The sequence below is a fragment of the Pinus tabuliformis genome, chromosome 7, assembly GCF_031772625.1.
Source record: "Pinus tabuliformis cultivar Carrire ecotype Pingquan chromosome 7, CPIR1, whole genome shotgun sequence".
Lineage (NCBI taxonomy): Eukaryota > Viridiplantae > Streptophyta > Pinopsida > Pinales > Pinaceae > Pinus > Pinus tabuliformis.
Window position 1 is genome coordinate 1,424,403,854 of NC_142293.1, and position 72,089 is coordinate 1,424,475,942.

Sequence of the window (72,089 nt, forward strand, 5' to 3'; positions counted from 1 at the left end):
CCTCCTCTTGAGGGTGCTTCGATCCCTATCCCATCCGCAAGAAATTCAGCACAGCGGGGAGAAAATGTGGAAGCAGACGTTTTCAAACTCTGTGAGCGACCTCCTCCTTCGGCTCTCGGGGCCTCCTGCTCTCGGGGCTTTCAGCCCTTGCCTAGTACGTGATGGATCAAGTGGAGCCTCCTCCTAAGGGTGCTTCGATCCCTATCCCATCTGCAAGAACTTCAGCACAGCTGGGAGAAAATGTGGAAGCCTTCGCTTCACTGCTCTCCTCCTTGGGACCGTCTCGTCCCAGACCGTCCATATCAAAGTTTGTTAATAAGATCGATGAAATGCCTGAAATAAACCTTCCTCTTACTCTTCCTCGTCGCGCAGCTCTGTCTCTCTCTAAGCAAGGTTTGGTGGGTCAGTTCACTGGTCTCTGGCCCTCTCCACGTTCGGTCCTCAAATGGGTAGAAAGAAACTGGGCCTTATCTATCATGGGAAAAATATCCATCAGGTTTTGCGGAAGAGGATACTTTACCTTCCACTTTGAAATAAAAGAGGACAGAGACTTAATCTTCAGAAACGTACCATGCTTCATGCTTCAAGAGGGCTTTATCTCAATAGATGGACTCCGGACTTCGATCCAGAGTTGGATGTGCCTAATGCAGTCCCATTGTGGGTGGGTCTCCCTCATCTTCCTCTTCATTGTTGGGGAGATGAATCTATTAAAGCAATAGGGAATGTTGTGAGGAAATATTTTGACATAATCGAGCCAAAGGAAAACATGCATGCTTGCGCGAGAATAGGTGTAGAAGTAGATCTAGGGAAAGGACTTTTGGAAGCAGTCAAGATCAAAGTGGATAACTGGGTTAACATCCAACAGTTAGACTACAAACAAATACCATTCAAATGTAAGTTGTCATGAATATAGTCATTTTGCAAATAGATGTACTAAAAATCAAGGAACAAAGAAATAGAAAACCAGGCACCAAAATGGGAGCAGGTCAAGAAGAAAAAGTTAGCAACCAAATCCAAAACCTCTTCTGTTTCCAATCTTCCTCCCTCTTTAGCTACCTTAACCCCCTCTCCCCCCCATCCTTCCCTTCTAGGCCTATTTCATCTCAAGACACCCTCTCTCCCTCAACGCCCCTCCCTCTGTCTTTTATCCCTCCCCCCTTATCGGATCTATTGGTCTCTAATCCCTTTGGCTCTCTTGCGGACCATGATCTCCCCTCCCCTCCTTCTTCCTCACCCCCTCTTCTTCCCTTCCCCTCTAACCCCTCCCCTACCTCGCCTATCCCCTCCCAAATCCCTCACCCCCCCTCCTTCGATCGCATAATCACTCGCACCCTTTCCAAAGAGCTCTCACAACCACCCTAAAAGAACAGGCAAAAAAACTAACAGAGAAATTAGAGATGAAGCAGCAACAAAAGAAATGGCTTTGGGCGCCCAACAACCTATGGACACTTTCTTGAAAAAAAATAAGGAGAAAACCACCCACCCTAATAGAGGGAAAGGTCCCTCAACCCTTAACATCAAGTGATAATAATTATAGTCTCCTGGAATTGCAGAGGAATGGGAAGTATGCCAAAAATTAAGGCAATGAAAGATATCATAACTTCAAAGAAACCTGATATCTTTATGCTCCAGGAGACAAAGGCAAATGAAAGGAAATGGAACCTCAATCCCAGCGAGCGGAGCCTCAGGAGGAATATGCACACTATGGAAAACTGAAATTTCGGAGCTCATTCAGCGAAAAAAAGAGTTGCATTGGATAAAAAAATAAATGGAAAACAAAAAAACAAAAGAGAAGTATTGCATTATAAATATTTATGCATCAAACCATTACAAGGACAAGAAAGTCTATTGGTCCACCCTAAAAAATCATCTTATGCAGGACCAAAACAGAGGCATAATCATAGGAGGATATCTCAATTTGGTAATTGAACGCAGAGGAAAAATTTGGGGAAAATACAATGCTGAGCCTTATAGGGAAATGTTAGAATCTATTATTGAAGCATGCAAATTAATGGACATGCCTCCTAGCAATGGAAAGTACACATGGAGCAACAAAAGAATTGGGAAAAATAACATCAAGGAAAGGTTGGACAGATTCACAATACAAGACAAAGTTTCCAATGAGTTCAGTGAGATAAAATCCAAAATCATCCACAATATAGCATCAGATCACAAACCAATGGCTATCACCCTTGGGAAGTTAGATAATCTTGGCCCAATTCCTTTCAGATTCATCTCCACGTGGAACGACGGATAAGAAGTCAAAAAAATCATAACTGAAGTGTGGACAACACCAATTAATGGCTCACCTACCTATGTTTGGGAAACTAAATTAAAATCCCTGACGAGAGAGCTAAAACATTGGGCAAGGATCAACAATATAGAAACACAAAAAAGAAAGTTAGAAATAGCAGAAAAATAGACAAAATCCAAATGGAAAAGGAGCAGCAAGAGGAAACACAGGAGAGCATATGGCAAGAAAAACAAGCATATTGGGAGATGTATAGACAAAACAAAAAGGAAGAAGAAGAGTGGCGGATAAAATCGCGAAGTCTATGGCTCAAAGCAGGAGACAAGAACACAACTTTCTTTCATAATACGACCAAGATAAGAAGAAACCAAAATCAAATAGACAGCGTAAAAGATAATGAAGGCAAAGAAGTCAGAGGTCAAGAGGAAATAAAGGAGGCTTATAAATACTATAAAAATCTATTATCATCCCCAGCATCAAATAACGAGTATGAAGAATATCTTCAGATATACCCAGGAAAATCAGTGAAGCAGAAAAAAATGAACTCACAAGAACAATTGAAGAAAAGGAAGTAGCAGACGTTGTTTTGGATTTGCATCTGAATAAGGCTCCTGGCTCAGATGGGTTCCCTATTTCCTTCTAAAAAAACAACTGGACCATTATTAAAAAAGATCCGATAAGAATGATAAGAAATGTTTTTGGGAAATTCAAGATTGGAGGATTCACAAACTCTTCCTTCCTGGATTTTGTTCCAAAAGAGTCAAATGCTAACTCCTTTAGTAGATTCGGGCTTATTTCTCTATGTAACTCCTCCTACAAAATTACAACAAAAATCCTAGCAAACAGAATCAAAGTATTGCTTCCAGAAATAATATCAGAAAACCAAGGAGGATTTGTCCCTAAAAGACAAATTCTGGATAAATTTTTAATAGTGCAGGAAGCTTTGCACTCTAGCCTAATGAAAAAATAAAAATGAATGATTGTCAAGTTGGACATGGCTAATGCTTTTGATAGGGTCAACCTAGGTTTTCTCGTGGTTTTTCTACAAAGGTTTGGTTTCTCCAAAATGGCAATAGATATAATAAAAGCATGTATTGTGGGTCCTTGGATTGCTCCATTGGTCAATGGAAGACCAAGTGAATATTTTCAAAGTTCAAGGGGGCTACGACAAGGTTGTCCTCTCTCTCCTTTCTTATACATTATAATGGCGGACTCCCTGAGCAGAAGTCTCGAGAAATGCAAACAAGAGAGGACTATCACGGGATTCTCAATCTCTCCAAAGTAAAAAGTATAAACCACTCCCTATTTGCCAATGACACTTTGATTATGGGAGGGGCCTCCTGCATAATGGCAAGAAGAATAAAAAAGGTACTAAACAGTTTTATGGAAGCCTCCAGGGGGGCTTCTAAATAATCAAAAATGCAGAATCTATGGATGGAACACTTCATCTCGCACTCTCCAAAAAATATCAGAAATTTCAGAAATTCCATTTCAAGAGAAGTGGAGCCACTTCCAATATCTTGGTCTCCCAATCTCAAAAGAAATTTTGAAAACCGACATATGGAATAAGTACATTGAGAAAATGAAACAAAAAGTGTAGAACTGGGGCATGATATGGCTCAATATGGCAGGAAGGGTGGTATTAATAAAGGCCCTACTCACATCTCTCCCAATCTATCAGTATACTGCTATACTAGCCCCGGCAAGTATACACAAACAAATTGAGCTAGTAATCAGGGGGTTCCTATGGCAAGGAGGTAAAGTGGAGATAGAGAAGCACAGCCTTATGAAATGGATGAAGTAACTCAACCCTATGAGAAAGGTGGGTTGGCAATAAGACTACCAGGAATAATGAACTTGGCTCTATGAGCAAAAATAACACGAAGACTAATAACATGAGAGAGCCGCTGGTGGAAGCAAATCCTAGAAGCAAAATACATGAACCACAATAGAAACCTCTTATTGAGAAAAGGTTATCCAGTCAGGGCTTGCTCCCAGGTATGAAATCTGATCGAAAAAACCATTTTCCTCATTAAAGAAAACTCTTCTAAGATACCAGGTAATGGTAAATCCATAAAAATATGGAAGGATAGAATAATGGGAAATCAGCCCATAGCCTGCCAAGAAAATCTTCAGGATCTAAGAAGGATGAAAACAAAAGGAATCACTACGCTAGATGATATATCTCTTTGGAAAGATGGAGAATGGGGGGATTGGAGGATCCCCATCCTCCCTCGTGGCCTTGTCCAATAGTGGAAGTCCCTAATCTCATATCTTAAGGGCGTTGCTCCGCTAAGTATAGATTCAAAAGATTCTCTTCATTGGGATCCTGATGGAGGAGATTTTTCAGTCAAATTGGGATATGCCACTTTGCATCAGCAAGAAAATCGAGACTAGAGATTCTGGAGGGTAGCATGGAAAATCGAAACACTACCAAAAATCAGAGTATTCATGTGGATGTTGCTCAAAGGCAAAATATTGACCGCTGATAATCTTAAAAAGAAAGGATATGAAGGCCCATCACGCTGTGCTATGTGTCATGGCAGTGAAGAAAATATCCAACATCTTTTCGCGGATTGCCCCTTTGCCAAGGACTACTGGAAAGGGCTTGTTAGTCCCTTGGAGGTTAGAATCCAACATTCACTACCTTATCATGAGCTTCTAACAACTAGGGAAAAAGATATCCATATTCCTTCAAAAACAAAGAAACAGTAGAAAGATATTCGTTGAGTTTGCCCTCATTTATGTGTTGGCAAATTTGGATAACAAGAAATCAAAGGATCTTTAAAGATTGCACTCCAAATACCATAACAGTCTTGGCCAAAACTTGGAGCATGTCATCTAAGTTAATTAGCTCTAAAGGAGTTAAAGCAATAGATGTCCAACAACTGCAGCATGAGGAAAGAGTTTGGGTTGAATTCGCAATGAGCAAGCAACAAAAAATACACATAAGCAAATCTCCTAATAATATGCAGAATTGGAAAATAAGAATGAAACAAGAGGAGTTCAAAACATGGACAGAAAATTTAAATAGGCCTTGATTACTATTTGATGGTGCTTCAAAGTCCAACCCAGGCAAGGCTGGAGCAGGAGGTGTTCTTTTTGACCCAAGAGGAAAAAATACTATTACTTTTGAATTGATATTAGGAGAACTCTCCAATAACAAAGCAGAACCATATGGCCTCCTGTTGGGAACGGAAATCCTAAGGCAGCACAGTATGAAGAATCCAGTCATAATGGGGGACTCTTCAATAATAATCCATTCGATGGTGGAAAGAAGAAGCCCCAAGAACAAGGCCCTGAGACAAATAACAAAAAGGGTGGAAAAAAACTTCTTGTCTCTAGGTGAAGCCACCTTCAAGCATATTCTTAGAGAAAATAATCGTACCATCGACATGCAAGCGAATCTGGCTATCAACCGTCCTATGGGAGAATCTAGAATTGATAATGCGATTGCTTAAAAACCGATTCCATAGGAACTCTCGCCACAATGTGCATAGAATAGCAATCAAAGAGGGAATATCAAGTTGGGCAACAATCACTTCGGCTCGAATGAGTAGATATCTGAAGATCAGGAAATCAAAGGAAATCCCCAAGAACAACCGTGGTAGTTAGTCTACGGCTAACAAGTGTCTGGCAGCTTCTCAAGCTTTTCGTGAAATGCATATATTCTTATCTCTGTGGAGGCACGCTGCGCAGCGATATATTCTCCCTCTCATTTCATCTTACTCTGCCTATGCCATCTTCACGCTCCCTCTCCTTCCCCTCAGTCTCAATGGTAACCTTCTCTTTTCAAATAGTCGTAGTTGCGCCCCTTTGGGGTCTAAGCTTATCTGCTCTGATCTCTCCTTGCCTTATTTATTACTTCGTGCAGCTCTAGTGGGTATTTCTCTGTTCCATAAGCCTCTGCATTGCTCTAGCCTTCGCGCAGCTCTGGAGGCGTCTACAATCTTTTTTCCTTCGCACAGCTCTGGTGCCCCCGCTACCATGCAGCTCCTATTGTCCCCGCCTACACGTAGCACCTGTAGCCCCCAACACCGCACATCTCCTGTTGCCTCCCAATTACTTCTGCTTTCTCACAGCTCTTGTCACTTCTGCTTTCGGTGCTCGATCTCCCTTCCGACAATTGTGGGTCTTCGCGGCACTGTCTAGTGATTGCTTTCGTCTCTTCTTCATGTTTCCTATTTTCCCATCTCTGATCTGTTGGACTGTTCGTCGTCTCCCTCCAAGAAATATGGAACGGAATCCGCTTGCAAATGTACCAAAGTGTGAAAATTGTGCAGTTTGTCAAGCTAACAAATTCATGATTGAGCAGGTCAGAGAAACAGTCAAAGGCTAAAAATATGAAGCAAAATCTGACAATTCCTTCCTAAAGAGACAAATAGAAAAACAGAGGAAAGAAATGTCTGCGTTAAAACACAAATGCAAGGATTTGGAGGAAACGATCAATTATTTGAAGAGCTTACTTATTATTCAAATCGAAGAAAACTCCAACGTTCAGAGCAGCGAGAATTGGCCTCGAGAACCCTCAGTGAACAAAAAGTAATTGTAAACGCCTCAATCATTTCAGTACTGTTAAGTCTTTCTGCTACTAGCTCTTTATGTTCTGTAGGTGTAAATTGTTGTTGAATCAGTGTGGAAGTATTTATAAGGATAGTGCAAATTGTAATCTCAGAAACAAAAGGGGAGGAGCTTGGAAGAAAAGGACTATTGGTCCTCTGATTCTATTCCAAGATGCCCTCTCCCATTTTGGCTTGATGTAATGGGAGCTTGTCTCCCTCCTTTTCTTTTTTGGAATAGAAAACCAGTAACCAACTTTGTTAAAAAAAACAATTAATGCTCTGTGAAATTAAAAAATATACTAATTAAAAACAAATATTGATTCACTCCCCTCTCGTATTTCCAACAGATGCACCAAATTTAACTTATGTATTAAGACAAACTACAGAAATCAAAATATCCATATCTTAAAGGGCAATGAGATTGGCTGCTTGAATCCATTATCACTGTTAGCACACACTTGGTCATCTTCTCAGCCAAAAAGAGAGACGTTCTCAGCATGGTTCCATCCAAGGGTTGTGACAAATTACCAAGAGTGTGGCAAAGATCATTGTCTTGCTCTTCAGAAATAAATGATTGTGAACCTGTCATCTAAATGTCGAAACACCCTAACCAAGAGGTCAATCCAAATCGCTGGAAGTCACCATTCATTAATGCACAAATGATGGCTTCAATGGCCACGTATTGAAAACTAGCATATGGACATTAGTTGATATTTGAGGCTTTATTGCTCTTTGCAATATTTATTACCTCTTCCATTTACTATGTTGGCATTTATAATGTATAAATGGTCGTTAAAGTTTGTAACCATCTACAATATTGCTGGTCCTCACTGTTCTACAAAGTTATCACACGATCTTTTCTCTTTTTTCTGTCTTAATGGGTACGTTTTTGGCATTTGTTAAGCCGCATTCAGCTTATTGTATGTACTATGTATGACAGCCATTAGTTTACCTTTTACTTATTTTTATGTAAATATCCTTGTATTAATTGAACGTTTAAATAAGCACACTACCATTTTTCAAGAATAATAATATTTACTAAAAATTCCTACTCTGTCAAACAGGAGTCTTGTGTACATGTACAGAACCTCCTCAGCTAGAGAGAGGCACGGATCCAGACCCATTCCGTTTCCAACATTAGCAAATAAAGCAATAACAAGAGTGGTCAGAGTAATAAACATATATCTTCCTAGGCTCACGCCAAAAATAAGTCTCAACCAGAAAGAGCTATTGGAGTGCGTCTCAGTAGCTCTAGTTATGGCAGTCCACCCTCAATAAGTTATTGTTATGACAGAAAATTTGTTGATGATTTGGAAACCAGTGAGACCTGAACCATGCTCTTGTTTTATATAAATGTATTTTCGATGGAGTAATATTTGTGATATATATATATATTAAGTAGAATCATCCTTTTGCAACACAAAAATGCCAAAAAAAAGGGAAAAAACTCTGGTTTGTTTTCTTTCCTTTTTAACCAGCTTCATACCAAGCATACCTTTACCATAATCGAATGGTGACATTCAATTCAAAAACCTTTGGCTAAGAAGCCATGGGTGGCACACTTATATTCCACCAAAGTCACCAAGGACTTGCACCTCTTACTTGATTATACCTGCTGGGCCAGGCACCGTAGTCAGCACCAACACTTATCCACCCACCATCCAGAAATTCCAGGGAAGAAGTTTTTCCTTTGGGAAATATAACTGCTAACGTGATACAATCTAAGATGTCACAATTAAAAATGACATTTAGGCAGCATTATTACTATATTGGATTTGAAAATTATACTTTCTAATTCCAATATTTCATTTGGTGAATTTGTCTGATGAATAAAGCAGCCAATAGTTTCTCGAAAGCCATTAGTAGAACACTGATCATCAAACTATGTTTAGGTTATAACCAGACTTATTGATGTAAAAAGTTCAATAAATTGGAATGAAGTAAGCTCCCTTAAGTCACAAAGCATCGGACTTACTGCTCATAGAACCACACAATCAACAAACAGCTTAAAAGCTTTCCTTACAAAGAAAAACGTGTATCCTGCAGTTCACTCATCAGACAGCTCATACCCTGTTGTTTACAAACAATCCAGATCAATTCTATTCATCCTTCAGGAATCAACATTATATAATGTGAACTCTAATATATTTCATACAACAAAATTTCACTGGATTAACATGTGCAACACTCACTTTTTACAATTGGAAACAATAAATAATATGGATTGACAACAAACCAACTCAATGAATATATAGGCAGAATTCCACCCAAAGCAAGAAAATTTCATGAAGCCAATTTATGATGATCAAGGAATGAATCAAAAATTGGGTAGCCTTGAAGCAGAAGGATTCATGCTGTAATTTAGTACACTTGATTAAAATAACCCAAACCTATTTCCATGACTTGCAGCAAACAAGCTATACTCTTCCACAGGTGCCTTCTCTTTGTGCATTGCGAAATCATTTTTGGGTGGTGGCACAGCACAAGTCTCTTTTGAAGTAAGAGAATCACCCATAATTTCTTCTCTCAAGGGACTTGAATGTGAATCACTCTCTTTTGTCACCGCTGCTGCTGGACCACCAAAATGAAACAAGGAAAATGCTGATATATCATGAGTTGGCGAATTGCTAGAAATGGCTTCCTGTTGAGAGGATGACACCTCCGACAAAGAAAATCCATTGGAACTTTCTTGTAAAGGAATATGCTTTTCCTGATGGGGTATATTAATACCAGGACAGATCTTGACATCTTCAATATCTGACTCTACAGATCGAGAAGGATTTGGACGATTATCAAATTTTACAGCATTTGTCTCATGTAGCAATGACGGAATCTGACCTGGAGCAAGTACAGAAGGAAAAGGTTGAAACGAAGGATACGGCAAGGAAAAGCCAGGCAACCTGCCTGATGATAACCCAAATCCACCTGGCCCGGGAAATACAAACCGGTTAGGTTGAGGAAAAGGTAACAACCCATTGCCTGAGACAGGAGGCCATGCTCCACTGCATTGGTAGTATCCCTGGTTTGGAGAATGCAAAGGGAACATTGGTGAAGATATCGTTGGAATGTGCACAGGCAGCACCTGCTGTTGAGGTGTCATCTCTAAAGTAGTTAATGTATTTTTTGTAGCAGCAGGGCCACCATCATTTACATGGCTAGTGGAAGGTCCTTTTTTCTGCAAATTGTCTTCTATATGGTTCAAAACTGGAGAACTAACTACTACAAACTGGGAATTGCCCTCCTGCCTGTCAACAGCCTCATCGTTGCTGGGCTTAGAGCATGGAACATGGAAAGCTGATCCACCATTGCTGGAGATCCTTCCACAACCATTTTCTGAAACACACTGAAAATCTCCTGTGATGGGAGGGCACTTTATTTTCTCACTAACAACCTGAGAGGAAGGTATAACCATGCAACCATTACCATCCCTTCTTTCTCTTGAACTGTCAACTTTAGCAGGTATATATGAGGTAGATTGAACAACGTGGTTTTCGGTGGGCATTGACACAGGAATAGGAGGCCTCGATGCTTGTTCAGTATTCACATTATTCATTTGATGAGCAGAGGTGTTGGACATTTTATCACTCTCACAATGACATGAATTCAATAAGCTAGAATAGCGCTCGCTGCCATAGCTTACAAAAGCACCTGATGGACTCCATCCATTAATAGTCCCTGATGTATTATTTTGACGAACAGAGCTACGTTTAGCACTGGGTTGAATTGGATTTTCATCAGAATTTTCTCCTTTATCACAAGCAACAGACTTTGGGGCAATGGAATTCACAGAAAGATTAGATTGTGCAGGACATTTGATGGCTTGGTGGCGTGACTCCAATGGTTCCCAAACTTTCTTATGATGGACTTCCCCTCTGCCCCCAGAGACCATTCCTGCAGGAGTCTTCCCCTTGTAAGCTCCACAGTTGTCCAAAATAGGCCCAGGAATGTGGTTGCCAATCCGGTAAAATGATTTTGACATGTCCAATGATGAGTCAGACCTGTCTGCAATCCTACTATCCCTTGTAGGTTTGTTTGAACTTTGTGGATTACAACCACAAAATTGATAATCATATCTATAATGCGGCCTGCCATTACACCAATGAAATTTTTCATAGCACTTAACCGTGTTACTTCTATTATCAGCCTTCCCAGAATTATCAGACTTCATATTTTTTGGCTGCTTTTGCATGCTATGTATAGATCTAGCGGGAATTTCAACATACCCATTTGATAACAGCCGTTCAGAACTTCTGACATGAATATTTGTCTCAATACTCGTAGGCCCTTTCCTAAATATTCGAACTGACGCTGTCTCCAATATTGGGCTTTTCCTAATCTTTGATTTCCGCCTTGCAGATTTTGACTGACCAACAATAAATGCACCATTGCCATCTCTTGAACTGACTTCTCCATCCATATCAGTAACTGAAAATGACATGTCTTCTTCTTTTTCATCCCCAGTTTCCATGACACTATCCATAGAAGGTCTGGCATCTAACATATCAGGTGAAGCTGACCTAGCCACGATAGTGTCATCATTTGTACTCCCTGCATCTTCTGCAACAGAATGGCATGCTTGCTCTTCTTGTGCATTTGTGCCATTTGCAAATCCATGTGATACAGAAACATGTTTAAACTCCCCATTATTCTTGTCTTTCTCCCTCTCCCTCTCTTTCAGCTTCTCCTTCCTCCTCAATTTCTTTTCTCTCTCTTTCAATCTTTTTCTTTCTTTCCGTTCCTCCTCTTCACGTTTTTCAGCAGCCTCTTCTTCAAGAAGCTTATTCTACATATCACATGAGTAAGTTACATTAATCTTTCAATAGTAAAGATTATCGGCATTTAGCAAATAATCATATTGCTAAAGCTTAAAAAAAAATCACCAAAATAATCATGAAGCTGTACAGAGTTTGAATCAAATGCTAACCACCTAGCACATATTTGTATTTACCTGTTTCTCCAACGTAATAATTTCTTTGCATGCAACATGTACACGCTCTTCCAATAAGCCAAGAGCCAGACAAACAAAAATACTATGAGCGTTTTGGCGAGCAGTTCCTTCCCTGAAAGCCTTTTCCACCTGGGAAACAAAAAGCAGAATACACCTCAAGACTTTTGCAGAAACAGGGTAACTAGTCTCAAGGCAAACTGAATCACACAATCTAGTTGACTGTTATTACAAGATAAATGTGATAAGATCCTACTCTCCATACATAAGAGGTAAAATGTTGTCCACTTTCTAAGATACTCTCAAACAATGCTTCTGTTAAGAAATAGAAATTGTTAAAAACAATTCAGAACTGCACGTTATTATGATTTTCAAGATGCAACATGTTTACAAACTGGCATTACTTCCTGAAATTAACTTGAGTAGAAAACAAGAAAATAAAATTGTTTCTAGTAATTTGAGTGTAACAAAGAAATGATGGAATGTCAGTAGTAACTAACTCTGAAAGTTATTGGCTGTCAGCAGCAGCAAACTGCATGTGCTAGAATAATGTAAATGAGAACTCTTAGTTAAAGTGTTCTTATAGTAAGTTCAGGCCAAACTCTAAAATCAGAAAACTAAACTTGCACAACTGTTAAGAGAGTTTTGAGGTCAAGGCTCCCATAAATTTTAGCAAATACCACATCCTCTTTGCAAAGAATGGTAGCTCATAGGAAAACAGTGCACATATGCATGCTAATGGAAAACCAGCCAATTTTTCCAATGATTACAAGCTTTTAGAATGCCCTCAACAAATGAGATTGCCTTTATGCACTGAAGTTGAATAAGAAAACTTCCTCCAGTGCGCTACTCCCACAGTAGGGGCAGTGTTCTTTAACATTGTGTCTCTAGATTCCACTTGTTTGTGAGCTGTGAACATGTCTATTTCAAAGAATTTCATAGCAACATTCAAATCCCTAGGTATATTGCTCTTTCTTTTGGAAATTTTCCAATTAAATCCTTGGGACTAATTGGAAATCCACAATCCCCGATCGGGGTGTGGAGGGCAATGGAGGTCAGAGGCAAGAACGACAGGACAGATGGAAGGAGGGCAGGTAAGCTGTCGAAGGAAAACAGAAAATATAACAAGGCAAGGAGAGCCGGAAATGGTAAGACGATGATGGAGGACAATAAATGGAAGGTAAGTGGGCACCTAGATCTAGACCCACACACCAAGGAAGGGGAGGCGGACAGCGAGGCAAGGCAAGTGCAGGGTAATGAGGATAGGTAGGTGGGAGAGAAATTCAAGGAAAAAGGTGGCAAGGCTGAAGGGTAATTGCATGCAGGAAGTTGAGGAAGAACGAGCAAACGGAGTTGGTGAACGCCGAGAGCCGAGGCGCGACGACCAACAAACGGCATTCGTAAGCAACACCTAGTAAGTACTTACAGCCGCACCCCCCCGTCGATAGGGTAACAATGCCATGTAAAATGTGAAGAATTTGGAATTTAAGGAGAGAAGTAATGAATACTCTAGAAAAATGTTGGCTCTATGTTACTAGTCTTTCAGTCGAGAGAAGGAATGAAAAATCCCAAGTATTCAAGGATAATTGCCTGTTAACCTAGTATGGGTTTGACTTTATAGCTTTCCTGGAAGGGTGGGAGGGAAAAATTTAAACCCATATGGCGACTGACTAGTCCTAGGGTAGAACAAGACTGTCAGGCCAAGTAGATGCTGAAAGTAGTGATATTTTAAGTGTCTCCCTCTGTAATTGCCTAAGGATAATGTCATGGTATAAAGGGATAGTTATCCCATTTGGTGGGAGGGGAAAAAAGGGCACTGCGAGAGGCCTGGGGGGAAAACAAACCTGTGGAAAACTCTAGACTGCCTGCATGTAGGAACCACCACATAATTGAGAAGATGAAAGGCCTGGAGGCCTCTGCGAGATGTCAGGGGAGCTATTTCCCCTTGGACCAGGGAGGGGAGAAAGATAGGCACCGGAATTGGCAAAACAACCAAGGGAGGATAGCATGGAGATGGGTGGGAAACTCGCAGCACGGGGATAGAAATCTAGAATAGAGGGATAGGAAAGGGCAAACTCTAGATCAAAAGGGCAGTGAAAGGAAGGAGAAAGAGCAACCTGGGAAGTCAGTGGGTAGGGTTGGCAGCCTAGGGAAACCGCAGCACAGAAAAGTGAAGAGGGGGTCCGTCCCGGTGGCAGAATGGCTGACAAAGCTCAGCTCCCCTGAAGATGGTGAGAAAACCTCTAGCCCGCTAGACCATGAGCGTGGAGGGGGTTACCTGGGATGCTCCTGGGGAACGAGAAGCAGAGGGGGCATAGAGCTGAGAACCGAGAATGTAACGGAGTAGTTTCAAACTGGCAGTGATGGGAAGAATGTGAAAAAAATTGGAAGCGAAAAGGCCAAAACACAGACCATAAAGCAAAGTAAGAACACAAAGGATAAAATTATTCTTGATTTTAATGTTTTACTACTGGTTCACATTACAGGTACTATAAAATCCAGTGTCCACCAGCCCCCGACGCACCGGACCTTGAATCAGGCAAGGGTACAACAGTGTAGGGACTGTAAGAACATAAAGAAGAAAAAGATGGTAAAAGAAGACAGACAACAAGGACGAAAAGGGAGCAAAAGAACAAAAAAAAAGACTGAACAGAAAATGTAAGGCTCAAAGACATCAGCAACCAAACCACCGAGGAAAAGGGGTAGAAAAAACAGGACAAGAAAGTATGCAGAATTTAATCAATGCTTACTATTTAGGAACCTTGACAGAGGTAAAAGCAGTGATAGCCAAATGGGAAGGGAAGTTAAAGGCCAATATAGAAAAGAAATTCCTATAGCAGAATGGGAGCCTATAATTCAGGATTCAGGCCATACACGAGGTCGCCAAACATTGTTTAGGCAGACCATCCAGCAATATTCGGTAATGAAAAACCTTTTGGCTAAAGCAATGACAACTTACAAGGATAGAGAAGAGCCAGAAGTGGATAGACAAGCAGAACCAAGCCTAAAAGATCTACAGAAGGAAATCTAATCAGTTCAAATGCATCAATATCATAACAATCTCTACTTAAGAGAATGGAAAAGCAAATTCAGACACTACTGCAGAGTGAAGCACCCGGGTCAAGTGCGAAGGACTTAGCTCCAGTAGAATCATCAGATGATTGAAGCAGAATTCCATCTAAAAATATTTTGTTATTATGTCGATTAGCATTTACTTTTTAAGTGTGAAGCATATAGTAGATAAAGTAGCAAATGCAGCCTGGATGATAAGAACACTGTTTAAATTTTGGACAGCTTTTGATGCGGATAGGTGGCCAACAGACCTGGTTTCCTGCGCGCAGGTTGAGGCCACCAGAAGTATTTTGAAAGGCATATTTGACTATCTGTTTATGGAAAATTAATAGAAAAAGGAAGTACCACCAAGCTTACACAAAAAAAATGGAAATCCACAAAAATGCAAAGTAAATGTGATTAAAAGTCCCATGTTCAAATCCCCAGTTGCTTACCTGTGGTTGCATAAAGGGGGGCAGCATGATTCACTTAGGGGATATTGTGATCGCTGTCAGAACCGACCCCGTGTCACACCAGTATGAAACCAGCCCAGTTGTCGATTCCTCTAGACATAACCAAAGAAAATTAAAAAAGGGCAAGATTATGCTAATTGAAGTATTATTGGCTAACGTCACTAAATAGTTTTAAATTCTACTAGACTAACAAGAACGAAAAAAGAATGTCACAAATGTCATCTAGGTCACAAAGGTCATGGTGAAGTCTCAGGAATATATTCGTTCATCTTCTCGTCTCAAATAAAATGTAAAGAAATGCACCTACAAAGTGTTAAAAATGTTGTGACGAAGAAACAAGATAATATGGTGTACAACATGTGAGTATATTCTTGTTCGAGTCCGACAAAAGAGAGATAAAAGATCTGCTTCTAATTTGGCAAGGGTAATTTTATGTGAAGTAACAAACATCAAAAAATAAAATAAAATGCATAAAAACAAAAGGCAAAACAGAAATTTTGAAATTACACAAGCTTCTAACTAGTTGTCTCAAATGTTGGTTTTTATACTCACTATATTACATATATTCATATTCTATTTTCAATCAATTAGTTGTTTTTTTAATGGATTCATTTATTTAGCTAATTAGTTAATTTTAGGCTACATTCATAAAATACGAAACTACTTTCCTATATGTGATATATTGTTAAGGAAGAGAATTTAGTTTGCAAATCCAAATGCATTTTCTCTCATTTGGTGCTGTGTTGAAAATTAACATAAACACCAACTATTGTCCTTCTCATTACCCTTTTCAATTGTAAAATGCCTCCAAGTTGTAATCATATGATAGTCAGATTCACTGCTTATATTAGAGTTTAAAAAGCTCAAGTAGCATCCTGCAACTATTCTAATAGTATGATTGAAGGCATTGTAACTAGTGTTTTATTGAATTGAACTATGTATATTTTTTTGTGTAAGCTTAGGTAGATCCTCCTTTTCTATTTATATATAAGCAAATTGAAACCACATACAGTTAATAGGTGGCCTCAACTTGCCCAATGGGAAACCAAGTCTGTTGGCCACCGATGCATATTGTAAGCCATCCAAAAACGATAAGTTATCAGTGTTTCTACCCAAGCAATATATACATAACTATTTAAGAACTAGTCTATAGTCTTAGATACCATAAGCATGCATGTAAAAGAAAGTTAGCCGCTAAAAAACAAAAAACCTGAGTTATCATTATGCTCAACTATTCTTTGAGGTCTTCCGGTTTTGACTCAACTGTCGCTGGATCTTCAGCTGAATCTCCAGGTGCTGGTGTCATTTCGATAATGCATGGAATGTGTCGTTGGATACGATCCAGTCTAATGTCCTGCTTGCAGAGCTGGAACTGGATAGTTTGCAGGTCCTTTTTGTAGTCTGGCATGTCTCTAATGATCAGAGCCATCCCCATGGACACCTGTTCCATTGCTTTTCCTACCAATCTTTTCATGAGCCAATACAGATGCAAGGTCTGTTTGAATTGGGATAGTCTCCCTCTGGTGTTCCCAGGATCTGGAATGTGTTCTTTCCATTCCTCCATTTCATCCTCGGAGTCCTCTTCCATAATTCGGTCCTCCATTTCTTCTATAATTTTGCGGATCCCTGCATCTGTTCCTTCCTTATATGCTTTCGCTGCCTCCCTGACAGTCTTGTCTATGGGTCTTCTCCCTTTCATCTATTCTGAGGTTCCTATGTCCTTTGGACGAGGACCAGATTTTCCTCATCCTCCGCAGCCTCTCCCTCTGGCTGGACGCGCCATGTCACAGTTATCTCCTATCTATTCACAGTGATCACTGTTTAATGTCCGGATAATAGAACCATTACGAGTCCAAAAGCCAATTGCCTCGTGGAGTTTCTATTCTCCGTCACTAACTCCCCTCTGCCCGCACTCTGTTGCTCCCAGGCATTCAGGTGAAACAGGGGTGGGCTTCACCTTCTCCCTGCTCAACCCGTCCTGCCCCTCGGTCAGACCCAGCATGGTCTCGGTCACTCCTCCACTATCCCTTCCTCCCGCATTGAGGTCCCTCAGGCTAACCCATTCCCTGTTCGACCCCGGTAAAGCGTGCAAAGGGAGCTTCGCGCTGAGACTCTCCTCCCTCCCCCTACCTTGCATGCCATCGCCACTCCCTACCCTCGCAGCGCTACCGCCTCTGCATGCCACCCATTCCTTGCTTAGCTTCCTGCCCAGCTGCCCCTCCTAGGCTTGCTCTTCTCTGCTGCCATATCTACCCCGAAATTCGGCCTGAAGAACTTTGTCGGACCCTCAATCCTCCATTCTACCCGGATGAACTCCTCTCTAGCCTCGCTAGCCTTATCCCTGAGCCAAATGCGCCACTCCCTATTAGCTTCTATGCCCTCAAGCCTGACCAGCAGTGATGCAGAGCTAAAGGGCCACTCTTCCTCACTATTTCTGCTCTTTCTGCTCAGCATAATCCCTCCCCGTGGTATTTCCTTCCCGACAGGGCACAAATCTCTTCCCCCACCCGGCATGCTAGACTTTACTAATAAGAGAAAGAAAACAGTTAACGTACCCGTGGTTGTTATGCCTGCTTGTTGAATGCGAGTATGGCTAGTCCTCCGCTCTCGTTCTCCCGCTGCCCTGCAATCTATCCATCCTCCCTTCTCTACGCTCCCTCTCATACTTTGCCTTACCTACCTGCCGTCCCATCCACCTTACGCAGCCGTCCTTACCACCTCCTACCTACATACCAAATCTCCCTTCTGACGTCGCTGCAGACATGCGGGACACCACCACTCCCTGTGGTATAAGCATGTGGGCAGTGATAGGCAGTCCTCCCATCTCCTGGCCCCTGACATCCATTATTACATTGATTACCCACTCCGTCACCCCAATCGGAGTGAATTGAACTACGTATATTGTTCAATAACTAAAAAGAAATTTTCTTAGCCCCATGTTAGTCATATAGTCATATTTGTCTTATAGTCTACTTTTAATGGATAAATTGAGCAATGGAATTTTGAAACTAATCTTATTATAATCAATGTGATGATGTACTATATTACAAACTGGGTCATAGAGTTACATCACGAGGTCAAGGGGGCTTCACACATGTTCCACAAGCCAAATTGATTTACCTTATCTTCTACATGTACGAACTTACAAAGAACTGGTTATGAAGTCCTGAACAGTTAAGAAAATTCAAAACATTGCTCCACAACCATGTGTGTTCCTCTGTGTGAACTGTGTATAAAGAACCCTTACCCGATCTGAGTATAGTGGAGGAGTTGCTTTCGTATATTATGCATCACCTCCATGATAATTCCTGAATATGTGAAATAATCTGTAATTGTCCCCTTTCTCTCTTACTCAAGTCACATGAACACACATGATTATTTCTTCATTAACTCTGTCTCATTATCATTCCATTTCACTGCTTTGGCTGGAGTAGACTATCAACAAACTTTACCATGGATCCACAATTACCAGACAATTAAACACTCAATATTTAAGAAATCATCCATGAAAAGAAAAAGTTTGTTTTGCAGAGGATTTATAAACTTTACAATAAGTGCATCCCATATTGGCAATAATAGCTCCAATATCAGCTCCTGACACAAGGTTTAACAGAAACAAGTTTATGCAACTGCGAATTCCACAGTCGAAAGCTCGAAATATCATTTTTGATCCAGACAACTATAACAGCACAACTTCTTCCCTGCCTAGACCTAGAAGATTAAAAACCTCTGGAAAGGTAATCAAGTTTTCTATTATCCTAAAGGATCGAAAAGATAATCAACAATTTATTTTCAATATGACTGCCACAATTTCTCACAGAGGAAAAAGAACATAGGCAGTAACATCTTCTCAAGAAATCATTTGTTGTCTAGTCATTCCCAGTACATTCATACTCCATATACCATTTTTGATCCAGACAACTATAATGCACCTTATTCCTGTGGTTTCTATAGACGGTACCACAATGGATTTGCCACTACATCTCTCTAAGAACTTACAAGGACTAATCACCAGCAATTGTTGTCTAGTTCCTTTTATCAAATTGAAGCGATGCTTAGTTCTAATTGCAGTAGCAGCTCAAATAGCGTGATATGCTTGTTGGCAATTCTATTGTAAGCACAGAGACAACATAACCATCTGTCAGGCAGATAGATTCATGTCACAATCATCATAACATCCAACTATCTCATTTTCTTTTGAACTCCAATATTTCGATTGTTTCATTTTAAGTAAATTCTATTGTAATTACAGAAACATCATAACCATATGTCAGGCAGATAGATTAATGTCACAATCATCATAACATCCAACTATCTCATTGCCTTTGAACTCCAATATTTCAATTGTTTTGTTCTCAATTGTAACACCTGTTGTGATAGGTTCCGTCCAGCATAGAAAAGTAACTAGTTTCCTATCCCTAAGGCATTAGGTTGGCTTGAACAACCTTCTCAACTATGCCAGCAAATTTGAAGCAAAAAGTATAAACAAAAACATTATTAGATGGATGCTGTGAACCTCTAATCCTAAAATTCCAAAAACAATTGCAGTTACTCTCCAAAACAGAACATTCTATCTACTATTTGCTACATTGCCATATTTAATAGAAATTTCACCCTTAATTTTATCCTTCATTAATTCCCTGTCAACTGTAGTCTATCATCTAAATGGATGCAGCAATTTATCTACACTTTTAATAGCCGAATCATTCTACAAAATGTATTTAGGCACAGAATTAGGTTAAAACCTTCAAAATATACAATGGTGCCTTATTATGGTCACAATCTACCATTGGATGCCAGCCAATATTTTTTTTCATCACATTTCGATGCATAAATATTTGGCCACATATTAAACATGCAGCCATTAACATAGCCACATATTGAACATGCAGTCATTAACATGGCCTCATCTTTAACATGCAGGCTGCAGCCAGTAACATGGCCTCAGTCATCCAAGTATGGTGACAGTAATATGACCTCATCAGTTCCAACCACTCCACAGAGGACATCATCCACCAGTGCATCAGCAAGTTCCTTATCATCAAGGAATCTTGTGGGGAAACTCCCCTTTATCTCCATCCTCAATACCAGCTACCAGTGCCAAGAGTTCTTCACAACCCTCCCTTCAGATCTGAATCACTGAAGGGGGAGTTCTGTGTTACAGACCTTCCACAACTTATTTATAGCTAACATCTTGTATCTTGAAGCTTCCATCAGCACCACCCACGAGCTTTAGCCTTTAATAGCTAGTATATTTCTTAGATTTAGATTATCTGATCTAGGAGACGCTTTACACTCCCACAGTGTACCATTTTTTTCATGATGCTGTTCCTTCAGTCCGATTAACCTACTTTCTGTCATTTGCTGAGCAATAATATACTCATCATAACTTATCTTCTCCAAAATAATTCTGATTATTTATTGATCATTTCTCTCTGGGCACTCCTAAATTTCCATCACAAAAACCAATGCAGATAATATGAATCCATGATCAAGCAATATATGAAACATTCAAGTTACATGGATCTCCTTTGAAAGGCATGTTGATCCAAAATGAGGATACTATACATATTTCTCTCCATCCTTCGTAGTATGATTGAATCCCCTAATTATTTATCCCTCAATATGCCACATTGAGGTAACATTCTGACCAGTAAAATTTTATTTCTAAAGTACTATGATGCCATTGTAGTATTGGAGAAGGCTACAAGGAGTATGTTATGTTTTTGTGTCCAACCTATTATCAGTTTATAACAAGGCACTATACTTCCTGAGAGATTTGCTACGAATCTAATCAACTCCAGATAGTGCAAGGATGGAATGTTCCTGGGTGCTATTTATTAACATGCAAAATTTGACAAAAAAAAATACAAAGACTTGATGTGTTGTGAAGTGTTTAGCATCATATTTTAGTTTATTGAGACATAAAATCAAACAAAAGCGCTCCTCTAGCAATTAATATATTAATTATTAGCAAGAATCTACAATGGTCACACTAAATTCTATGAATTAGGGGCATCAATCTCAAACTCTATGAAATAATAGTGTGAACTCTGAAGTATGACAGGAAACTTTCTATTCTAGCATCATCCAAAAAAATCAGAATGATTTCCAAAAAACAATATCCAATTAGATTGCCCATGAGTTTGGTACCATAAACAATAGTAAAGCCACTAAATTTTATTCATAGATGCACCCTACTGATTCCAACTACTATACAAATGAAATTGATTTGCCATTACATTAGAGCTATTTTAGGTTTATTAATATTACTTGAAACGCTAAATGAAAACATCTTCATAAATTTTGTTATGATCTTCCTCTCATGCCCTTTGTTAGTTCATTTATTCTACATGAATATTGTGGATCAGTTTATGTACTATTTGTCTAAGAGAATGAGGCCTAACGATCTAAGACGAATATGCACTGGGTTTTCCTGTGCTTATTTGTCAATAATTGTGATATGCTTAAACTGACATAAGCATGTTAGAATTAAAGTAAGAATTTACTCAATGACTACGTAAATGAGACTATGTAGAAGAATTAAGATGTTAAAATGATAATGTTTCTAGTCATCTTGATTTGAAAAGGCTCTTCTTAAAACATTTGCAAGGAATAACCACAATTCATGATTTTTTCATCATTATATCTTTATCATCATCTAAATGTACATTTGTCTACTATTTCTGTATTAAATTGAATATTGTTTGTTTCTCTGTATGGATTGTATGCTCCATGGTATGGTGACTCTAAAGTTAAGTGGAACTAGAAATCTTATAGAAAATAAAGGATTTATTAGCAAAATTCCATGCAAATCTATATAATTCTCTTGGAGGTACAACAGGCACCATAACAGTTGATTGTTTCTACCTTGTAATTCGAAAACTAGCAACAGGGCAATCTAGCCTTTGAAATATCTTATCGTATAAAGACTTTGAATCAATCAAGATATTATCCTGATCAAGAAATACAAGCAAAAGGATCTATTCCAATGAGAGAGAGCTGCTATCGTTCTTATCCAGTTGTAACTATATAACACTAAATTAAATTTGTGCATCCAAGTCTGTTCAAAAATGAATTGTGTAACAGTGGTTATTTATAACTTCTTGGCATATATCCAGATGAACTTTTTTATTTTTCCTACTTGTGACCTCCATTCCAATGGATTCAATTCAAAAACTTTTTTAATCAACAAAATCCACTGACTTCAGGTTTTGTACTTACTATATCCACTGCTTGCTGATTCAAATTTAGCTAAAACTACTAATAAAGATTCCACTTCATGCTGATTCAATCTATATGTTCCACATTGCACCCCATCCCCATTCTCTTTTCGTTGAGGCAGTTATAAGTAGTCATAAATAAATGACAAGCAAATAAAAGTCAACTAAAACTTGCAGTGTTTGTTTATCATAGAAGCAACTAACTGGTCAGTATCATCGTTACGATACTCCACATAATTTATCAAACCCACACATATTTTGGTGGCTTTTTTATTCCTTTTAATTCAGGTCTGCCAGTATATAGTGTATCACCCACCTTCAATAGCTTTGATGAGGGATGACCTATTGGTATATTGACAAAATCACTAGTCATCATTTGTACAAGGATGTTAATAGATTAGTTTTCCTTAGCATACCTCATTATTTCCCTTAACTATTACTTTTCATCTACTGGTAGATATGTCAAATAGAACATAAGCACAATATTGAAGGTTATTTACTCGGATAAAATCTCAATTTACCACCAACTATTTGATGGCAGCCTCATGCAAATACAGAGATCATTAGTAAACGACTTAATCATGGTTAGAACTTAGAAGCATTAGAGTAAACATAATAACTGTATCTTTGTTAACTTTCCACAGTATTATCATTATGTGCAAGTCCAATTAAAAGGGGTCAACCAAGAGTTACACAATTAAAATATTATTCAGTTGCAGCATTGCATAGTGTACATTCCTATGATCAACTTGGTGAGGGTTTCATTCTTTAATTTAAACAAATACATCACATTATCACTTTCTTTAATTATGTGTAAGACTAGTAACTGAAGTACTAATACTCCATCATATCAGAATAACATGTATGGGAAAAAAGTACAAGATATGTGTCCAAACGCTTTAGATATGAGACCAAGTGAATGTCACCTGAAAAATATCAAATCATCATATCCAGCTCAAGGACTTCACTGATATGTGAAAAATATCATGATTCACTGCTTGGCATTGAAAACATCCCGAAGGATCCCTTTTGATGCAAACAAATATGTCAGTCCTTCTATGGGTCATACCCTGTTAAAAAGATCTCGCCAAAATTTTGGTCTTGGTGCAGGTGGATGCATATCACCAATCTTGAACTATAAACCATGAGCATCAAGGGGAATTGGCAAGCGGTTGTTCCACAACAAATTTGCTGAAAACTAGCCATGATTTGGACAATATATCTAGCTGTGTTATCCAAGGAAACACAGTAGGAGACAAGTATGGACAGATTATCATCAATGATTTGAGGTAAACACATACTAAGTACACAAGGAAACAAACAAAGACCCATTATACCTGGTGGACTCTTAACTATTAATTAATGGAGTAGTCTAAGTGCTCAACTTTTTGGACCCATATATGAACAAAATAACTCAAATCACGATCTAAATCAGTAAATATACAACTAAAATAGATCCAGAAAACGGATTAGTTAGATAATTCCTTCATTAACTGAACATTTTGATACAATACCTAACACATTTCAATACACAAGCAACACATTGCTGCTTAAGGTTAAAGCAAGAATTAGTTCAACAATTTATCATTTTATTAATACAGAGCAAAGGTACATGTAATTATAAATATGCTTCCATGTCTATAAAACCAATGATCAATTTAATGATTATGCAATCAGGAGACAAAGGTGCACAAGGTTATAAAGACTCCATGCCTTTAATTCAATCTCAATCTTTTATTTTCATGTACGTTCAACATTTGGCATATGATTTATTGCATTATCTCATGGTGATCTGATGGTGATCTGATTGGCTTTGCAATGATAGTAACAACTCCATATGACTTCTGATGGTGATCTGATTGGCTTTGCAATGATATTAACAACTCCATATGACTTCTGATGGTTTTTAGTATTTACAGTAGCAAATATCTGCTGAATATCCCATCAAAAGGAATACTCCTACGTCTGCTATTATTATACCGTATTACCTATTTTCTGTGCTTGGTGTATAGACTGTTTTGGGTCATCTATGAATATTAAAATATATTCCATGCATCTTCAGAAGTACAAGTTTTCCGATGATTTCTAGGTAATCTTATTGAATAAAAAGTGAAAGTTGTTCCAATATAATAAGGGTTTATGAAGATAGGAATATGCATTGATTCACAGTTTTCAAAGACTTGACAGATGAATTGGTTCGCAGTTTTCAGAGTCCCATAATTATCAATACTAGAAAAGATACTTGACAGATCAATTTAACAAAGAAAGAAATACTTGAAATGCACAAATTGGAAAAACAACACAAACTTGAAAGAATGGTACATCAAATTTTACCCACTGCGCTGTGATCACAAGATTATTCAACAGAAAATATGAGAAAGTGAGTTACAAGAAAATGTTTTATTTGTCATAAGGAAAATGTTACAACATCATACATAACACAATTCCAGTGGCTAAAATGGGCATCAAAAGTTTTTGCGACAGGAAATTTTATTGGTATGACATGAATCATCCAAATTTAAAAAAAAATACATTTTAGGCATTTAATTATTACATGTGGATGGATGCATGTAGAAGCTTGCTACTCTAGCACATTCATGGAGGGATCCATCTTATAGTTTGTAGAAACAGCTTAACCCTCTACAGATACATGACTGAACTATGGACTCTCAAAGAATACAAAGCAAAAAAGAGTAAGGTCCAAGTGTACATACTGATATAAATGAAATAACAGATCCTTGTACGCATAAAAGAATTCTTCTACATCATTTCGTGGGTGTGCCGAGATTGAAGAGATGTGACATTCAAGGAGATGCTTCAGAACCAGATATAGACCAGCTTGAGAGCAATTGAAGAGAAGGTACTTTAAGAGATGGAAGAAACTATTGAAGGTGCTATACCACCAGGCTCAAGCTCGATGCTAAGAAATATATTATTTGGAAAATCAAAGATATAAGCATTTTTATGGTAAAAAGCCTTTCGAACATTGTTGAATTAAAGGAGTTGAGGCCAAAGAATGTGGGTAACTAAGAAACATAAAATGGCAAGGATAAGGAAGCTCTTGCAATCATTGGGATGTCAGTTACAATGACATCATTCCACATGTGTAAGATGTAGAGACATCTCAAAAAGGTTTGGATGCACTGAAGACCTTATATGAGAGCCTTAATGAAAACAGACTCCTAACGAAGTTTGCTCAGTAATGGATCAACTTACTAGAGAAAAATTATAATAGATCACCTAACTGTTGTGAGTGACTTAGCTTTGTCAATTAGGTCTAGCCCGAGTGGTCGTATGATGGAGTGTTATACTCCCCCAAGTTCTTTTTTTGTAGGTGACATGACAGTTTCAGGCTTCTAAAGAATCCTGTTTACTCTAGGTACCATTCTCAGAATGAGAAGTGCCTGGTGGGTTTACCCGAGAAATGCACTACACAGAAGGACTAGAAAAAAATTGCTGTTGATGACAAGATTGAATGATTGTTATCTCTATACTTTTAAGTTTTATCAGATTGCCTCAATCTTCCATAGTGTTTATTGCAAGCCTACATCTATCAGAAAGGGTTGAAGATTTAACATATGATGATCTAAGAGGATTAATTATGCAGGAGCAAAGAAATTCTATGGTGAAAATGGAGATTCACAGCATGCCTTCAATCACAGGAAAAGGGAAAAGGAACGCGAAGTGTCGACTTGAGGAAGGAGATAAAAGATGAATTGAAGTTAAGGTAACACCAAGTATAAAGGTTCAAGAAGGGAAACTCCAGCTCAGATGGCAAAGGCAAGTGCTATTACTGTGGAAACCCCAGTCTTACAACAAGGATTGAAGAGAAAAAAAAAGTATGAATTCTCTTATTTGTCCAAAAGGCAATCAATGAATCACACTGAAAAGCATCATGATATCAATAGTAATAATAAAGAATAAGGGGTGGCAGGAGCGGGAGGGGTGATCCTTAGCCCTGATGAAAAATCTGAGTTTCAATATGCTTGGGGGTTGGGCAGAGATACCAACAATCAAGCTGAATTTTTAGTTCTCTGGAAATGATTAGAGTTAGCAATTGAAAAGAAAATATTAGATCTCATGGATTTTGGTGAATCACTAATTGTAATCCGGCAAGTATGGGAAGCGAAAGGATCCCATAACAACAGACTCTCCCCTATATTGCATAGGATTGCTATTCAGCTCCAAAAATTCGAAAAGATTGAATTTTTTCATATCCTAAGGCAGCTAAATACTTCAGCGGATGCATTGGCCAATGAAGGGCAGTTATGGATCAAGGAATGTTAGAGTTGAATAATTGGATTCTCTCAACCCCGTTGCCATGACTCCTTTCTTTGGCAAAGATGAAATAATCCAGGGCCCCAAAGGCCTTCTAAGAATATTGATAAATGAGGAAATTGGAGATCCGGTGTGTTTGTTGACAGCTATGATTTCAGATCACCATTTGACGGAGGTCTCCAAAACTCGGCAGTAGGCATTTACTATCCAAACCCGCATGGCACCCCTTCCGTACTCCTGCTCCATCTGCCTGCTCAGATGGCACATGACTCCAGTTCCATCTGCCTACACAGATGGCACATGACTCCAGTCTACCAAATGCACAGGTATCCAAATATTCTCTTGAACATTACATTAAGGATTTTTTAAGGACCAAGATCATCAGCTTTGCGACCTCATTCAATGTGCTTTGGATCACCATTCATTCTTCCCTTTCTCTGTATCTAATCGCACTCTCATGCAACTTTTTTGAAGCAATTCGAGATCAGACAATTCAGTTATGCAATTAATAGGTGCAAGGAGAATGTACAGCGGTTGATGAGGAAAGGACATGCTCGGTTCCAAGCTCCTGAAGGCCTATATAATCATTAATGATAAGCAAGCATTATTCAGCTATGTTGAGGACAACGAGCAAGTGAGGATGTAATGCCAGAACAAGCTTGGTGATTAGAGCCGATTCCTTTGCACTGAGAACTGAAATGATATTTTAAAGTCCACAAGACTAAAAATAGTCTATGGGACCATCAATTCCCTACTTTTTGCCTTTTGCAATTCAATCATTTTCTTATTCAAATTGATGATGAGCTGGCCCAACCTTCCAACAATCCCCTCGCTGAAAAGACAATGCCAAGAAACCGATGCTAACATATTCCCATAACTTTCTCTCATGTCTTTGAATGCATCACATTCCAAAATGAAATGTTTTTCCAATTCCACTGCCCAGATGTGCAAAATGTACACACCCGTTCTTCCCAAAGCTTCTTTAGGCCTTTTCCACCATCATGTTTCACACCGAAGTTGATGCGAGTTGGTTCTTAATTGAGCAATAAAAACCTTTGCCCTCCACGGAATGCTAGCTCCAATGTACTCTTTTTGTTGGATATCACACGTAGGGTTTAATTTCTCAATGTAGTACTTCTTCTTTCTCCCCAACTCTTTTCACTCATGCCTTCATTGAAGATAGCATTAGGCCATCTACCTACTCCCATTTTCTCAATTCTTTTTAGATATCTTATAAGCCGCACCATAGCAATTGCTTCAATGGAAGTTGCTCATGTTTCACTCAACATTATCTCATAAGGTAACGAACTTTTTTATTTTGAACTTGCTCGTGATCAAGCGTTTTTGGATTTTCTCAATTTGTTTCCATTTTGAGACGGGGGTGTTGCTAGCCCACAATTCACACCCATATAGCATTATTGGACAAACTAGGAGTCCAAAAAGCACTTTAATCGTTTTCCAATCCCATAACTCTATCTCTCTACATCTGTTTTGAAGATGTTAATTTTAGGTATGTTCTATGCTTAGAGCAATTTATTTCAATTTTCACAATTAGCTCCATATCTTTTCCAGATTAGCAATCACATCAGCATTAAAGTAAACTGCAGATAGAACATAAACATAAATCGCAGAAGACAAGCCAAGACAAGAGGACAAAAGATGTGGCGCTAGCCAAGAACAAATCCCAATGTGGGGAAACCCTTGATCAATTCTTCTTATATGTTCTTCAATAGTTCAGCAGAGAGAGAGAGAGATAGTACGTTTACAACAGAAGTCAACACTTTGACTTATTTAAATAAGAGCATAGATCATCTCTAAGAAGATGATACATGAGATCAGTTGAAGACATGCTGCTTCAACTAATTCTCCAAGGTGACTCCTTCACCTATCGTTGTGTTGCATTTCGTCATCATGTTGCACCATGCTGCACCCATCATCACTATGCTGCATCTCATCACGCTTCATTAATCATGACTGTACCCATCACTGTACTGCATTATGTGCCATTGTTGCACCCTGTTGCCATCCTGACCTATGTGTTGGCTGCACCTTGCTTGCTTCTTGTCCCTAGCATGCTTGTTGTTGCATGCTAGTTGTCCCTTGCATGCTAGCTGTAACATTGCATGCTTGGTGTATTTGTTGCTAAGTACCATACAATTGTCCCAATGTTAGTTAAATGTCCCTTGCATGCTGCTGTCATTCGGAGACAGATGCTCCAGCTATTTCGGCAATTCCCAACAGTTCCAGCAATTCCGGCTTTCCCAACAGCTCCGGCTTTCCTGACAGTTCCGGCATTTCTGACAGTTCCGGCATTTCCGACAATTCTGGCATTTCCGGCTTTTCTGGCAATTCCGGCTTTTCTAGCAATTCCGACTTTTCTGGCATTTCCAGCTTTTTCGGCAATTCCGTCTTCTCTGGCAGTTCCGGCTTTCTACCCTCTGGATCAGGGCAACGTTATTCCTTAGGATCTCTCCTCCTACTAAAACCCAAAGACAAGTAGAGAGAGGAAGAGATCCCAAGTGTGTTGAAATGATTTGAAGGCCACCTCTATTTATACTAAAACGTTGAGCACATGTGGGGTTTATTTGGTTGTTGGCCGACCTTGACGAATTGTCTTATAACGCAAATAAATTCATAACTCCGTGAATACTTATTAGAATCGGATGATATTTAGATCAATCCTACACCTCTCGATGAGAGGGATCCAAGAAAAATATCAGCGGCCATAAATAAGTTGACCCACATGGAGTTTGGCCCTAGTTGCCAATTTTAACAGAAGAGCATATAATGCTTTCCACCCTCCTAAAATTCTCTTCTTTCTGCAGTCCTCCCAATTAAGTTTGTTGTTGAAATCAATCCCGAGGTACTTGTACTCATTTACTTCTTCAAGAATGTTGCCTTCAAGAAGAACGTATGTTGGCCCTGCTTCTTTTTATTAGAGAAAATCATTATTTTGGTCTTGCTAGTATTGACTTGCATCCCCACCGCTCTACAAAAATGCTCGAGGCCATATAGGTGCACCTGCAATCCATGGGCCGATTTAGAAATCAATACAAGACAATCAACATATAAAAGAAGCTTTATCACAAACTCCCCCAACCAAACACCATCTCCATCTTGCAGATTTAGCCACTCTTCCAATTTATCAATATATAAACCAAAAAAAGTAGGGGATATAGGGCAACCTTGCTTGACTCCAATGTCACTTCTAAACCTTTCTAAAATACCCGCTGAGGTTCTAATTTTGACTTTCACCTCTTCATAAAGTCTATGGATAGCTACTCTATAATGCAAAGGAATTTCAAGTTCTTCCATTCTACACCGCAACTTATCTCTAGGGACTGTGTCAAATGCCTTTTTGAAGTCAACAAAGCAGCAGAATACTTCTTCTTTGTCCCCCCAAACCTCTTCAATAGTGCGTCTCAACGTGATACCATGATCCACTGTAGAATGCTTCGGCCAAAAACCTGCTTGTCCTTTTGCCTTCTTTTCTTTTACTTCTGCCCACTTACTGATTCTATTTTCTGCCATGCTGTCGAAAAGCTTTGCAAACAGAGGAAAGCCTCCATTCTAGAGTCAAGTTTCACTAAGGTGCAGTCTCCCTGAGCAGGTGGACGTGAATTCTCTCCTGGACAGGATTCTTGAAGCCATGGCAGGTCTTCTGAGAACTTTCGCCCAGTGGAACGAGGCAGAGGAGAAGGCATAGAAATCCTTTCAGGCACTTATCAACACCAAACTGGAATTGATGCCAATTAAAATGGAACAGTTTCAGAGTGAAATTCAAACTGAGCAGGATGTAATAATTTGCAAATTGATAGAGATGGAAGAGACATATGTGACCGCAGTACACTTGGCGACAGCAGAGGCTGAAGTCAGCAGATGCTCAGCGTGGATCAAAGGAAAGGTCCCAGTCCCCATTGACATGTTTGACTAATGAAAATGTCTGGAAAAGAGTCTGAACAGCAGGCTAGTAATCTGTTAGTTGAACCTTTCTATTTTAATTTGATTAATGTTATGTAAGTTCTGTTTCAACGAGTCTTTTATAGAGATTATGAGAGACATCTCTTTAGTATCGTAGGCAAAAAATGCCATAAGAAGATGCTCCATTTGTTTTGGACTTCTGAAGGCAGAATCATCATGGATTTGGATGAAGTATGTAAGGGTTCTGGCACGAAATCCAGTCTATCTTTTTAATAGAAAATGTCTAACCGTTCCTTTCAAAAAATATTAATAATAATAATAGAGAAGAGAGAGGATCATAGACTCCATATTACATTACAACTAGCCAAATAGATATCTAAGGGGCATAATATTTGGACTCAGTTTCCACAAAGCGCATGATTCACAAAAAGGAGTGGTTTGTCTCATTGGAAATGAATGAAAGTCAAGGGGAAACAATTGCTTTAGGAGATGACAGGGTACAAATGATGAAATACCAAGGAGAAATCAAATATAGATGCATAATAGAGATGTATGTATCAAGTTTCAAGTTTCCGGCTGAATAAGGGTTTGTTATCAGCGAGGCAAATTGCAAGAAACATTTCACGATTGAATCTAGTGATGACAAATGTTCCACAAGGGTCGAAGGGAACCTCTACGGAGTTGTGGCAAGTGTTAAAGAAGGTAGTCTTTACAGATTTACTACTACAACAACATAACAAGAAGCATTATGCATAAAACAACTCTAAATATCAATTCGAGCACCAAAGGTATCCACCATAGTCTTACAATATTGAGGAAACTTAATATGGTTCATGGTTTGCCTCCAATTCTGCATGAGAAATATGTTTGTGAAGCTTGCATTTTATGCTAGAAAATAAGGATAAATTTGAAAAAGGTGCATGGAGAGAAACATGCAGTTAGAAATGGATGTGATCTTTGTGGTCGCATTAGAATCACATCATAGGAAGAATCCAAATACTTCATGACATTCATTGATGATTTCTCAAAAGAAGTGTACTTTGTCATGTGCAAATTAGAGGCCCTTCAAATGCTCAAAGTCTTCAAAACCATGGTTGAAAGGCAAAATGATAACTCCAAATGGGTTGGACATACTAATTCAGATTTATCAAGATGCATCAACGAAAGAAAATCTACTGCAGGATACTCATCCATTATGGGATCAGAAGTAATTCCATGGATCAATAAGCAGCAAGTTATTCTTGCATTGTCATCGATAGAAGCATAAAAACAAAGCAACAGACAGTGCTACTGTGAAGCAACGACTTGGAAGGATTCTTGGCAATTTGAACCTAGGGCCAAACCTTTCTTGTGACAAAGCATTATCCAGTGTCTATTGCCAGTACCAAGTATATTGAGAACCATCACCATTAGATCAGAAGTATAAAACAAGGTGTTGAAATGTTATATTGCAGAATTGAAGATTGACCAACATAACTTCGCAAATATTTTAAACAAGGATAACTTGGAAACATTAAGGGGGATGCTTGGTGTAATGGAAAACAAAAAGGTTATTAAGGTGGCCTTTATAGTAATGCACATTTTTATAAAGGCTCTTATGATAAAATAAACATGGAGATTAAAAGTAGAAGTGAGGTTCTTTCTTCTCTGGTGTGTCTTGACTCGTCCATGTGTACTCTGTTAAACAGCAATACAAAATAATAGCAATAATGAGTCAGCTTTAAAAATTTTAAGCATAAAGCTAACAAATGTTCTGCACGGACAATCTACGGCAGTTCCTACAACATGAGCAAATTGTAGAAAATGTAGCCAGACATGTTAACAGCACCAAATGAAGAGAGTTTAGTGGATAAAAGAAAGTCATCCCTCAACAATACGTCCAAGAGAGCAAACTTCAATTAATTTGCTAGTGTCTGGCTACTAACATAAATTCTAGGAACAAAAATAGATCAGTATCTCATGCAAGTTAATATATACTATTTTTGGCTACATTGAATATGTTCTAACCCCATTGCATGTTGATATACAAGAAAATAAATCAATTTTGATAAATTTGGAATTACATACATAATTTGTGTATAGTTTTTCTTTCAGGTGAGTTTCTTCAGTATTATGGCACTAAGAACTGAAATATTTTCAACTTTATTTTGGAATTGAATAAATGTGATAGAATGATTGCATTTAAGCATATTTATTTATCACGGACATTATTATATTATGCTTACCATGTTGTGATTCAGTATAATATTTTATTTGTGCCTACCGGATATGTGCTCAAGTATTGAAATCTCTCAATAAATGTATATAGATATTTCCGAATACACTACACATAGTATGAGAACCTGTCAACAGTTGGCCCACTCATTGCATTATAAACTCACCAATTGCATCTTCACCCTTGCTCTAGGGTTTGGTAATCCCCTCTCTTCATTACTTCACTTTAGTCATCAGATTTGACAATGCTAATACGCCTCCATTTTTTTAACTCGTCAAAGGCTCTCTCAATAGAAGAGATGTGAGAGACTATGACCTAGGAGATCCTCCTGTCTGTACTCACCTGTTGTATTCTTTATGTATTGATAGAAGTAGGAATATTTTCCAAATAAAAATAAATCAAAAATAGACTGCTTCATTGATGCTGCTCATTGTCATTTAATTTATCCTTTCATATTGTCAACTTTTCTAATTTTTCAAGGGATATATACTATCTTTAAATTTCTGTACGTTCATTGTGATATTTTCTGTTTTTTCTTTGAATATCTGGGAAATGCTTACTTGTTATAGATATTAAAAATGTTTGAGAAGTTTGTTGATACACGGTTAAGATCTTTCAAGATGTAGCTATACACTCCAGTTCAAAGACTTAATCAAAGGTGTGAGTGGTGTGGCTATGAAGATATTGCTCTTCAGGTTTCAGGAACTAATTGACCTTATGAAGGTGATTATTGTGCACCCCTTGAATAAATTTATGTTCATGAATCGAAGTTAAAAGTTGAATCGATTTAATTTATGAATCATTGATTATGTGATCATCTACACATCTTCCTTGATGAGTCAGAGTTGCTGCACGTTGTGAATATTGTGTTGCTGGGCCTAGGAAGCCTCTTACAATATTCACATGGACTGTCAGAACAAATATGCAAAAGTTCTAATTTATATGGCAAGTAAGAATGCATATAACCAAAATAGCACTAAGTGTAATACATCTCTGAACCAAAAATACCTCAACAAAGAAGCTCTAGATGGCTTCTACCATCGAAAAAAAATCATTCTACAACAAAATACTACATATATCAAAACCATTGCCTATATTGGGATACTCACCATCAATGCCACCCTCCAAGCATTAATATAAGATGGAAAAAGCTTAACATATCAAATCAAGATTTTGTTTTTGTAATGGGTACATATTTACTAGAGTTGTGATAGAGTTGTTCAACAATTAATGCCACTGACATCAAGGTACTAAGAGGGCTTGTTGATCTTGATTAAAGAGCTAGTTCCATACCCTCATACATAGCAAAATCTAATGAAAATATTACAATCCTCCCAATTTTGAAATCCTAAAAACCCTCAAGTCAGACAAATTTTGAGTGGGGCTTTATCATGAATGGGCTTAATGAAGTCTTCTACGGCTAAATTCAATAAGAACGACTTTGATGAAGTAAGGGGGGATGACTATGGCATCCACTTTTAAAACTCTTAATTGTTTTCCTTGAGAGGGGAGAAATTAAATATAATGAATGCACAATCAAAGTTTCCTTACAGGCTGCAAAGCGAACAATTTTGCATGCAAAAATGAAGCAAGATTTCAACATAGATTTAGCATTTAGTCATGGCATTAAATAGAAAACCTACTTCACACATACAATATGCAAAATATAAAAGATAAAGCATTAAACTTACAAAATTCTCGAAAGAAGCACTTTTTCAATCCAAAAAAACATTTTCATGCAAAATACCATCTTCAAAACAAATTCGCACCATTGAAAAGTCACATCTTGCCCAAGCAACGAAAAAGGACTAATTCGCACTCTTTGCTAGAGAAGAATCATAAACTATGTGATTATCAAAATGGAATGAGGGGAGCTTCTATTTATATGAGACTTAACCAACCTTATATCCACAAATTTACCAGTAAAAGCCCTAATACAAGTTTATTGGAGTGTTCAACAAGTGAGAGATTACAAGCCAACATCAGTAGCTCAAAAACATTACAAATAATGCCAGAATAACCCACACGTGTGGGAGAAAAGCCTCCACTATGACATCAACTTCCAAGGGAGCTCAAAATGCCACGAGTAAGTGACAAATAGGCTAATGAGTGTTCCACAGTCCAAAAGGTAGAGTGACAAATAGGCTAATGAGTGTTCCACAGTCCAAAAGGTAGCTCAAAGTTCATGGGCACGCCTCCAAAAGTGCCTCTGAACCATGACTTCATCACCAAAGTGCCCTACATCACCCATTTAAGGGCAATACGGTAATGTGGCACCAATCTACTCAAGTGTTGGGATCCATTAGAGATGTGCAAGTCATCCCCTGTCATCACAAGGATAACCATCATCGTCCAAGCTTCAAAACAAGCAACGCCCATCAAACAGTGTCAAGACCAACCTAGTGTCCTAGGTCCATCTAGCCACATCATCAATTAATCCAACTCCAAGCCTCAGTAGTTTAGTGTTTCAACATCTGGGGCCACTTTAGAGTCTCTCAAGTAACATGTGGAACCATCATATAGCCTAACACTCTACTCTAGGTGGGATTTGGGAAGCATTGCATCAACAAGGTCATATATGCTCTCTAGAATGGGTAAAACAACCTCTGGAATGACGTTGAGGAGGATAGTCATCTCTCAAGAGGCCTTTGTTGTTGTGATAACACCACTTGACAAAACCCTCTCAAGATCAAGTGAAATCAATAATCATTAGGTACAATAACCATAAGTGCATCATAGTGGACCATACCTAATGTTAGGGGCACAAGAATACTTCACACAAAACTCACATTCAAATGTCTATCTAGATCAAGTCTTGTAAACAAGTTACCTTCTTATATTAGGGATAGTTAGGTCAATAAACCTATTAGGTGTTTCCACCCCTCGAAGGGAAAAGGCATGTCCCAAGTTATCCCATCAAATCCATAGGTGTGCATGATGGTGGTTGTAGAGTGTGAATGACTTTAGGGCAAGGTGTCATTGCCATGTGACCAGCTAATGAAGGTCCAACATCTTGAATGTATAGATGTAAGGAGGGAGCAATCGTGGAGGCATGAGTTACCCCTTTTCCCTGACCTGCTTTTTCCACCCCTCTGGTGTACCTTTTTCATCTTTATGATTTGCCTTTATTTCAATGCATAGCTCAAGAGCCCAAGCTTGCTTTTGAGATTTTCCATTACCCCTTAATGATGAATCAATTTATCACTCATCAAGGTTGGGACAATATAAAAATTCCTATGAAGCATCATGTGCTTGAGGAAGCGGGTGATAGCTAATGAGGAGATTATAACTCATGCTAGGTTTTTGCCTACAAACTAAACAAATGTCCCAACCATCTTTTGCATTTTATCTTTTTCTTTCATTGTGGCTTTCTTATGCTTTTGTCTTTCTTTTAGTTGCATCAAACTTTAGGCCTAAGTTTTCTAGGTCCAAACTCAAGGATGAGTATGAAAGGTGCCATCCCAATGACTAATGACCACCAACCCGAAGAATGGAGATAAATAATAGGGGAAAATAGGAAGTGGTAAACATGGAATAACTTGGACAAGCTACTTCAATCAATGCCTCCCCACTAGTGCCCTTCCTAAAATCCTAAGCCCCCAAAGGAGGTTAGACTAGACTAGAGTCAGGGACTAACCTCCCAGGTGAAGTGAGGATACAAGAATACAATCAAGATCAATAAATAATCCAATTTGCCCCTTGATCCATATTAGTATGCCCATAACATGAAATGAAAGCACATGATTGCAAAATGGTTAAAGTACCTATCAATGGACGACCCACCTTCCTTCAAGAAGGAATGCCAAATGGAAGAGATGAATCTAACCAAAGCAAGAAATGATGGATCCTGGCATAGGGATTTTGGTTGGCCAGCTGTCCAAGGAGATGAAAAATTCTCTTATGGGTTACCCACTTTTAGTGGGTAACAGGGACAGGCTGTTTGTTGTGACAGTTCAATTAAATTACTTATTATCACAATAAGTTACTTTTCCTAATGTCTTAACTCCTTATACAATGGAACTTATAATATTTCTCTCTAAGTCAGTTATGTTGTGGCCAAGTGGTTGAGGCAAGGTGTCACCATGTTAATGACCAAGGTACAAACCCAAGAGGGTATAGAGCCCAGTAAATCAAGTTGTTGACTCGGTTTCACAGTTTTTCATATGCAACATTTGTTCATTCATTCAAACAAGCAAAAGCCTAAGTCCAAAGCTATATGTGATTATGTTATGGACCCTGATCATGTTATTGCCTCACCACTTGCTTTTTGATTATCCTCCTTTAACTGTGTGGATATAAATTAGTTATTATATTGTTTGATTATGTTCAAGTTAGTCACCATAGCTATGAAACATTTGAGAAATCCTTCTAGTCAATAATGGCACAAGAAAATATTTTTGGTGGAAATGAACTCGCAACTACACAAAATTTGTGGGGAAGTAATCACAACCCTTTCAATGAGAGTTGTGCTTTTTACCTCCAGAGCATCATCTGATTCTTACTACTATATGATTCAATATGCTTCAATATTGACCATCCTAGAAAACAATAATTGACATTTTATTGATTAAATATAGTTCTATCCTGAAAATATAATGCAACTATTACATTATGTTCAATAATAAGTGTGCAATTTGTTTGTGTGCCATTTCAGGTAGAATGTATCTCTTTTATTAATCAATATAGTCAAAGTTCTCCAAAAAAACAAAAGTTGACCCTCTAGAGTCTAGAACAAACAAAGAATCTCCTTAACCACTTTAGAGACATAACTTGGAATCTCTACTGCAAGAAACACCAAGCCTCGTCAATTTCAACCCCTTGAAAAGCCTTGAAACATGAAAACACATACCATAAACATTGGCAACACAGTGAAACATTTCACCCTGTGTTTCACAATTGGGAAATCCATGGTGAAATGCCATGTGGAATTTAAAATGTGTTTCACCTCTTAAAACCTATGTTTTGGCCTCCTAAAAGCCCATTTCAAGTTTCAACTAGAGAAAACGAACGATGGGACTAACCCAATCAACTAAACATGCTATTAAACCTTTGCTAATGATGCTTACATGCTAATTTGACTTCAATGACAACTGGAAAAAAAAAGGAAACTTCTATAAATTGAGAAGCCCTAACAACTTTGAAATTGAAGATGTGGAAATCAAGAACCTAAAATTGGAAACACTTCTTCCAATCCATGATCCACGTTGAACTGGAACATGCATGAGATGGATGGCCATGAAGTTTTGGCTCATGTTGTATTTTGACACACATAGCTTCATATATAAAGGTTGATTCTGGATATATAGCCTAGAAGGTCGTTTATGGATTTTGCAATGTGATCATCTACTAGAAATAATATAGACATGGGTTTCCTAATGAATTGTCATTTATATTTATCATTTAAATTTCCTTTGCTCATTTTATTCATTTTATGATTTTTGAAATATTATATTTTGTATTTCTATACCATATTCTCCTGTTTCCAAAATTTGGGGGTTCATGTTTCCAATATGTACTTGCTTCTTCTTACCATGCAACTTAGCTTGGAATCAAGATCATAGGAAAATCCTACCCCAGCCTGCCTTCCCGACAAGAAAACTCCCCAAAAAAATTCCAAATAATTTTTGTTTTCAAAAGCACTCGGAAAACATTTTCAAACATCTATTGAGTTTTCTTATAACAGAAATTGGTTTTCTAATCTGATAATTAATTCCAACGATTTACACATGTCACTTATATCATTAAGAAATTATACAAAGAAAATTCCAGTCGTAATGCGATATAACCACGGGATCATAAAGAGACAACCAGACACAAAGAGACAACAAATTTACCCTATGAAAACCCAACTTAGGAAAAACTCAACCAACTTTTCTTCTAAGGAGAATTCAATCTTTAGCATAGTTTACAATTGAAAAATGTCTAGAAATTTGTACTAATTTCCAAGTACAAATACCAGTCAAACCTAGTCAAGATGCTAATCAAAATCCTTCAAACTATATTACAGTCAACTATGGTCACAAGGGCAAAAATATGTTTTAAAACTCCGACTCCGACTCGGCCGAGGGTCGACTCTGACTCCGACTTCAACTCGGCCGAGGGTCGACTCTGACTCCGACTCGGCCGAGGGTCGACTCCAACTCCGACTCAGACTCGGTATCGACTCAGCCAGCTCAATTTCAATGACTCGATCGTTGTAAAAAATACATTAAATATTTATTTTCTTATAAAAAAACATAATTTTAAAGGTTTTCATTCATGTTTCCAAACACACAGCATTAGAATATAGATAGAAGACAACATATGATCAAAGTAGGCTCATGAATATTGTCCAATACATACATGAGATCAAAACAAAAACACATAACCAAGGAGTTTCTCATAAAAAGGGCATAAAAAGATAGTGCAAGACAGGCAAACCTGAAAACGACAAAGAGGACATCACATACGTAAAATATGAGTCCCTCGTTCAACACGTAAGTCCCCTAAAATCCTTGATCTATCTTGGATAATATGATATGATATATATACCCTATCTATAAATTGATCCAAATCAGTTTTGAGTTTGTAAGAATAAAAAGCATGAAATTAGACACCTAGGTTGTAAACTATCACTGGATTTTGAAAAACAAATAGCAAAAAGATTTTGCCAAGGTATTACTATTTAGTAAATAGGAAAGGGATTCTTTCCTTGGCCATAGAAGGTTGGAGTTTCAGACTTGAGCAAACTTCGAAGGTAATGAAAAGAGCAATAGAGAATAAAGCGGGGGAAACCACAAATTATGTAGAATAGCTAACCATGATAATAAGAGCAATATATATCTAAACAATGACAATAATTGTGCCTTCAAGGTTTTTTGTTGTGTTTTCAACAATATTGCATTCAAACTCTTTTCAGATTTACAAAAGTTGCATTGAGACTACAGATGCAAGAATATAAAACTAAATCAATAATTAATATTAATGACAACTTAAAGAATTGTGATACGCAATAGATACTGGAGAGTTGGCTCGAACTTGGCCAAGTCGGCCGTTATTACCAAGTCAGCCGAGTCGTTAGACAACTCGGTCGGCTTAATAATAACCCGGCCAACAGTTCTAGTTCGAAGGCCGAGTTGACCCGGTGGGGGTATGACTCGGACCAACTCGACCGAGTTGGTTTCAAACCGGCCGTTTTTCGAAACAGTGGCCAAAATTCGACCTAAAGTCAATGGTCAAATTAGCTTGTGGTCAAAGTGCCTAAAATTGTGGTCAAAACAAGTTTGAATTTTGGTGGTCAATGCAGTAATCAAAACTCACCTTTTTTCTTAGTCAAAACACGTCCAAGATCAATCAAACAACAACCACAGTTGTTCGAATTGGCAAGTCAAAGATAGTCAACAAATATCGTCAAAAGCCCTCCTTAACTCGCACGTGTGAACAGAATTGTAGATGATGATAAGAGATCCGAACAGTCCTAATATTGGAGGTCGAATAGTGTATTTATGAGTCAAATGAGTGGCTTTAAGATCAATGGTCACACCCCTTCATGGTGGGGTCTACTTGATGAGTTGGAGCCTACAAATTACAATTTTTCATAATTTTCCTTGGCCAATTTGATAGGCCTATTTGGCATGTAGGAATGCCTCCCGATGCTACACAAAAAAATCAACACTCCCTCTTAGTGTGGGACGTATTCTCCTACAACATATTTCCCTTAGCAAGGGAATTCTCCTTCCTTAAGAAAAGTTTCATGAGCTTATCATATTGATGCATGTCTTTAACATAATTATATCTTTTAGAAATATCCATGGCGGGCCAAGATTCCTTTATGGCTCCTCAGGCAGATATATCAAACTTCTTTGGTCATGACCTTAGCCTAGGCATCAAATTTTACTTAACTTCTCAAGAAGACTTTCCTTTGGACTACTCATCTTTCTGGTCAAAGTCCTTTGTGACCTTACCCGAGTCCTTCTAGTATTTAAAGGTAAATTTCATCTATCTCCTTTGGTTGACATAGCCAAGTCCTTTTGGCTTCTAAGGAAAAGATCTGTCCAATCTTATAGTTTCCTTGGAACATTTACTTTTGGTTGACGCAGCTAACTCCTTTTGGCTTCAGTAGTGAATTTATACATCTCTCTTCTTGGTCAAAATCCTTTATGACCCAGCCAAATCCTTTCTGGCTTTAGTAAATGGTTTGTTAAATCATGCAGACATTTCATCATGCCCTTCAATGAGAGAGACATCCAACATGATACTAAGCTCATCTCTATCCACTATCTACTCATTTGTGGATATGTATTGGAGCTCTATTGCACCTCTTTTCATCAAGTATCGAATGAAGTGATCCGGTCTTAATCCATGCAGCTAACTCTTTATGAAACTGAAATAGGTCTTCCTTGTGGTGATCTTCTTCCTTTTGTTACAACAACAATCCTACTATTCCCTTTCATAAGCAAGTCCTTATGTTATTGTTGCTCCCTCTATCATAAGCAAATCGTTTGTACTACTGCTACTCCCTCTTACTTGAGAGATCCTTTTAGTCATAATTTTGTTTATCCCTTTTGATGCCTAGCATCAATAATGTTCCTGCAAAACTTATTCAAGATATCATGTAAGAAACAATTATCATTGAGTAGAAAATACAAGGACAAAGGAATGTTCAAGAGATGGAAATAAATTTAATCAAAGTAGAAGGATATAAATTACTTATCTTTTAATTTAGAGTTGTCGACTCCCTCTTGATCCTTGCTCCCTTACTGAAATCCACCTGCAATCTTCATCAAGCTTATGCAACTTCCTTATTATGCATTCCAAATCCAGTTCTAGGGTATCCCATAAACCCTAGAATTTACAATAGGTTGTCCTTTGCCTCCAATGTCATTGATGATCTCAACCCATGTCATGATCCTGGGTAATTATCAATCTATTTGTGAGCGGGGCAACAATATAGTTATTGTTCTCTCCCTTTTGTAGGAAAATCCTTCTTCCTACTATATAGCTTTGTACTTTCTAATGCTGCCATAAATCATTGTAATGGTAGTCTTCACAAAGGTCTTCCTTTATAGGAAGGATTTATAATATAATTATAAAGAAAGTACCAAAGCTATGCATAAAAATTTAAAAGAACAGGAAACTTGAACAAAAAATACTTATCTTTTGATTGAAGGAACCTTCGACTTCTTTTGAGGTGGTTGGTTATGTTCTTCAGCTACCATGTATGTTGCTTGCCTTCCCTTCCTTGCATGAGCAAAGGTTTCTTCATTCAGCGAAATCATTGATCTAGGTCTAGCTCTACGGTTTTATCCACAAACCCTAGGGCTTTCTCATACAAGTCTTCTAGTCTTCTAGGGTTTACATGCTCTTAGACTTCCAAATTTTATTGACATTTTTTGTAAGTTCAACAAACTTTGTCATATCCTGCTGTGAATATTATTGCTTTATAGGTGAAGAAACCTTTCTCCTCAACTCCCTCTGATTCTAGAGCTACTTCCTCAACAACTTTAAATCATTTGATCACCAAGCATTCTAAATATATTGTGGACATACACGCTGTTTCCTAGTTCCACCAATCTTCATGAAAGTAAATTGTCTTCAAAAGGAATAGGATTATGGCATTCTAATGTCCTCTATAAAATCTTATAAGAGAACTTTCTCTGTCAACCAACATTTAACAAATGAGCAAATAACAATCTTTGATGATCCAGATTTTCTTTGCAGAAGGGTCATTAGCAAATTTTGTTCACAAACAAAATACTTTGGCAGATTTTAGATGATTGTTCTCGGCCCTTCCAAGTAGCTCAGCCTCCTCAAAATCATTGTTATAACAATTTTTCCTTTACAAAGACAACTCCAGCTCTTGAATGATTTGACATTCACATGAGAATTTCAATATCCAAAATTGATGAGGAACTCGGTCTCTTCTTCACTGTAAAGTTATGAATGCCCTTGACTTAGCCATATCTATTTGCATTTTCGGTGGTCAATGCAGCAATCAAAACTCACCTTTTTTCTTAGTCAAAACTCGTCCAAGATCAATCAAACAGCAATCAAACCGTAATTCGAATTGGTAGGTCAAAAATGGTCAACAAACAACTTCAAAAACCCTCCTCAACTTGCACGTGTGAACAGAACTGTAGATGATGATAAGAAATCCGAATTGTCCTAATGTTGGAGGTTGAATGGTGTATTTGAGTCAAAGGAGTGGGTTTAATATCAAGGGTCGCACCCTTTCATGGTGGGGCCGACATGACGATTTGGAACCTACTTGAACCCCACAAATTACAATTTTAATTTTATTTTCCATAACTTTCATTGGCCAATTTGATAGATCTATTTAGCATGCAGGAATACCTCCCGAAGCTACACAAAAAAATCAAAAACATCTCCAGTCCAAAACCAACAACATAGTGAGTGGGATCCACGGATGACCTATTTCTATGCAAATAGACACACATATACATTACATGTAACCAAGCACTCCACCCTCCAGCCCGTTGTAGAAATTTTGAATAATATGACACTTATTCACAGAGATTATCCCGATTATACACTATTGCGGAATACATGCATAATACATAACCTCCTCTACGTTGATCATCAATTTAGCAGCATTAAAAACAATGAAACATCAATCGCATGCGCACATTAACACAGTATGTAACCCGGGGAAAGCATATAGCTGAAAACCCCACACTATCTATATATTATAATGATAGAGAACATGTAATAATACATAGTACAATACTCCTCACAAGTACTCAGTACTATCTCCACCTGTTACACACAAAACTAGCTCAGATCTAATCAATCACAGCTCAAATCTCCTCCACTACTTTGCCTGCCTCCACTGCACAATCCAAAGTGAAAATCACGTGAGCACAAGCTACAATTGCCTGGGTATTGGCCCACACTACGCAATCCTCATTGGCATAACTCAATCCCATTTATTGTGCAAGATCTCACGCACAACTATAGTCACAACTAATAGCAATCTCAACCTCTAACACCTGTCTCCACTGAACTGTCCATGCACTGAGTTAACTGATGTATTCTTTAGTTGCTTTATGAGTTAATAATTAGTGAATTAATTAACAATCAATTCACACAACTCATCACTAGTGTATTCTTTAGTTAGACTAAATACAACTAGTTTAACCAAGTCAAACTGAACACAACTCCATCAACTCCTCAATCAACTCCACCATAACTCAACCACATGAGTTCTAACTGAAGTTCTACATGCAATAGCTCAACTGACCCACAAGCATATTTCCTTCTGACAGCTGCATGTGCCACATCCGTAGCTCGAACGAAAGTGCTCCAATAGAATAAGATAAAGTTTATAGTCCAAATATTATTAAGGGCTAATAATATTTGACTGTTTCTATTTTTAGCCTGGCAATCTAAAAATAGACTCTGATCACTCCACTGTGAACCAAAAATAGAAGTCCATATATTTTTCCCAACATGACCAATCATCCATAAACAGCATCCTGCAACTCATAGACCATGATCCATATGTCTAAAAATAGACATAGTCTAAAAATAGACTTTGCGCCAAAAATAGCCTACGGGCCCACTTAGTGAAGGCGACTCCTTTTCACTAAGCTCCATCATCTTGTTGCATTTTCAACACTCCCTCTCAATAAGATATGGATTATCTGCAACCCCTATCCTGCAACTCTGGAATGTTCTGCATGCAACACATTTGCCCGATCCACTTGCTCCAACAACACTTGGAACAAAAACACTCCCAACTGACCACTCTGTTGGGCTAGGAACATACTCTAATGTTGAAGCTCTACCTGCTGCTGACAAGTGCTCCCTCTCTGGCATTTGCGCTACTGTAACATCTCCATGCATCTCGCACCATTACACACTTCTTTGTGCGACCTAGCACTGTGCAAAACACTTGTGCCTCTCGCATTGCTGCAGCCTGCTAGCTATGCGTTGTCCTGGGATTCCCTGCACCGTCGCTCTCTCTGCCGCTCCATCCGCATTTGTCTCTACCCAATCAGCCAGTTCCTGCTACTCCACATCGGGGCTCCCGTAGCAAGGTCTCATCCAAGAGGTTGGGTACCTCAAGGATCCTGCCCCTCCTCCTTGGGACAATCAATCCACATCACCCCACCTCCTACCTGGAGGTATGGCTGCATGCAATCCATCAGCCCACCTGGCTCGAAGTTTCCCCCTACTGGAGGTCTCTGCATGAGTAGATGTCTCTACTCGATCTCCTCTCAGCTTCCCTTGTTGTGGTTGTTCCACAACCTCCTGAAGTTGTTGCACCAATCGTGGCTCCTCCACAATCGTCTGAGACTTCTTCTGGCTCTGCATGTTGAGAGGTAATATACGCTCCCTCTCAACCACCAAGTCTCCATCAGTTGCCTCGCTGCTCAAGGCTTTGCATGCATCTTGAACCTCAAGAGCATACAGGTTCTTGACCCGTGAACCAATCTGCTTCACCTGTCTAGTGATGATGTGTCCAAGGAAAACCTTTCCCTTACTGAAGACTACATCATAGCCTCTGGCTTCCAACATCGCGATCGACACCAAGTTTCTCTTCAGTCCTGGTACATACTTGACATCGGTCAAGGTAAGGCGAGCTTCATGCTCCCTCTGAAAAATAACCGTGCCTACACCTGAGACACTATACTTCTCATCATTACCCATCGCTATGAGTATCTAGAGATCTTTCAAGTTTTGTCACCGGTCATGTGGAAAGAAGCTCCACTGTCAAGAAACCAACCACTTCCCACCATGGATGAAACCATGCATGCAAAGAGTGTGAAATCCAACTCAAACTGTGAAGCAAGTGCCTCACCTTCAGATCCTTCCCCAGATCCCTCCTTGGACTTCTTCTTTGGGCAATTAGTAGCATAATGGCCCAACTCATGACAACGAAAGCATCTCACCTTCGACTTGTCAACCTTCTTCCCATCACTGGAAGAACTAGATTCAAAAAGAGAAGCCTTCTCCTTCCCCTTCTTCACTAAGGCACAGTTCTCCTCATCATGCATGCATGAAGAACTGTCGCTGGTGCTCCGTCTGATCTCTTCCTGCACAAGATCCGACCAAAGTCTCTCCCATCCTAGCAATTTCTCCCACCATTAACAGAGTCCTGATAGGAATGCCAACTCTTCGGAAGACCAAGGAGAGCCAAGCTCACCAAGTCCTCATCTTCAATAGTCACCCCACACTTCCCAGCTCATCCCAGCACTGGGTGAACTTCGTGAGATACCTGGGCATACTGTCTCCATTCTCACACTTAATGTTTCTGAGTTTATCCTTGAGCACCAACTTCCTCTGGTCGCTCTTGCTTTGGAATAGATCTATCAACGCTTTCCACATCAAGTATGGAGAAACCTTTCCATGCAGGCTGGACAGAATGTGATCCTTCACGCCCTCCAACAGAATCCTTCGACACTTTGCTGTCTTCTTTTGCCAAGCCACAGCTTTAGCAGCATCAGTAGATTTTGGGACCTCAGCCTCTATGAAATCCTTCAACCCATTGTCATCTAACACCGCCTCCATCCTATCTTTCCATGCAATATAATCTGAGCTTCCTTCAAGAGCATACTCCAATCGCAATCCGTAGAAAGACATTTCAACTTTGACACCAAGAAAACACTGCTGCAAATTCGAATTCTACCAGCTCAAAACTCAACCACTTCTGATCTAAAATTCGTGAGAACAAAGTATTTCTCGTACAGAGATTGACTGTATGGGCTTTTACCGGATATCTCACCTTCCAAAGGAAGGATGAATCCAGAGGCTACCTGGCCCAATTACAGACTCTGCCTGAAGAAATAAAATGTAATCACTTTCTGAATAATAGATCTGATGATCAACAGCTTTGATACCATGTAGAAATTTTGAATAATATGACACTTACTCACAGAGATTATCTCGATTATACACTATTGCGGAATACATGCATAATACATAACCTCCTCTATGTTGATCATAAATTTTGCAGCATTAAAAACAATGAAACATCAATCGCATGCGCACATTAACACAGTATGTAACCTGAGGAAAGCATACAGCTGAAAACCCCACACTATCTGTATATTATAATGACAGAGAACATGTAACAATACATAGTACAATACTCCTCACAAGTACTCAGTACTATCTCCACTTGTTACACACAAAACTAGCTCAGATCTGATCAATCACAGCTCAAATCTCCTCCACTGCTTTGCCTGCCTCCACTGCACAATCCAAAGTGAAAATCACGTGAGCACAAGCTACAATTGCCTGGGTATTGGCCCACACTGCGCAGTCCTCATTGGCATAACTCAATCCCATTGATTGTGCAAGATCTCATGCACAACTATAGTCACAACCGATAGCAATCTCAACCTCTAACACCTGTCTCCACTGAACTGTCCATGCACTGAGTTAACTGATGTATTCTTTAGTTGCTTTATGAGTTAATAATTAGTGAATTAATTAATAATCAATTCACACAACTCATCACTAGTGTATTCTTTAGTTAGACTAAATACAACTAGTTTAACCAAGTCACACTGAACACAACTCCATCAACTCCTCAATCAACTCCACCATAACTCAACCACATGAGTTCTAACTGAAGTCCTGCATGCAATAGCTCAACTGACCCACAAGGAAAGTGTATATCCCTCTGACAATTGCATGTGCCACATCCGTAGCTCGAACTGAAGTGCTCCAATAGAATAAGATAAAGTTTATAGTCCAAATATTATTAAGGGCTAATAATATTTGACTGTTTCTATTTTTAGCCTGGCAATCTAAAAATAGACTCTGATCACTCCGCTGTGAACCAAAAATAGAAGTCCATCTATTTTTCCCAACATGACCAATCATCCATAAACAGCATCCTGCAACTCATAGACCATGATCCATATGTCTAAAAATAGACTTGCGCCAAAAATAGCCTGCGGGCCCACTTAGTGAAGGCGACTCCTTTCCACTAAGCTCCATCATCTTGTTGCATTTTCAACAACCGTAGGAAATGGTAAGGCATTCTTCAGGGTCTAAAGTCATACAACCACAAGGCTCAAAACTACTACAAATATATACTCAATATGAGCTTAACATGTCACTTGCAGGAATTGAACCTGGGTGGAGAGGATAGCAATCATCCTTACAACCACCCAAAATAAACTCAAATGACTATATATATATATATATATATATATATATATTGCTGGAACTGTTTTATTTATATCCCAAACAAAGTTTATACATCTCACCATCCCGCATATGCAGCAGGAACATGCACTAATAACCATGCAAAGTTCCATAGGTTATGGATCCTTCCGAAATCGACTAGAGATAAGGACATAAACAAATTACAGGTCTTTGGAAGTTCCAAATTAACATTAGAATGGGCTAGCAATAATCACAAAATAGGAAATCTAGGTTTGGAAAACATAAAGAGACACATCTTGGAGCTGAAAGAATATTTCTATGAACCCTCCTTGACACATGTTTAGGCCAACAAGCTATCAAAGGAATCACTGGTTCTTGAGGAAGGGCATTTATTGGTTCTGGTGTACAATGATGGTCCTCAACATGAGTCCACAGAAACTTCTCCTTATTAGTCTTTTATCATGATGTGTCGTGTCATTATTACGATAGTTCAGAATGTAAGGAAAGTATTGTTTGTGGGAGAATGGGTTAACAATAATCACAAAATAGGAAATCTAGGTTTGGAAAACATAATGAGACACATCTTGGAGCTGAAAGAATATTTCTATGAACCCTCCTTGACACATGTTTAGGCCAACAAGCTATCAAAGGAATCACTGGTTCTTGAGGAAGGGCATTTATTGGTTCTGGTGTTCAATGATGGTACTCAACATGAGTCCACAGAAACTTCTCCTTATTAGTCTTTTATCATGATGTGTCATGTCATTATTACGATAGTTCAGAATGGAAGGAAAGTATTGTTTGTGGGAAAATGGGTTAACAATAACCACAAAATAGGAAATCTAGGTTTGGAAAACATAATGAGACACATCTTGGAGCTGAAAGAATATTTCTATGAACCCTCCTTGACACATGTTTAGGCCAACAAGCTATCAAAGGAATCACTGGTTCTTGAGGAAGGGCATTTATTGGTTCTGGTGTTCAATGATGGTACTCAACATGAGTCCACAGAAACTTCTCCTTATTAATCTTTTATCATGATGTGTCATGTCATTATTACGATAGTTCAGAATGTAAGGAAAGTATTGTTTGTGGGAGATCTAACATTACTCCTGTGGTTTATGGGGACCTGAATTATGTTTTGTATTCTTATGTTTTGGAAGGGGCAGATAAGTGCACATAGATTTCATATTCCTACAGTTCTTTAGGAAAGACTGTTGGAAAGGATGAACTGATAGACTTGAGAGGTTTATAAGTATATATAATGCTTTTTTAAATATTTTTTTGCCATTTATGTGTTTTCTAAAATTATGTGAATTAACATTTTGAAAACCAGAATGTTTCCCCATTTCAGATAACGTTGCTTAGAATCATGTTAGAAAAACAAGAATATGTTGGCAGACAACATAGCATATGGAGGTGGTCCACTAGAAATTCAACCAAACCTAAATTCTGTAATTTAATGATGGATCTTTGGGAAAAACTCAATTAAGTGATTGGGCCATCCAACCTCTACATAGAGCTGCGTATATCTCAAAATCTAGTTGGTGAAACCAACCAGAAAGGTTAAGCATGGTTCTAGACAATGAGAGGTTGTAGCAAGTGTATGCAGTGTCATTCCATTCATGTAATAGATCCATAATCATGACAAGGGGGGGATGCTCAAATAACATGGTGCCAATCCAAAAAAGCAATAGGAATGGGGATCCAGTTATTGTAATCAAGAGGACTCGTGCATCAAAAATCACTGCAGCCAAAATTATAATGCAAGCAAGAATTCTTAAAGACGCATGTTTAAAAATAAGGGAAGCTCATATCCTATTGGAAACTTTGATATTGCCCTCATTATCATCCAAACGTTACTAAAAGATCTAAGAAGCCATAGTAAATAAAGAAATGTCTTCTTTAAAAACAAGGGCATAGAGGAATCAATTGGAGGTTTGCTCATAGGGGTGAGCATGGCATTGACTGATATCTTGAGTAATTTTCTCAAGATGCTAAGAACCACAGGACCAAAAGAGAGCACACAATAACACACAATAAAAATGTCAACATTGTATATTACTTTACAACCTTCATCAATTGCCTTAAATAGGCCAAGGATACATAGAAACCACTTTTACAAAATTGCAGTATGACCAATGATTTGGGTTTAAAACTGTTAATATAAAGCTTACATTTTCAATAAACTCACTTTATGACTTTAGATTATAGTTAGTAATTTTATTCACTCTGTGTAGAGTGTTCTATCCCACATTCACAAGTGTGAATGATTTGCTCAATGAGCAATCGTATATAAGGAGGTGAAATCCATTGTAATAGATGCACCAATTATTCAATAGTAATATCATAGTATTATTGTATCTTTCTTTGAGCTTGGTTATGTGACTCAACCCTATCTAGGCTTTCATAATTTCGTGATCTAGCTCATTTTTGCAATATGGTATTAGAGCAGAAAAGAGCACAAGAGCTCGAAGACATATCAAAAATCTTAGGCCTTTGAAATACAAGGTTTCCACCCTTGCAATTTCAGCAATCCAAGAGACATGGAATCTATGAGAGCATGAATACCTATGGACTAACATCGACAAAGACAAATTGAGGAATCGCTAGCATGTCTTCTCAAACTCTAGAAGACATGATTCCGGGTCTCTTAGCAAAAGAAAAGAGAACCATTGCAGATGATACAGAAGGTGATACTCAGCCTACTACCCTAGATACAATTGCAACATATCAACTAAAGAAAATGGGGAGATGGAACGTCTTTACTGTAAGAAAATGGGTCACATAACCTGGAACTATAAATTTCACGCTAATGATGTTCTCATGGAAAAGCTTGAAGACAAACCATATGTAGTGTAGACATGACTGAAGATCCACCAAATGTTGACACAAAAAGTGATCTAATGTAGATAAAGTTCAGCATGGATTGCCACTAAGATAGTTTGGGAGTTTGTGAATCTTGGATATTACATCCTTACAACGGTCATGAGAAAACTTGATGGAGCACTCTAGAGGTAGCTCAACATGGATAGTTGTCCAGAGTTTGTGAATCTTGGGAGTTATACCTTTATGAGGGTTACAACGCAACTTGATGGAGCTCTAACTAGTCCAAGAATTATTTTTCAAAGAAGCTTATGAAAAATGTTTGGTTCTGATGTTTTAGTTTTTAGTCAAAAGTTTTGCCATCCATTAGTATGTTTTGCTTTCAATAATGGAAGCCTTAAGAGGTGTCTAGACTCCACCCTACATACAAAGTGCAAATGTTGTGCACAATGAGCAATCATATATAAGGAGGTGAACTCCATTATAATAGATGCACCAATTGTTCATTGATAACATCATATTGTGTTATTGTTGGTATCTTTCTTTGAGCTCAAGCGTGTGATTCAACCCTATCTAGGTTTTCATCATTTAGTGATCTAGCTCAATTTTGTAATGAAAACCACTTGAGCTCATAAGGTTGGACATGAAGTTGGCAAGCATTATGGATACTAATGCTCACTATCTCTAATAATTTGCTCGAGATAATAAGAGCAAACAAGCAAAAGAGAACAACAAACAAGAAAAAGAGAGGGCACACAAAAATGTCAAAATTAAATATTACTTTACACTCTTCATCAATTGCTTTTAAACAAGCTAAGGATACATAGAAACCACTTTTACAAAATTGCAATGTCTAATAATCTGGCTAGTAATTTGGATCTATGTAGTTGTAGCCTTCTTAGGAAGTTTGGACTTGTATGCCCATTCAAAATGGGGTGCTTGAACCAATGGTGGAAAGCTTTGTCAAAGGGAAGATATCCAAGTAAAAAAAAACCAATGAATGCCCTCCATTTCATAGGACAACGCTTGCAAGAGGACGTTTAAGAGCTAGAACAAAATATGTTGGAGGCTTGGGAACTACAGAGGGATTCAAGGATTATGAAGGGTGTAGATTGACCTGCTTTATAATAGATGTCTGTGGGGGCAAGTAGTTAAGTGAATCCTTGTCTCAAACTTGTTAAGGGTATAAAAAATTGTTTGATGCAAGATGTTTGTCCTCCTTCCTAAAAATTGCTTAACCTCCATTTCACTTTTACACAAGAGCCCTTATCAATTCCCCACATTTATGAATCCTACAACCTCCACCGTAAAACCAGGCTTTCCTTTCTTTGCCATGATGCAAGCCCTGCAAGGCCCTCTTCCATCCCCTAAAACTTTTTTAGCACACCCTTTCCCCTCATCATATTTCTCTCCCTCTAGAATTAGACCCCCCAACCAAGTTCTTTCATATGGTCTCCCTTATGATGTTCTTGGACAAACCCCTATCCATTAAACCACTCCTCCCCCTCTCAGATCATCTCTTTTCCTCCAACAACACCAAGATTCCTCAAACATGATGTACATGTTCTCTACTCACATGATTGATCTGTTTAATCATTTAGTTTGCTATGGTTTCCCTCATGCTTAGTCCCATGCCCAAAAAGAGAGCCAGTGATCTCTGACACCCTGTGAAGAGAAATGATGGGCCAGCTAGAGATGCATGTCTCTTATGGACTCACAACTGAGATGTAGGTTTCATGTTAACGCAGGTCCCATGGTTAAAACCCCTAAGTGTAAGAGGTGGTGATCTCCAAGTTTCGCTTAAAGGAAAAAAAACACAAAGGAAAGATCTCCTTAATTGTACTAAAAATAATGATCTTCACCTTCCCGAGATTCATAGTCAATTGTCATATATCACAAAACCAACCTAACCAGTCCAATTGCCTTTGTAACCCACTGGAATGGAGGCCACCAAAAAGACATCATCTGTGAATAACAATGAGACAAGTATCTGGTGAGAGCATACAACCATCCTCCCTTCAGTTTGTTTCTTGATAAACTACTTGGGTCCACCAATGTTGAATCCAAAGAAAGGCGGGAAAAGAGGGCATCCCTAACTGTCCCTAATTGTATGCCCTATACACTTGAAGAGCCATCAAGAGGTGCAGAATCTGCCCACAACAGTCTCGTACAACCACGTCGCAGTAAGCATTTAGGAACCCTATCAAAGGCCTTCAGAAAAGATAGACTTACTTGACTGAGCAAAACATTGATTACTAACAGACAACATAGTATCTACATTTTTTTCTAATCATTTAACCACCTGACTAACTCAAGTACATTGGTTGATGAAAAATATAATATAATTGTAGAAAATCCATGAAATTCTAAACTGCTAATATGAGCAATCTGAAATATAATTTCTTCTCAAATAAACATAGAATTTCTCTACAAGATGCAGTAGAATAGGAACCACAATAAAAGCACAATTACACAATTCAACAACACAGAATTGTCTAGGGAACCCAACTGGGAAAACCCTTTGCTTGTTATTGAGAATTCTATTGAAGAAGGTTGAACAATGGATCTTTTACAATACAATAAAGTTTCATTAGAGAACAACCATGTTCTCTCCATTTACACTAAACTGAAACACCCTTGCTTGCACCTTGATCCCTGCTTCCTAACCCAAGGAACTCATCCTTCTTCAAACTCCCACAAGCCTCACCTAGGTGCATTGTCTCTCTCACAAGCTCCACGCACAAACTCATGCTTCCTATTGTTTGGTCTCACCAACTCATGCTCACCAAAACAATGATTAAGCTTGTGCCTTTGTTCCTCCTTTTAAAGGCAATTTGAATAGTTAAAATTAGTGCATTCTATATTAGGTAAGTCGAACTGGTGGTTCACAAGTTAACAAAGGCTCACTACTAGTGTTAACTCGTCCTTCCTAAATTTTAGGAGGCTAACTCAACTCTTTGTGCTGTTGCCAATATAACTCACACTAGAAGACAAAATAACTCGGCCTTCTATTTTAACACATTGGTTAATTGCTTCATAACTCATCCTGGACTCCTATTTTGTTGGAGCTTGAGCATGCCAGAGAAGAAACTCATTTTGACTCCTATGATGAAGGCACAAATCAAGGAACCTTTTTCTCGCTAATATTTTCAACAATAATATTCACAAGGTGTTATCAACATTATAACTATTTTGACCAAATCAAGCAATATAGCATTCACAATTTGCTCTAAAATTGTTTGAATTACCTTTACTTCTAGCTTTAATACTCTAATCTCATTTGTGATCTTGTGATGAGAACATTACAAGACAATTATCAACTACAGTGAGAATATGTAACAAAAGGCAGCAATACCAATGACTGGGAAAATTCAACAACACCTAGAGGTTGGAGATCAGCATGATAGACGCATCAATGGCTAAGGGGGTACCAGATTAGTATCACAGTCATTTTGTAATTCTAAGGAATATCAGCGAAGAAAAATTAGGAGCCAAGCTAAATTGGAATATAATAGTTTCAAAAATGTAAATATTTCACAAATTATAGAAGGATCCACGGTTAGAAGAGTTCGCTCAAAATTCACCATAGTGACAGCTTCCACTGTATAGCATGCGTATAATAGTTAGCTATGTTGAAGTTTTAAGTATCCAAGATAAATTTTTCCTACAAAAAAATATACATCAAAGAATAATTGCAGTCTAGCTAATGCCCAATGTCTTCCTAAACTGAGTGAAAAATCACTAACACTTATGACACAAAAACAGAGGCAAACACTGCAAAATTACTGAAACAGAGGCAAGAAATTTAAAAAACACACACACACACACACAAAGAAGACAAATTGTTGCTTAGAGTCTTAGACCTATAGTTTGAGCATTTGGCCTTGGAACATTTATCCTCATTTGCAATAAGTTACTGGTATGGTACTATGGAATGACCTAATAAATGTTGTTTGCTAGATAAGATGTCAAACTCAAGAACCATTATAAAATACAGCAAACTAAAAAACTCATCCCAAACAGCTACTACTGCATCTGTGCAGGAGCAAGAAAACAAATTACTGAATGAAATTATGAAACAAAGACATAAGAATCACTGCTAACTCGTGGCTAAATGAAATGAGAAAGAAATGATTACCTGCTCTTTGAAGATAACAGTTGCAGCATCCAAAAGGAAATCACGAGCAAGTTCAGGACTCTTTGCATGCTTTTGCGGCCGTGAGCCTTCAGCATCCAAATCATTGCCCTCCTTGTCATTTGAATCTTCATCCTAACATTTGTGTCAATTATGTGCATCAGTAAAAGAGTACTGTCACATTGATATTAAGCATAAAGAACCCAAAATCTCATAAAATGATACTACTATATAGATTGAGAAAGACAGTATAAGTTAAAATGACATTAGTATATACACTGAAAGAGACATACAGTATGAGTTAAAATGATATTAGTATGTAGATTGAGAAAGGCATACAGTATGAGTTTGATGAATCCACACATCATTGCAATTACCTCTTCTTCCTCTGTTTCTTCTGCATGCTCAAAGAATCTTCTAATACTTTCACCTTTAGTAATCGTGACATAACCATCACCCACAATGAGCCTGCGATGAACACATAGACGGCCCTCTAATGAATGGGCCTTAACAGAAATTTCTGTACAGCGTCCATCATGCTTCCAAGCTCTTAGTGTGATGTAACATGCGACAATGTTATCTAAAGCAAGACCATCTGCTTGAACATTTCCGCACAAACCCACATCTTCAAAGCCAAAAATATCCGACTTTCCCTCTCCTGTACCTACAGCCCACTCAAATCGCTGGTACATTCCTCCAGCTTCTGCAAAGCACTCGTGCCAGTCAGCTTGCACTGCACTGTCTGAAACCTGCAGAATCCAACGTCATCAGTCCTCTATGAAATTGGAAGTGTTTACAGATACTAAGTATGAGAAGATTAAAAGCATGCTTGATGCTTCTTATGCTCGCTAGAGAATGTAGAGCTTTGGTTGCACAATGTATGAAAGGCCCAGATGTATTTCAGCTAAGAAGAAAACATTAGCAACAAAGCAACCAACTCTATTTCACAAGGAAATTTAACTGGAATGCACAGCATCATTCTTAAGTATCCACTGAACATACACCAAAACAAAGCATCTCAGTAAATGAATATACTGGTTTCAAATTGATAACGATCATGCTCACTTAAGAATTGTAAAACTGTAGAACTTTGGTTGCACAATGTATGAATGGCTCAGGTGTATTTCAGCTAAGGAAAAACCATTAGAAACAAAGCAACCAACTCTAATTCACAAGGAAATTTAACTGGAATGTACTGTATCATCCTTAACTGAAGTATTCATTGAACACACACCAAAACTAAACACTTCAGTATAAGAATACAATTTCAAATTTATGATGACCATGAAATTCATGATCTCAAAAACAAATGCTGCATTTCAAATCTACAACAGGCATGAAATTTAGAACACACATGATTTAACAGAGGGATAGCAGTTTATTGGGTAATGTCATTACTGTCATTGTGAAAATAAACAAAAGAATACCTCGTACTGAAATGCAGTGTCTGCAACACAAAACCAGATGGTGCAACGGGGTTCCCTTCTTGTGCGCTTCAGTTCTTTCAATTCCTTGAACTCACGAAGTACATTTCGCCTACAATCTCTGCAAAATCTCTTGCTGTCAAACCTACAGTGTAATCAAGAAATCAATGTCAAAATACCATCATGCGCAGCTTTAGAACACTGTACAGTTTCACCTCATGTAACATTCAAGTGTGAGCTGAAGAACATAATAACCACTATCACCTCATACAATATCAACCAAGAGCTGGTGAAATCAATACACTATCAGAAAACAAAAACCAAAAAAAGAAATATACTAACGCAAAAAGAAAACCTTGCAACAAGTCTAAGACAAAAAGAAATACACCATTTTGAAATGTTGCAACAAGTCTAAGACAGTATGAGCTAACAAGAGTTGTGGACCTTGCCTGAACATAAGCCTTTCAATAAAATCCTCCTCTTTCATACGTAATAAAGATGACCGTGTTTCCTCGCCCAGTGCAGACCAAAAATCTACCAGAGCCTCACAGGAAAGCCTTGCTGTATGCAAAGCACAAGTCTCTTTCATTCCATGCCCCCTTCCAGACGTGCTAGTTCCTTGGCTTATCCAACCTCGGCCTCCACCACCACAAGCATCAGGATACAACAACTCACGTTCGCGTTCTCTTGCCCGTGCACTGTCAAAAACCTGGAAAACAAAGATTAAAGCAATTGCTTCCATGAGAGCTTAAAAGAATTGCAGACTAGAAGAATAAAATGTACATAAGAACATATTTAACAGGCAGATTTTGTAACGTGAAATCCAAATATTAAGTAAATACAGTTTGAAGTTATCAGATGTACATTTTGAAGTGCCTCAAGTGACGTTCCAACCAAAAAACAGTCCAATAGTGTCAAGACACCATCTCGAGTTGTAGTTAACCCACCCCATGGGTGAACTGACGGATCACTTGTATCATCTTGAGAAATTGCAACCGTTAGCTTCGATCCATTTTCATTATGATTTCTATATTGTCCAGGGCCACCCCCAATGTTTGCATATGCAGCTTCCTGTTGTATGCTTTTCCCATAATGGACAATCTGGGAAAATACTTCCAGTAACAAACCATTGCAGCGTGAGCAATAAAGATTTTTACGTACTTGTTCGAACAGAGATTGTTTATCGATACGTAACAGTTCCTGGCGAGCAGAAGACGGGAGTTCACTCCAGAACTATACACACATCAAAATGAAAATGTCAAGAAGTGTGCAAGGAACTTGCTACAATAAAAGAGTATGGTGAAACTACTATTGTCATACTTTCATCCAAAACAAAACAAAATAGAAAAACTTGTAATACAGAAGGGCCTGCAAAGAATTCACTACCAACCAAGGCTACAAATTGGGAGCATGCATCTGGCAATAAGTCTACAGAGATTCCAATAACAAAAGTGAAAACCCTCAGTATCCTATAAATACAGAAGTGAAGAGAATAAACTGAATTTCGGACACCAAAAATATATTTGTGACCAGTTCAGAACAAAACATGAACGCCTGGTATGATTTCTGAGCGCTACAGAAGTTACTTTCTCTGATCCTACATATCATGTTATGCAGTGTGCTGAAAAGAACTTGCAATTTCCCACTGTATCTTATTAAAGCCACCAATATGAAGGACATTTCACCAAATTACCTGTTGATGCAGTTTCGGGGCTACAATGTTTTAATGTTTATTAGAGGCAATCTAACCCTGATGCCAACAAGGGTATCAGATAAGCTCTTCCCTAAATATTTAGGGTATCTGTCCAGGGCCTAAAGTTTAGGGCACTGATCAAGACTGTGATAGCTGGAAAAGCCAAAAATTATCTAGACGATTCATCATCAAATAAGGGAATCGACAAGAGAATATAACTCTAAACTTTCCAAAGGGCCAGTGAGCAAATCGAAGCTGATTAATAGAAATTTCAATCTTGATCATTCAAGCAATCTAACATTCAACAATAAGCCTAAATCAATAGAATCAAAGGAAGGCAATCCGCAATCGATGATCACATGTGGCACCTCAAGCCGCCATGATCGGCTCTAGTATCTTCACATAACAATGCAATAGTTCGAATTCATACCAAAATAAGTCGTGTGAGGGATAGGGAATTGACGAGAGCATACCCTGTGAAGTTGGGCAAATGTGATATCATCTCGAGAGCGAGACCATATACCATTCCTTGCATTGCAGACCGATCCACCACCACTGGAAGTAGATGTAGATGAAGAGTGACTGTGATGGGCACTCTTCTGGCACAATCCAGGCATCTTTAATTGGTATTCGGCAATCCCTTCTTCCGTTTCTCCATCTATTTTCAATACCAGCCACCATGCAAATCGCGCAGCATTTCAACTAACAGTGCATACCTTCATTAACTATATTACACATCTAGCTATGAACATCTACCTATCAGCCTGCCTGTCTATCCCACATAGACAATACAGCAGAATGGGATTTCTTTACAGACCCAAAAACCTATCGGTGCCTGACAATATTAAAACCAATTCCGATCGATTTCAATGGGGCCGAACCGATTTATTGATGGAACAAAATCAATGAAGGATCTCCGCCCGCATTGAAAATACTCCGGAACCCCCAAGAATCTATAATCGGATTGGCCTTATTAAGGAACCCTCTTGATCTTCAAAGGCGCACACCATTGGATTCGTGGTTTATATACAAGAGATCGGCCATTTTTATTGGGTTTTTTGGTTTGTATATTTGCAGATCCAGCCTGGGCAATCCAGGATTACAAAATTGAATCGAAATTGGGTGTTCAGATACGACCTGCCCTCCTCAAGCCTCAGCCTCTTTCTCTTGGCGATCCTCTTCTTATAGCCCTCCGCCTCCAACTCTTATTATTCTTCCACTGCTGCCAAATCGTCTCCTCCACCTCCGCCTCCCATTTGTATCGTATGAAATAGTAGTGATGGCCGCTGAATAGCACAGGAGGGCCAGGGCCCGGAAAATTGTAAAACTTCACTTTTTTACGGGTGTGAAAGTAAATCCCGTTCGCTCGGTGAAAAACGGATCTTGTGCCCTTAATTACATCCCATACTGCAATAAAAATGGGCCACGTGGCGTTATCAATATCAAGTTTATTTAAAAGAACTATGTGAATTATTTAGTGTGACTTTAAAGTTTTATAAGCAAACCCCCATATTTCACTTCTAGAATAGCACTCATGGTGCCTAAGTGGTCTCCTGTACTTTTCTATTTCTGGAATGGTCCTCATAGGTGCCTAGTGCTCTCATGTACGAGTTTCTTTCATTGGTAAAGAAATGTTCACCCTAGTGGTTGAAAATGTAGATGATGTATGTATAGATTTGGCAAGGATATCCATAATAGTATATAGTTAAAAAAAATATTGTACAAGTGAATTAGCTATAATTTTTATTATAGCGATTTCAATTATTTTAGTTTTGCAATACGTGAGATTATTCATAATACAGATCCAATAATAATATTAATATCAAGGTTCAATATTGTTCAATATACATGTTAAAGATAAGTACTAGTGTGAAAATATCATATAAATAATAATGATAAGTCAAAGATGATTTATGTGATATGAGATTAAAACTAGAAATGATATTAGAATTGTAAAGAGGAAGGATGTTTTTATTAGTGTTGCGAACATTTTGATAACATTTCAATTTTATTGTGAAATCACGATTTTCTGGCCTAGCTGATGTTTGTAGATTTTTACCAATATTTTGATGGTATCTTAATTTTGTCGATGTTTGCTGATTTTTATCGATATTTTCCCAATTTTTACGATTTGTTGGCTTTATGAACCCTTGCCGATTTTGCAACTTTGGTTTTTACATCAATTTGTAGATTTGCACCCCAAAATCAATGTTCAAATTAACAAATCTGGGTATAAGCTAGTACCTTATGAACCATCTCAATGTCATAATTATGTTTTGTGTGTGTTTACATGATGCTAAATTGTGTAGTAAACCTTGATAGATTCAAGATAAAAGACAAAAGACAAAAGATCAACCCTTGAGCTTGAGAATAAATCCTTAGCTTCAAAAATATCAAAACATTCTCACCATAAAGAACATAAGAACGTAGCGAGAATCCTTAAGGTTTGGTAACGCCATCACATACTCTTTGTGGAATGAATTACTTCACAAGCCATGCTTATTAGAATATGATAATATTCATCATGTCTTAATATAACGATATTTATGTTCATTTATACTTTCTTGTGAGTATTCTTGGGGTTTCATGCAAACTATCCCTTATTAGTTTATTATTTCATCTAAATATTGTAACCACCCCCTCCCACATTCACCCACTTTCACCAATCTGCCAAGTAAACATGAGACGGAGAGTTACTATGACATGGCCCAACCTCCTAAGTCCCATTAAAGAAGTGGGATCGACAACTAATGACAAACTGACATCTCAACACATCCTACAGGGTCTATAGGTCACTCAGAGGTTGAGCAACTACCCCAGGTGGCCAAATCTTGAGCTGGACCACCTTTTCCTTGCCCTAAGCCCTCAACCGCTCCCACGACAAGACATCCATGCGATTGGGAGCCTCCAACCGCATGCATAACCCTGTATCCCAATGGTTGCAGCCCAAAATGTCTAGTTCAAAGCATGCATCCCAGATTATGAGCCTAATTTCCAATTCAACCTCCAAACCACTGCCCAGAACTCAGTGAGACTTTCCAAAATAATAAATGACATCAACACAAAGACATTCATGCAAAATTTACTCAAAAAGATTTGACCTAATGAGGCATAACCATATTTTGTCAAACACATTATGAACATGTAATCTACAGATCATGAATGCATATCTGAACATAGGGGTCTGGTACTTATTTGAGAATCATCAAGAAGGTCTAATGCCCTCTCATAATAGTTGTAATAACATCTATTAGGTCATGCATTCAATAACCATTCATTTACCAATAAAAACATGATAAGATCCATAACTAGAATATGTCATGAAACCATGCTTATAACCAGCATATAACTAGAATAATAACAATGATAGAACAACCATTAAAGCCACATAATTGTAAGTATAAATACTCGTGAAATACAAGAGGAAAAGAGCCCTTATTAACGTATGCAAAAGCCAACCAAGTTAGGGACTTCCACATACCACTCAACCATAGATTGGGTTGAACCAAATCTTTCTTTCAGCCAATCAACCTTGTGCCATATTCCAAGTATGAATGTGGGACTCACAACAAAATAACCAAGGCTTCCTTAGGCTTTACCATAATCTTGCCAAAACCAATCAAGGGACTCCTAGGCCCGAAACAAGCACCTACACAACCAAGATTTACCATAATCCCGCCAAAACCGATCATGGGATCACTAGGCCCAAAACAAGAACATACACTACCAGGCTTTATCGCAATCCCACCAACATCGGTCAAGGGATTCCTAGGACCAAACAAGCTTGGATGCCTCCAGATTTTTCACCAATACCTTAAGCAATTTGCCCATCTCCACCCTCAGGCTTTACAACAATCCCACCAAAACCGATAAAGGGATTCCTAGACCCTTGGGAATTTTTCGGAGACCACCTCACTTGGTTCCAAAACCATTTGGCAATCCAAATCTCAACCAAATGAAAGAACCCCATCACACCATGGCTATCCGAAAATGGAAAGGCAAGGTTGAAACAATTGTCACACCTAGCAAAACCCATGCCAATAACAACAAGAGAATCAAATACACATATGCATGTACCATGCATGCCAAAACTAGCAAGGAAATCATACATGCAACTCGATACCTGCAAAGAAATCCAGTTGTAGCCGCTTGATCCACCTCTTCCTTGCTTGATCCCTGTTTTCCTTTGCTTTCTTGCCCTTCCTTTGACTTCCTCCCCAATGCTAGAGTGATCCAAGAATGCTCTAAGTGTGCAAGAGTATGAGAGAGAGAGAATAGAGAGAGGAGCTCCACCATAGAACTGTCAAAAGTTGTGAATTGATCCTCAAAAGTCTTTTTATCATTGAGGCCTCTATTTTCTTCAATTTCCTCTAATTTTCCTTCAATTTCATCCTCACATGCAATCATGTGACCTTTCACCTTCCTTTTCTCTTAATTTCCTTTATTTTCATAAATAAATGCCAAATAATGTCTCTTGCCTTTTCAAAACCTTTGCCAATGCCTTTGTTGATTTCCCTTAGCCATAATAAACCACATGAACACCCATTAGGATGTTTTCCCCAACAGTCATCTTGGAATACGTGTCCCATGACCTTGATCTTGTTTTGCCTTTATTTACTTTATTATATGAACTTTTAACCTGGGGTTATTACAACTATCTAGTGGGTCTTTCCATGCTTGTGGACATATCACATTCATTATCACCTTGGCTACTTCCCTAAGTACCCCATATTATCCTCCCTAGGTAAATTACCAATTTGGTTTAGCCCATGAGGTGCAAGGGAGTAGCATTATCCTTCCTATTCAAGTTTAATTCCAGTGAGTGACATGTTGAGCTCTTAATGAGAATATTGTGTTTTTTTTTTTTTTTTTTTTTTTTTTTTTTTTTTTTTTGTGAATGGGTGGAATTGACAACTCGGGCATGTTCATACTCATGTCAGATGGGGTCAACTCCAAGCACTACCACTATAAACTCCAAGTGCATTAATGTGACACACAAGGCTAGTTTGGGGTTTGAATCAGTGACATCACAAGGGTTGGCATAATAGTGCACTCTATCCTATTTTGTTTTCCACTTTTCCCTTTAGGTTCAAGAAAAAATAGAAAATAGAAAATAAAATGAAAATGAAAAAAGGAAAAGGAAGATGGAGCTCCCGGTAACTTCTTGTCTGAAGCCTGATGCGGGTTAGGGTTTGGGATTTTTTACTCCCTGCAAAGCCTAAACACCTGCCCCGTGCCTGACCATCCTACTCGGTAACAGTTTGACTGCATCCCCATTGCCGTTACCTCCCTTGCGCCCGTGAATGCTCCTGGCCTCCATTTACCCCCTTGGCGGTGCAATTTACGCAGACAGCAGACTACGGTTCTTGGTGGCAGTTGGCATGTATTTTTCGGGCAGTTAAGGAATGGAGCTTGACTAGGTCAATTACTCTGAGGACCCATATGACAATGTCTCCATTTGGACGTCTCCTCCCCCGATATTGGAAGGGTTGTTCCCCCAAACCTCTAGCCTGCACAATGTCCTTTTGCCCTCGCCATCAGTTTTGGGTCCCTCCTATCCAGTCGCTTCCCTGCCTAATGAACCCCTCACCTCGACAGTTTTCGCTACTCCCCCCCTCCACCCCCATCGCCGACATCCCTACAGTTTATGGCTAGCTGCATTAGCCCTGAACCCTCAAGTTACTCATTTCACCCACAGGTTGACAATTCCGCTCATTTTCCCTCATTTGCTCCTACTGGAGGTCCCCCTGTATTACCTCACGGACCCCCTCTACCTCATCATTCGGTGCCTCCCTCCTCAAGCTGCTTCCTGGGCTTTCCTCCTGACTTGGAAGCACACCCCTCAGTGTCTGGTCCGGACCTACAGAATACCCCTCTGAGAGCACAACACACTGAAGAATCTGTCAAGGGCCACAAGCAAGGGAAAAAGGCGAAGTGCGTTAAGGCCAGGAATCAGAACATCGCTCTTTGTCTGGGCAAGGACATTCAGTGGGGAGAATATATGGACACTGCTGATAGGGTTTTGGTGGGTAGGGTTCGAGGACAAAACTACTCCACGACCAGGCTCAGGCAATGGACTGCAGAGATTTGGGGGCACTATATGATTGAATTGCCATTTGTACAAACCTTCGTCCGGGGTTGGTTTGCGCTACGTTTTGCTAGGGCCGAACACACCACTTGGGTATTATCTAGTTTTTGGCATATCGAGCAAACCCCTATGCTTCTCAAGAGATGGAACCCTCTCTTAGACCCTGAAAGGGAGCAGTTGGGTGCAAGGCCATTATGGGTCAGATTACCAGGTCTACCTCTACACTTCTAGTGTGAGGATATTTTCAGGCGCATTGGGAATGCCTTGGGAACCTATTTGGAGCACAACAATTCATACTTGTCCTCAGGCAACATGGCTTATGTAAGGATTATGGTTCATCTAGACACAAGCGAGGGATTGGAAGAGCACATTACTCTATTATGGAAACATTACACTCGCTTACAGATCCTTGATTACGAGGGGGTTCCCTTCAGGTGTAGGAGGTGTCACAAGGTAAGGCATTTATTCAAGGATTGCCCAATGAAAGGGACAACTAAAGTATCAGACCAGGGGAAGACGATCCCCATCAAAGCCACCAGGGCACCTGAACAATGAGTTAGCACCGATGCAGAACAAACAAAGGCGGCCTCATATAATTTGAAGAAGCGTGCCAATGCTCCCATTCGGCCACCCTCTCCTCCTATGATCAGGGCCTGGGCAGCTGTTGCGCTCTCTTCGGGTATGTCAACTTCTACTCCTTGCTCTAATAATTTCACTTCTTTGTCTTGTATTTCTTCTACAATCACAGTTGGACATCATTGTGTTGCATCTTCCTGACCGACTCATCGCTCCTTGGCATGCACTTTGTAGCCACCCCCCACCTCTATCTCCTGCACCCCTCCATCCTTCCTGGAGGCGACCTCCTCTGTACAATCCTCTCACTCAGAGCTAGGGGTCTTGCTCACACTCATACCATCATAGATCTCTTTCTCGGTCTTTGCCACTTGACTCTATTGGCATTGGTATCATATCCCCTCCCATCCCTCCCAAACCTCCTCGGGGCAGACCCTCCTCCCTCTCAAAGGCCAAACAACAGGCGAGTATGGAGGTCATTGTGGGTCGCCAATTAGCTATTGACCAGGTTCTTAGAGCACATAACACCTTGGTGTCCTCTCCCTCATGAAGCTGCTCTCCTACAATTGTCGTGGGTTAGCTAGTCCTGAAAAAACTATCATTTCGGAGGCTTCTAAGCATCGAGCGGGTAGATGTCATTTTTCTTCAGGAGACCTTAGGATTAGCAGAATCCATCTCTCACCTCCTTGAATCCATGCTCCTCGGATGGCATTTCCACGCCCTAGATGTACACGGAGATCAGGAGGCATTGTGTTGGGTTACAACTCCAGGACTATCAAATTATGTAACATCTGGGGGGGTCGAGCTATATCGGGGCAGACATCTACTCATCTGATTTAGGTACAGACATAAGACTAATCAATTTTTATGGTCCATGCCAAAATCGGGGTCCCTTCTGGGAGCAATTGCTCAGCTCTAGTCTTCTGCAAATGGATAATATTATTCTAGGAGGAGATCTTAATTTCTCAATTGGATATGTTGAATCATGGGGACACAATGCTCAAATCGATCTGCTATCTGACTTCTTCGGAAATATTTTGGAGGACCATGGCCTTATTGATATTCCAACTGCTAAACTACAACCCACCTAGAGGAACAGAAGGACTGGGGAGGCTAGGCTGGCCAAAAGACTATATCGCTTCCTCCTTAAAGAGTGACTTCTAGGAATGGGGTGTAACTATAGGCAGTGGGTTGGATTAGGAGGCTTGTCAGACCACTCTCCCACATACCTTGAGATTAGTGGAGGTATGAACAAGCCTAAAGCACCTTATAAGTTCAACTCAACATGGTTAAAAGATGTTGACTACATTAAACTTGTTACTGATTATTGGAAGTCCCATCCTCCTGCTGTGGGAGGAAACATGGTAAAAGGATTTGCCCACAACTTAAGCAATCTGAAGAGACTATCCAAAAGATGGGCACACAACAAGAGACTGAGGGATGATCAAACCCTAAGAAGTACTGAAGATGAGATTTTTGCTATGGATGATGAGCATGGAAGGGGGTATACATCACTAGAGCATAAGGAGAGGCTCACTACCCTAGTAGCACAAAGGGACAAAATTCTAAAAGACAGAGAAGAATCATGGAGGCTGCGAAGCAGAGCCATTTAGCTACTAGAAGGTGATGATAACACAAAATTTTACCACAAGTTCACCAATGGACGAAAAGCAATAGATACCATTTGGCATTTGAATAATGAACAAGGCATTAGAGTGAATTTTTTTCAGCACCTAGCCTCCCTTGGCACATCTCACTTCAAGCAGCTCTACAAAGCCCCCCCCCACTACATCACTGGCTGAAATCATCATAGTGGCTCAATTGTTTCCCTGGTTTGTTGATCAGGAGGATGTTGTGGATCTCAATAAGGTTGTTACATTGGGGAAGCTTGAGGCCACACTAAAATGGTTCAAGAAAGACAAGAGCCTTGGACCAGGTGGATGGACGGTCGAGTTCTATATCACTTTTTTCGAAATCCTTGGGGAAGATCTTCTCAAGGTCATTGAAGACTGCAGAATCTTTGGGTGAATGTACGAGGCTTACAACTCCACCTTCATAGTGCTCATCCCTAAATCTGACAACCCTGGCTCTTTGTCTGGGCAAGGACATTCAATGGGGAGAAGATATGGACACTGTTGATAGGGTTTTGGTGGGTAGGGTTCGAGGACAAAACTACTTCATGGCGAGGCTCAGGCAATGGACTGCAGAGATTTGGGTGCGTTGTGTTTTTCTACGGCCGAACACACCACTTGGGTATTATCTAGTTTTTGGCATATCGAGCAAACCCCTGTGCTTCTCAAGAGATGGAAGCCTCTCTTAGACCCTCAAAGGGAAAAGTTGGGTGCAGGGCCATTGTGGGTCAGATTACCAAGTCTACTCTACACCTCAGTGTGAGGATATTTTCAGGCACATTGGGAATGCCTTGGAACCTATTTGGAGTGTTGGAGAGGTAAATCCCCTCTACGGATAGAGGCGATCCCTACTAGCCCAGCAAGGGTCTAGCAACAATCACACAATGCTGCCATGCATGTTCCTAATTACAATTAAACAAGAGGTAAAGAGCACCTACTTGGATTCCTGCGTTGTCGTTTGACGAAAAGATGTTGCCTTCGCTCCTTCGCTTCGGCTGGTCACAATCCTCCGCGATCCCCGCGAATAGATACCTGCACACATGAAGAGGAAACAAACGCAAGCGTGAAATCTAGTAAAAGCAACCATACATCAGTCAGAAAAGACGTAATTCACATTTAACCATTGCATGTACAAATGAGAATGGAACAATAATAGCAGTCATCTATTATTAATCAAGACAGAGAAGAGTACAACCAAATGTTCTGACGTCGGTATCCTTCTCAGGAGGGGCCAGTGATCCGGAATTAAACAGGAACGCAACAAATTACAGAGATAACCATATACACAAAGATGCAGCGGAAATAATACTTCATTTCATTAATGGAAAATACTGAAATATGCTTACAAACGGAAATGGCAATAAACTAGCTAGGGCGATGGTAGCTTATCTCTGAGAAGAGATGTGATGGCTACATGCCTCTGAACTGTGTTACAATGAGGCTTGAAGGCCTATTTATTGTTGAGAAACAATGGACAACCCTTAACATTCCAAAACCTAACCCTAGGAGATGAAACGCCAAACTGTGGGCCCCGTTTGGGTAAATTGGTACATCAACTTCCCGGGGTCGTAACTTTGGCATACGATCTCCGTTTGACGCGTACAATAGCTCGTTAGAAAGATCTATCCGAGCACTACCACTTTGGGAAGGGCAACATCGGTCCGTGGACCCATGTTGCCCCCAGATTTCCCAAAAAACGTCGTTTAGGGCCTCAAAACGGCTCCGGAAGTTCAGGACCCGAAAAACTGCTAAAAATAGTAAGTTGTGCTACAATTAAGGAAACTGAAAATGCTGCGAAATACAATGGTGGGGGTCCAGGTGGACTTGGCAGGTGGCCACCAATATCCACCTGGATCATTCCTCCCCCCTTAGGAAGCAATGGTCCCCATTGCGTTGAGCTCCTCCATGAGATGAGGAAACTTCTGCTGAACTTGTTCCCTGGTGAGCCACTTGCCCTGCTGAAGGAGTTGGCCCGCTTTGACAACTCGATACAGTTGGATATTTTGTTGGCGAGTGTTCTTGATCTGTGTGTCCATGATCCGATCAGTTGCAGCTTGTTCCATGCAATCTGGATTTAATTCTGTGGGTTTGAGCTGTTCTGCAATGTCGGATGTGTCTAGCAATGGTGGAAAGTATGGCCGAAGGCGGTCCACATTAAATACTGGGTGCAGGCCAAGGAAGGGGGAATGCTGAGCTCAAATGCATTGTCTCCCATAGCCTTAGTAATGGTGTAAGGACCATATCGGAGTGGTCTCAATTTCCGATAGGCTCCAGTAAGGCGTTCCTTTTGCAAATGCAACCAGACTTTGTCGCCCACCTGAAACTTGTGTGGCACCCGATGTTGATCATGTCGCTGCTTGTACTTGGCATTTGATTTCTCAAGAATGTCATGGACCTGCTGGCGAATATGTTGGATGCGCTCAATGAAGCTGGTGGCCTTATCTGTTTCGGACTGGACATGAGCTGAATTCATGTGAGTAGCTGCAAGTGGCATGGCCACATCAATGGGGCATAGTGGCTGGAATCCCAAACCCACCTGAAAAGGGCTATGGCCAGTGGAGCTGTGAAGAGCTCGGTTGTAGCTGTGCTGAACGTAGGGGAGGCTCTCGTCCCATGTGCGTGGATGCTTTGAGTTATACATGCGCAGAATGTGCACAATCATCCTATTGACAACCTCTGTCTGGCCATCAGTTTGAGGATGGAAGGCTGTGGACTTCGTGAGTTTGGTGTCCAGCATTGACCAGAGACTGGACCAAAAGGTGCTGAGAAACCGACTGTCCCGATCTGAGATGATAGACTGTGGGATCCCAAAGTGCACCCACACTCGTTCAAAGAAGAGTTTAGCAGTGGCTTCTGCTGTGATATTCTTCTTGCAGGCCATCATAATGGCCATCTTTGAGAACCTGTCGACGACCACAAAAACACAGTCATTTCCATGCTTAGTGGAAGGAAGGCCTGACATGTAATCCATGGAGATGGATTCCCAAGGTCGACTAGGGGTAGGCAACGGGGTATAGAGGCCTTGCTTCTTAATGGTCGGTTTGGCAATGGCACAGGCAGTACATGATCGGATGTACTTCCCAACATCCTGTCGAAGATTCGGCCAATAGAAATAGTTTTGCAGTACTGCCACTGTTTTCTCGACCCCGAAATGCCCAGCAGCCCGACTGTAGTGTGCTTCCCAAATCATCTTGGCACGCTCGCTTGAAGGAACACAGAGGTGACCGAGGTGGCATAATAGGGCATCCTGGAGGTGAAAATCTGCAACCTGCCGACCCTCCAAGAGTGTCTGGTATGTGTGGCCGAATTCTGGGTCGCTTTTGTAGAGAAGTGGCCAATCAGAAGTCTCGTGCCCGCAAGAGTTGAGCACGGTGGTTAGCGCCATGATCGGTGGTCGACTGAGGCAATCTGCAACATTATTGGTGCTGCCCTTTTTATACTTGATATTCAAGTGAAACTGTTGCAGGTATGTAGACCACTTCTGATGGCGATCATTCTGCAATTTCCCTTGGGTCTGTATGAACTGCAGAGGTCGGTGGTCTGTGTGGATGACCGTTTCCTTCCCCAAAATGTAATGCTTCCATTGTCGGCAGGCCTGTACAATGGAATACATCTCTTTATCATAAGTGGGGTACTTCCGGACTGTGTCTGAAAGTGTTTCACTGTGATATGCCACTGGATGTCCATGTTGAGTAAGGACTGCCCCAATAGCATAGTCAGAGGCATCTGTCTCGACCTCAAATGGTTGTTGTAAATCTGGTAACGCGAGCACTGGTGCCGTGCAGAGGCGATCCTTCAACTCCCTGAATGCCTTCTGTTGAGATTCAGACCAAAAGAATTTTGCTTTCGCCCCGCCCTTGGTGACTTGACTCAAGGGCCAAGAAATATGAGAAAATCCCAACACAAACCTGCGGTAGAAGTTGGCAAGACCTAGAAAGCTGCGGAGCTCTGTTAGAGTGGTTGGAGAGGGCCAATCCCGAATGACTTGGACCTTGGCTGGATCGACATGCACCCCCTGTTCATCAATGATGTATCCCAGATACTGAACCTCGGTCATGCCAAAAGTGCATTTCTCCAAATTGGCACATAGCTTGTGTTGCCGCAGTGTTTGGAGAACCTGTCGGATGTGGTGGAGGTGCTCTTCCCAACTCTGGCTGAAGATCAGAATGTCATCCAAGTATACTACTACAAAGGAGTTGGTGAATGGCCGCAAGATGTCATCCATTAGCCTCATAAAGGTTGCAGGAGCATTCGTCAATCCGAAAGGCATGACCAACCATTCGAAGAGGCCCTCCTTGGATTTGAAGGCAGTCTTCCACACATCTGAGGGTTCAATTGGTACCTGGTGATATCCTGACTTCAGATCGATCTTGCTGAAATATTTCGCCCCCTTTAGTTGGTCTAGGAGGTCATCAATCCGCGGGATCGGGTACCTATTACGGACAGTGATCTTGTTCAGCGCCCGATAGTCAATACAGAGTCTCCACGTCCCATCCTTCTTCTGTACCAACACTATCGGGCTCCCACAGGGCGAAGAACTCGGACGAATGTGACCTTTCTGCAGGAGCTCCTGAATCTGTCTCTTGATTTCATTGTTCTCCAGAACGGAGCGCCGATAAATTGGTCCATTGGGTAGCGGCGCACCTGGGGTCAGATCGATGGAGTGCTTGACTTGACAGTGCAGAGGAACCCCTGCCGGGGAGGTGAAGATGTCTTCGTACTCCTCCACAATCTTGTCCATCTGTAGCTGTCGTGCAGAGGGACCCCGTTTGGAGGCCGCGGCCACTGTCTTCTTCTTCCCTTGAGGGCGTATCATCAGGAAAACAAATTTCCTGGTTTTGGAAATGATCTTACTGCATTGTTTTGCAGTAATCAAAGAGATGGCGGCAGGTGGTGCTACCTCTGGTATCCTGAACAACTTATTTCCCAATGTAATAATAACAGCACGGGGCCTTGATTCATACACAGCATGTCGCTTCCACAAGTATGGTTGTCCTAGTAATACATCACAAACTTCAAGGGGAGCAATGTCACACAATACCTCATCCGTGAAGGGCTTGATGTTGTATGGAAGGCGACACTGCTGGCTCACGCGAAGATCTCGCCCTTGGTGAAGCCACCCAATGGTGTATGGTTGTGGATGTGCTGTGGTCGGTAAGCCCAACCGCTTCACGACCTCTGCCGAAATGAGGTTCTTTTGACTCCCGCTATCAACAATGAACTGTATCGGGGAGCCCTTTACCCACATCTGGGAGTGGAAGAGACGCTCCTCCTCCTCTGGATCTTCGGGTTCATTTTTCTGGATCTTTGCGGTAGCAACAGTGGCGCTGGGATCCGCATCAATGATCTGCTTCCCTTTTTCATACCCCTTATCGGGTTCTGACTCAGAGTCGGAACATGCATCTGATTCTGAAACCTTTAGCTCAGCCACCAGTGACTGCTTGGCCCGACACTCACTTGTGTTGTGAGTGGAGCTCTTATGGAACTCGCACCATTTTCCAGTGTCCTTTCTCGGCTTCGCGGCGTTGCTCTTTGCTTGCAGCTTCGGCTGGTTGTCTTGGGCTGTCCCGCCTTGGCTTTGTCCTTTGTTCTGTGGTTTAGGGGCACCTTTCCCCTGCTTTGGATTCGCAGATCCAAAGTCTCGCTTCTTTTGTTTAAACTTCTGCTCGACCTTGACGGC

The 72,089-nt window shown here is 39.5% G+C and overlaps 1 protein-coding gene across 1 annotated transcript; it reads right to left on the reverse strand.

The window, feature by feature from the left end:
• Window positions 1-9,014: 9,014 nt before the first annotated feature.
• LOC149253020 (uncharacterized) lies at window positions 9,015-59,399 on the reverse strand. The gene is made up of 8 exons (XM_089459852.1): window positions 58,591-59,399; window positions 57,289-57,657; window positions 56,874-57,133; window positions 56,428-56,569; window positions 55,378-55,749; window positions 55,004-55,135; window positions 11,762-11,890; window positions 9,015-11,596 (listed from the first exon to the last, which is right to left on the reverse strand). Exons 1-8 carry the CDS (start codon window positions 58,732-58,734, stop codon window positions 9,188-9,190), a joined length of 3,957 nt encoding a protein of 1,318 aa, XP_089315978.1. The 5' UTR covers window positions 58,735-59,399; the 3' UTR covers window positions 9,015-9,187.
• Between the last annotated feature and the right edge of the window lie 12,690 nt (window positions 59,400-72,089).

Coding starts and splice junctions, on each gene's coding strand:
- LOC149253020 (XM_089459852.1), bottom strand. CDS start 58,734: ATGCCTGGATTGTGCCAGAAGAGTGCCCATCACAGTCACTCTTCATCT. Junction 57,134..57,288: donor CACTTGAGGCACTTCAAAAT/GTACATCTGATA, acceptor TTTGTTTTCCAG/GTTTTTGACAGTGCACGGGC. Junction 55,750..56,427: donor ACACTGCATTTCAGTACGAG/GTATTCTTTTGT, acceptor TGGATTCTGCAG/GTTTCAGACAGTGCAGTGCA.